The 72,089-nt window shown below is 44.0% G+C and overlaps 2 protein-coding genes across 2 annotated transcripts; one reads left to right on the top strand and one right to left on the bottom strand.

The window, feature by feature from the left end:
- Window positions 1-31,567: 31,567 nt before the first annotated feature.
- On the top strand, window positions 31,568-35,011 carry LOC306752999 (cysteine/serine-rich nuclear protein 3-like; the record flags this gene model as incomplete). The annotated part of the gene is made up of 4 exons (XM_079236831.1): window positions 31,568-31,715; window positions 32,504-32,760; window positions 32,972-33,283; window positions 33,965-35,011. The coding sequence occupies 4 exons, from the start codon at window positions 31,568-31,570 to the stop codon at window positions 35,009-35,011; spliced, it is 1,764 nt and encodes a 587-aa protein (XP_079092957.1).
- Window positions 35,012-40,619: 5,608 nt separating this feature from the next.
- Window positions 40,620-67,873, bottom strand: LOC306752968 (sodium channel protein type 2 subunit alpha-like; the record flags this gene model as incomplete). Its single annotated transcript, XM_079236801.1, is given in 27 exon segments — window positions 40,620-41,803; window positions 41,904-42,174; window positions 42,260-42,357; window positions 44,010-44,151; window positions 44,247-44,300; window positions 45,532-45,807; window positions 46,694-46,816; window positions 47,808-47,981; window positions 48,181-48,335; window positions 48,861-48,996; window positions 53,421-53,948; window positions 54,076-54,432; window positions 54,873-55,046; window positions 55,152-55,390; window positions 55,509-55,641; window positions 55,737-56,078; window positions 56,773-57,051; window positions 58,579-58,785; window positions 59,775-59,916; window positions 60,518-60,581; window positions 61,318-61,626; window positions 63,132-63,223; window positions 64,694-64,822; window positions 65,691-65,771; window positions 66,034-66,035; window positions 66,037-66,165; window positions 67,607-67,873. Coding segments are annotated over 27 exon segments (6,087 nt in total).
- Window positions 67,874-72,089: the final 4,216 nt, after the last annotated feature.

Below are 72,089 nucleotides of genomic sequence, written 5' to 3'. Positions count from 1 at the left end.
TAATATCATGGATAAGCAAGGACTGGCTTTGGCTGTGTTCTGTGATCTGGGAGATTTCAGCAGCGAATCAGCATCTCATCAGTGGATTGGTAGGGTGTCTAAAAATACCCAGTTTTGAGTTCCCGAGGTATTTTCTGACATGATTCCACCAAACGGAAGTGAGGACTGCAGTTATCTATTTTATGAAACACAATAACCGGATGAACAGCAGCAGTGTCACGGCCCATTGTCTCATGCAACCATCAGCAACTGCTACCAAGCTTTGAGTCCTCGCCATATGTTCTCTTTGGCGCAGGCTGCCACAGAGGAACGAGGGAGGGCGTGTGGTCTCTGAGGATCTCCTACAGACAGAGTTAATAAGAGACAGTGCTTCGTGAAATGTGTCTAAACTTTGAGATAATCCCTGAATATTTTTTTTTTTTTTAATTCACTGGATCCTATTGAAAGAAGCTCAGCTAATAAAATCGATGCTCGTCATATGGGACCATTTCACACGTGACAGTCGGACCTGTGATGGGGAAACCATGGTAACAGAAAATTGTACACCGCTAGCCTGGGGAGGTGACACCATGACACCGTCACAGTTGTGCCTATTAGGGAGAGACATCACCGGCGCATCGACCGATCCAGGAAAGTGCCCTCACACGTGCGGGGACTTCACAATTTTTACGCTGATTGTTTTATGTTAGCTGTTGACATTTTCGTCCTCTAACAAGCTGCGCTGAATCTCGGCGTACTTTAATGACGTGGAGGGTCCCCGAGGAGAGCTGTCCTCCTCTCTCCCTCTACTCAAATGTTCTCTCTCCGTCCCCCCCACCCCCCAACTGTCAGCCAAAAATGTCCATCCTAATTCAATTAGTCCGGAACTGAGTCCAAATATATCTTCCCTCAGCCCGAGTGAGATAATGTCAGGATGTAACAATTTCTTACATGATGTGATACTTTCTTAACCTGGATCGTGGGGGTTTGACTCAGTACGTAGCAGACTTTTTATAGAAAATACGTGTCAATCCTGGACTTGACTCCTAAATCACGTATTTCGTTTAAATGAATTGCCAAGGGATCATTTCAACTAAACTCCTTATTATGCTTATAATGTGCAGTAACCTCTCCCCAGCCAGGTGCGTGGAGGTGAGAGAGGAGACAGGATTTAAACCATTTTAAAGCTACTCGGAATGTAATGCCTTTAGATATGATCGGATGTCATATCGTAAGGACAATAAAATCCGCCTCCCAGCAGCTCTACAGCTCACGCTTGTTTAATCTCTACACAGAAGGAGAAGGAGCCCGGCAACCAGCTAGCCAAATTAAACAATTTAAATATAATGTGTTAATTATTCGGCATTTCCACTGCAGAGCTTTTACTCAACTCAACTCACTCTTTTGGTTTTCCGTGAGCAAAGGTTGTGGACGGTACCTGATAGTACTTTTTCTGATCAGTCGAGCTGAGTTGATACTAGAAGGTGGAGTTAAAACACTGCAGATCTCTGATTGGTTAGAGAGATTCATCACCACAAACCAAGCCATGTTTAAATAACCAAGCTATCGTCGATAGAGACTACAATTGCTTTATTCAGTTGACCATGATGAAATAAAAAAAAATCTAAACAAAACGATGCCGTTCACTATAAAGTAAGTAGTAAATAGATTCCTCGGTTTGAGGGCCGAAAGGATTCAGCAAGTGTCGGGTTGTGTCACCGCAGTGTCACGGGGTCCTACACCAATCAGCTGAGAGCCCCGGTTACAATGAGAAGGTACCATATGAAGTGGAAAACAAAACAGAGAAAAGGACTACCAAAAAGTGAGTCGAAATGAGGCACTACTGAGGTGCCGCTAGGAGTCTTTATGCTAAGCTAAGTTAAGCGGCTACTGGCTTTAGCATTATATCCACCAGATAGATACATAAGTGCCATCGTTCTTCTCTTAAACTCTCTGCAAGAAAGTGAATATGTGTATTCAATACTATTCTGGTGAGGTACTGCATGACAACATTTATAATTTAGCAAGTGCTTGTTTATTCCACCTCTGCTGGACTCCTGAGCTGTAAAGTCACAGGGAAAGTTTTTGAGATGCTGTTGCATTTCATGCTAAAAGAAAAATGCTGACATGGACTGTCTGTATAGCACAAGCAGTTAAAGTGAGACTGCACTGAGTCTCCGGTCGTGTACAGTTTAAGGACTCCTCAGGGCGTCGGGTTTAATAGGCGTCTGTTGATCAAATGTAGTTATAACTTTTCCAAAACTCAGAGCTGCTCCCCATCTCTGCTGGCGCCTGACTACTTTGGACTCAAATAGCTCGGAAATGGCTTCGAGTGTTTTTGCTGGAGTCGGCGAAGCTGCTGCTGCAGCAGCGCAAATCGATAAGGTCCGCTGGTTCGATATCAGGTGTGACATTTTGGAGGAGAGAGGGCGTCCAACTCAACGGGATGTACTCCTCAGAACAGATCTTATTTTTGGATTGCTTCTCTGTTCCTTTTCCCTTTCATCTCTTTTCTTGTATTTCCCAACCTTGTTTTCCCTGTCCTTCTCTATCTGTATTCTATGTATTTCCACCTTCTCTTCAGCGTGCTTGTTATCCCGATTGTCTTGCAGCGGAATGGAGGGCTTCCTTTGCTCTCCCCGTTGCTGAACCTCCTCGAGCCAATTTCCTCACAAATGCATTCAGAGGGCTCCAGCGATTAGCACACCCCATGTCCTAAGTCCATTTAATGCCCGGAGTAGCACTGGAGCTCGAGCTGGTGCTCGGAGAGTGACCTGCCAGGAAACGCGTGACTCACTGTTTGGCTACTTCAATTTAAATCAAAGGATCCCTTGTTGCATACGCGGGTGAATCCGAGCATGTGGACACAGACGCTGTATTTACATATACAGTTCAGCCACGTGTCAGCTCTTGGACGCAGTGCTTCTGGCAGGGACCGCTGCCTTATGGGTTTGCTGGCACACCGCACAAGTGGCTGCTCTCGAACATGACTCACGAGACTCCGCTACACCAAACAAATCGCTGGGCCGATCGAGGCCACCAGTTGCTTTGGACTCGTTCCTCTCGACACGCCTGACCCTCTCCAATCGTTTAGAGCGCTGAGCCAAAAGGCCTCAGCGGTCATTTTGGAACTCCCACGCCGCCACGCGGCGCGAGCAGCACACATGTGTTGTTTGTGTTGGTTGCTGGTCTGCGTTGCGTAACGGGCCCAATTCAGTCCGGCTGTCTTAAAGGAACAGCGTGGAGCGTTTGGAAGGATCCATTGGCGGAAACGGAATGAATATTAATATAGGTATGTTTGTGTTTAATCACCTGAAAATATTAGATGCTGTGTTTTCGTCAGCTTAGAATGAGCCGTATTTAGTACACAACAAAACAGAATATACAGAATAGGTCTAGACTTAAAAACTTCATTTTACATTTTATTTAAAGATACTATTAGGTATTATACCTTTAATTGTTTTAATTTTCTTTGATCATATATTTCCTTGTGGTATATACATGTATGTGCACACATTTTATTATTGCTTACCTGCTGTACACTTGCTTTATCTGTGTCAATAACGCTAACTGAAAAAAAAAAGAGCGAATAAACAGCCCACATCGATTGAATACAATCTGAGGTTCTCCGCTTTCAGAGTACACGGGTCCTGAGGCACTTCTGCTTTGGCTTCACCACTCGGCTGTGCTGGTTGCAGCTGGCTGTAGACGCCTCAATACTTCAATACTCAATACTTGGATGTCAGAGAGAGGAGCTTTTGTTCATTATGTGAAGTAAGTGTCATGTTGAAAGAGGCCGCTAATGTGAGAAAAGGGATTGAAATGCAGGAAAAGATCGAATCGGTTTCGTCGACAGTGCAGCCCATTTACTTTCCTTTAAATGTAGCTCACATTTACCCACATCATTTTGATATGTTTGGTAATATAATTAGCTTTTTAAAACGTGGACTCACATTGAGGTTTTATTGTTAATATTGCAGTGTGAAGCCAAGGTTAAAGTCAGCTGTTGCAGTATCCCACCACAAAAGATGGATATGACAATCTATTAATTGAGGGAACAAGGAGTGTTTCTGTGACTTAATTTACTCTGCTGAATGTCAGTTGATTGATGGTGAGACATTCAAGCATAATTAAATAATAATTAAATTTGAAAGTGCCTCTTTAAGCTCCATGTTTATTGTGATGGATTACCTATGGTGGTGGAAGTTACTTTAAGTGTTTTGAGTGAGTGGCAGCGAATGAAACCAAAGCTTTGTACCTCCACCTAGACGAGCAGACAAATCAGACGTGACATCGAGCACAGCGGGGATAACAAACACAGGCAGGATCAAGCTGAAGGCTAATGCCAGCATGCTCAGTGACAATGCCAACATGCTCATGTCTACAATGTTTAACCGTCTTAGTTTAGTGTGTTAGCATATGCTAATTAGCATCCAACACAAGGCACAGCTGAGGCTCATGGGAATGGTAAACCATTTAAAGTAAAAGGTAAAGTTTTGGGGCGAATTCAAACTTTGAGAAGTCAGAGGATCACTAAAAAGAGTGATTGGTGTTGGCTAGAGAAAAACTCAGGGGATTACCAAAGACGGTAGGGCGTATCCTCTGGGGACCGCGAGTGAGAGATTTTTTCAGTCTGGACCAAAGTGGCCGACGGACCAACCGACAGACCAAGACCCCATCCCTGGAGCTACGCTGCTAGCGTGGCTAACAAATACCCCACAGAGTCTGCAGCAGCAGACGCGTTGTATGCTCTGAAATGGACTTGGTTTGGTTTATGTTGGGCAAACAAAGACCTTTTAAGATCTGTATTCGGTATACGATATATATGTATATATGGTTGGGTGTATTAGGGATGGACGGGAGGAGGAGTACAGGGCAGTGGTGAGTGACTTTGTGAAGTGGGCCGACGAGAATCACCTGCTTCTGAACGTGGCCAAGTCCAGAGAGATGGTGGTCGACTTCAGGAGAAAGACAACAGCTCCTAGTCCTCTGAGTGTTCTGGGAGAGGACGTGGACACAGTGGAGGAGTACAGGTACCTGGGTGTTTCCATCGACAGCCGACTGAACTGGAAGGCCAACGTCAACGCTGTCTACAAGAAGGGGATGAGTCAACTCTTTTTCCTGAGGAAGCTTCGATCCTTCAATGTGTGCAGCAAGATGCTGGAGATGTTCTACCAGTCGGTTGTGGCCAGCGCCCTGTACTTCGCTATTGTCTGCTGGGGGAGCAGCATTGGAGCCGGTGACACCAACAGACTTAACAAGCTAGTTAAGAAGGCTGGCTCCATCATCGGCTGCAAGCAGGAGTTTCTGGAGCAGGTGGTGGAGAGGAGGACGTTGAAGAAACTTTTGTCCATATTGGACAACCTGGACCACCCTCTCTACCACCTGCTGCAGGGCCAGAGGAGCACTTTCTCCAAGAGATTCCTCACGCTCCGCTGCACCAAGGACCGCTACAGGAGAACATTCCTGCCGTCAGCAATACGGCTTTACAACAAGTCACCGCTTGCTAGTTCCTCCGTGGATTAATTCATCACTGTACCATATATACACTTTGCATTTTGCACTATCTGTTTATCTAATTTACTTATTTACTTAATTAATGAATACACTCTTCAGCTGTAAATATAAATATATTTCATTCCAGTTAGTTGCATTCTATTTTATTGTGTATATTTAAATATATATATATATATATATATATATATATATATATATATATATATATATATATATATATATATATATATATATATATATAACTTTATTTTGTATATATATATATATATATATATATATATATATATATATATCATCCCTGTTGCTTCTTTATATATTTGATCTTTTATCTTGTGTGTTTGTATTTCAAGTGGTAAGGCGCTTCTGATGACGACAAAAAAATTTCCACTTGGGGATAAATAAAGTATATATTTATTCATTGCATACAGTCGAGTCTGCCTTTGTGCACGTAGTTGACAACGAGGATGTCCTTGTCCTTCTGGAAGACCTTTTCCACCATGGAAGTACACAAAGCAGGCGGCGTGCTCCGGTCCTCTCTTTGCCTCAGAAGTTGCCCTTGGTAACTGAAAGATGTGTTGATAACCAATGCAATCAATGATTATGTGAAAGAGTACTAAGCAGCCTGAGCTGTTGGAACTGTTGAAAGGAAAAAGAGCCACTTGTTTTTTGGTTCGATGCCATTTTTTATCTGAAGTATACAAATCAGACAAAGAGTAAAAACACCTACGAAGCATCTGAATTGGGCCAGATTGGAGCTCAAGGCTGATCGACTGCCTTCACCTCTTACTTCCTCCTGGTTGGCGTTATGCAACTGTGTGATTGTTCATTTGAAGGTCATCCCTGCTTTCATGCCACCCTCCCTCTTTCTCGACTCTTTGGCAGCTGCTTTCTTTTTTTGCCAGTGTTTTTGTTTGCGCCATAAGCATTCTCTTTTACAGAAGAAGTATAAAAACAATTTATTTCTATCGGCTGTCCTCATTATGACTAAACGGAGGCACATCAATATTTCAAGCACTAGTGGGCAAACATGGGCAGAAAAAAAGGACCCTGTCCAGAAACAGAGAGAGAGGAGAGAAAGGGATGAGCCAGAGCCCGAAAAAAAGAGCAGAAGATGAATAAAAGAGTGTAAAAGTATATGTTGGAGAGGTTAGAGAGAGACACTGTGGGAGGGGCTGTCTGCTTTGTAATAGTAATTTCATATTGTCTACCTATGCCAGCTGGGACGCCGTGAATTATCTAAAGGCCAAACAACCAGACAGAGTCACAGAGGAAAGCCAGGAGGCGAACAGCAGCTCCATGGAGGAGAGTCAGACAGAAGAAAGGACAGACATCTAGAGAGCCCGATCGAAGCCTGCAGGGATGTATGATTCACATTAATGGTTACAGATGGGATATTTTCATACCGAAGCGGCTCTACTAGCAAAGGGCGAATACGCTGCCTCCCTTTTTTTGTGTGTTTTTGTGTTTCCCCCTCCTGCCGTGTTGGTGAACGAGGCTGCCTGGTGTCTTGGGTACATGATGCAACGTTCCGTGGGTTCTCCCTCTGCTGTGCTCGCGGTCCTGTCAGAGCCCTCCTCCCCTGTGTCTGCTTGACGAACAGCGCAGCGCTTTCTCTTCTATTTTTCATTCCTTTTCTGAAAACCGCCGTTTCACGGAGTGAGTTGAAAAACAAAATATACTTTATGAATATCTTCACTCTGGACAATTTGTATTGTGACAGGCGCTGTGTTTGGGTCTGATCCTACCAGCAAGTGGAGCAGGGAAGCTTGGTGACTTCAACTATACTGGCAGGTGTGGGTCGTCTTTCCCTCAACATGTCACGGTCTGCAATATGCTACCTAACCAAATTATTAGCATTTTATATCTCCTGCTATTTCATGATAATAAACTTTAATTTCAAATGCTGTTTGGCGTAAATCTGTCGTGATGATTGTGATGGAATACAATGAATTAGTGGCATGGTGTCCCCTGTTGTGAAACAGCTTTCTAAATCTAACGGAAATCCCTGATGCAAAGCCGAAGTGTTATTTCACTGCACCCGCTGACAAAGTGTAAAAACTAGACAGCGCTGACGCTTCCTGCTATATTCCTGTAGCAGCGGGACACTTTCACTGTTCATCATGTCACCAAGACAAGTTTATATGACCTCAAATTTCCCAGAACAGGCATCAAAAGCCTCCCGGGAGTCAAACTACTTAACTGTGTTTCCACGACAGACTTCACCTTCACACACACTCGACGGTTCGATTCCCCACACATTCCCACCTTTCTGCCCAGTACAACCATCGCCGTCTGGTGCTGGCCTCTTAGCAGCATCACTGGAGCAGTTGGAGGTTATGACTAAACCTGCTGCTATTTTTAGCACCACTCGCACTCCTCATGGGGCAGCTTCGCTCCAGGAGAGCCAGGAGGGGGTCGTCCAGTATAATGGCAACGGGGATATGCATTTCCAATAAAGAGGATTTCAGTGAGGACACAACAAGGAGTTGACCATTTATAGCAAATGGTTAAACTTTTACCCTGGGCAGCAACACAGATTCTGCTGATAGAACGACCCCCATATTAACACAATAGAACATGACATCTTAGTAAAAACAATGAAAACTAAAATGTAGTGCATAAGGAGCAGGTTTGTTTTGTCCTCCATCACCAAGCCTCAAGTATTTCACAGAGATGTTCCGATTAGTTTTGCGGTGCATCTCTCAGACAGAATATTTGTCTGTCTGACTCACTCACCACCCGAGAAGACAACGTATTTTCTGCAACATTCATTTGGCGCCAAACTCCCAAAGGTTTCCGCCAGGGTTTGAGTGCTTCACACCTTTCTTCAGGGTTAAGTGTCTTGCTCAGCGATGGAGGCTTTTAGAGGAGAGGAGAGCCATTTAGCTTACCCAACTGGGCCCATTCATTTGCTAATGACAAATTTGACCCAGATCTAGTGAGTCGCAGTAAAAGTAGAACTTGTCAGACATCCAATGATTTTGAGTTTCAAAGCCTGGCTGCAGAAACTCCCAATTAACAGACACATTAGTGGGCCATTAATGCAGGCTGGAGGTGTGTTGGGTTTGTGCAACAAGCTCATGATATTAGGCATCTGTGTGTTTCCCAAACATCAGATATATATATATATATATATATATATATATATATATATATATATATATATATATATATATATATATATTTGTTTGTTTTACAAATGCATGGTTACTGATGTGGATGAGTATTAAATATTAGATCATCTACAGGATGAATTAAACCAACCTGGCTGCCGGTCTTCTAGCCAGCTCGCTAGCACCAATATCCCGCTAGCTAGCTAGCTAGCTATTGTGGTATTGGTGGTTCTTGATTTAATTTATTAGTATTTGTTAATACCCCATGGTAAAACATGCAGTGCAAGGGCGTCCCCTCCTCCCGGCAGTGAGAGTAATGACATAAACACTGTCGACGTGTGCTTTTTGTACGCCAACAGGGCCTCACAGCTCCTCACAGCTCTAACGTCATCACTAATGTCCAAATAGGCATTATTTCGAGAAACGGGTCACATACTGGGAATCTAAACGGTCACTTTCTGCCTGAGAAAATATTGAAAAGCAGTGTTTTTGGCAAGTCAAATAGTGATAAAGCTGGCAACGCTCAGCAAAGTTATCGCTATTCGGCCCTCAAACGTACATAAAGTTACAGAGTGAAGGGAATAGATTCACATGCGGTCACAGACTGAGTGTCTGTGGGAGAGCGCCTTGTTTTGTATTCTGGGCCTTTCTCCCCTGATTATCAGTGCTCTTAACTGGAGCTGAAATCTGACAGACACGTACTCGTCTCCAGGGAAAGGAAGTTGTGGGAAAGAGCGAAATGAGAAAAGGGTAAAAAAAAGTTTGGTGTTAGTATCGGAGATTGTGCAGCCGTGAAGTGGGGCCTGATGAAGCCTATCATTACTGAAACATGAATATAATTTGTTAATCAGTCTCTGGCCTGCTTTACCTGCTAAAATATGACCCCGCTTTCCATTTTGATTCTCTCCCTTTAACGCCCCAGATGATTCAGACTGAATCTCTGTCGCTCCCTATCCATCTTCATCTTCCCTGCTCTCTTGCCTTCCCATCCACTGTGCTCTCTTTCACAATATGGCCCTATGCTCACTGAATGTAAATCACATTTCACTCTCTTTCATCAGGCCCCGGCCTCTCTTAATGTTCAGTGAGCGATGCCAACATCACCGGCTACTACTATTAATACACAACGACTCTGGAGTGGCTTGGGATCCGGCTCCGTTTTTAGCCTCTCCAAATATACACCGAAACCATGGAACCTGACATACGGCATGCCTCGTTGATATTCTAGGGATTTAGAACTATAACGGTGCAAATGCGTAACACAAGCTCATGCGTGTGGATGTTCACCCGAGCATGCCGGTTCAACTGGTACTACTTTTCACCAGACCAAAGTTTCTCAATAGCTTCTGGATGGATGGCCACCACATGTTTTGCATTCAGGTTACTAGAGGATGAATCCTCCCGGCTTCGCTAATCCTCTGACTCATAAGGTTGAGGTTTGGGATTTTAGGGGAAATGTGCCCACAACTGTTGGTCTGTAATCTTCTCGTGATTCCTAGTTGTCCCCTATTAAATTGATCGGCAATTATTTTGATAATCATGTAATGGGTGTGAGTAATTTAAGAAAGAAAAGTCAAAGTTCCAACTACTTAAATATGAATATTTGACTGTTTCTTTCCTCCCTTATGACAGCAAACTGAATATCGTTGGGTTTTGGACAAAACAAGATATTTGACGACGTCATCTTGGCCTTTGGGAAACACCGGTTGACATTTTTCTACATTTTTTGACATTTCATAGACCAAACAAACTAATTGATTAAGCAAAAAATAATTATCAAAAGATCAATCCAGAATTAAAATGATTGTTGGCTGCAGCTCTGATTCTCAGGGATTCTGCTGGGAATCTGCTGCTCTGTAGCTTGGTACTAATTAGAAAGATAGAGAAGGTGTGCAATTGAGCTTACAAATAATTAAAGTTGTTTGCTAGGATAACCTTTATTTCAGGCAGCTAAAAATTATTAAAAAAAGTTTGAGTTTCCAATAAAACATTAATCATTGATGAATATTTACTTTACTTAACACAGTAAACTTCCTAGGATTTTGTTTTAAATAAAGCTGTACTAAATGTTCATGTTTCCCAGGGGATAACTCGTATTTACTTTTACCTTAGCCTTGAATCCAGTGGTTTATGACCAAATGTCTGCAAAACGAATGACATTCCCCCTGTGTGTTTAGTGCTAGGCTAATTAGCTAACAAACCAAACTAAGATGAAGATACTAAACCTGCTAAGAGATTAGCATGTCAGCATTGCCAATTCGTCACTGTTAACACGCTAACAGACGTTGGCTGGGTTTGTGCGGCATCTGTAAGAGTTAACAGAGTTTCTATCGTATCCACACTGCGGAGAGACTGACTATTTAATGTGCCAAGTTGTCCGCTGAAGGTGAACGAAGCGCTCCCGGGGAAGCTCTTCCTCAAACATTTGCGAAGAGAAAAGTGCTCGTTAAACTGTAGCTCATTGTTCTCTGTGTCTGCGTGCTGTTTTTCTTCAGTCATAAGGTTTAATGATTGAACTTCGCTTTATGATACGCAGCCAAAGAAATTTGCATTGGAAACGTTTTCTGAAGAGCGCTTCCTCTTCCTTTCTTTTCGCCATGGCAACGATGAATGGCAGAGACACGGCGCCGCGATGAATGATTGAAAAAGTAGGCCTTGAGGTCTTTGGCTAATTGTTGAGCACATATGCTCTTGTGGGGCTGTGGGTGTCAAAGTGCGTTAGAGAAAAGATAATCTGAGTCTCACAACAATCTGTACGGAACAAGGCCCGCAGATATGCATTCATTACCCGGCTATGTGAGTGGATTACCATACGGAGGAATGACTATGCACATGCTTCCACAATACCTCTGGGGGAGAAAACAAAGCGGTGTAGTATTGACAGCAATACAGAGCAGACTTGTGCGTGCGTTTTAATTTATAAAATCCATAAACAAAGCAAACACGGGGTAGTTATCTGAGCGAGTCAAATGAAGCAGGGAGTTTCAGAGCCGCGTCCAGCGGACCACGTAACAACTATTGTTGGAGCCAAGGCGGCGGCAACAAGTCATCACACAACAGACGAGCGATGCGTCACCCGTGTGGCTCGGCTGCCAGCTCCATTAAAAGATTTGAATCTGTGAAAGTGAGACGAAAGAGATGCCTGGTAAAAGTTAATGGAATTTTTACGAGCTCAATTGACTTGATGAGGACGCCGGTGTCCTCATCAAGTCTGGATCAATTTCTCGCAGACACATTGTGGCTTTTAGTTTACTTACATTTAATGGAGTGCGTTTAGAGACGGTGATGAATATTGACTGATTTGTTTGGTTGTTTTTCTTTTCCTTTCCTGGGAAATGGTTCATAATTAACCACAAGGCCGTCTAGCACTTTCAACCTGTCATCTGACATTTTCAAGTGACATTTTTTCAAAATGGCAGCGCGACAAAATTCACTGTCTTTGCTCAAAAAGCTGGAGGAAGGTGACTTTTAAAAAAAGCCATAAAAGCAAAGTACATAAAAAGCTTTCATTTGGTGTCTTTCAAATTGGATGAAAAAGAGGTCGCGAGAGCATTTTATGAAAAGCTCTTCAGAGAAGATATGTTTACAGCGAGGGTTTCTTTTTAGTCCATTGAGCCAGACATATGATAAAACACGAGAGGGAGTTAGTGAGTTAGTGACAGTGACGTTACGAGTTGTGAAAATAAACCAAGGCAACATTCCAGACCTCTAGTGCCACTGTCTGAATTTATGCAGACGCCTCACTCGGAGTCAGAGAGCACATGGGTGCTCCACCCAAATAAGTTCCCCTCTTTCCCTACTGAGCCATGTTATCCTGTTAGCAAGGTGTGACTGGCTTTACCGCAGAGTATGAAATCCTTTTAAATAACCAAACACATCAGATTTAGATATTCCGCCAATTATGCAAACCTCGATAATCTGACTGCCTCAGAACAAAAGAAGAGCCGGTTTGAGACACCTTCAGGTGTCAGATATGAACTCCAATTAACTCCAGGTGATGAGTCATTGTCTCAGTCTGATAAACACCTGATGAGGAGCCCACCATTGATCCTCATTTTCAAAGACTTTGGTTTTTAACACTGTGGGACTCACAGGTGCTACACTGCCACCCACTGGTCGCCGCCGGCCATCGCTGAGTGTCAGAGCATTAGCAACATTTGTTATAAGTTACATAACTAATAATGCGTGACTTGACATTTTAATGAGCTGCCGCAGAATAACAAATCTTTCTAAAGAGCAACATTCTTAAAGCGTGGCCTACTGTATGTTTGTGCATGCACGTGTGTGTGTGTGTGTTTCTGAGAACTCTGCCCCCCTCCCCCTCTGCATGATATGATATGACACTGTAGCGCCTCGTCTGTCTCATGCATGTGCATCACTGTGTGTGCATTCTCCCCCCGTGTGCACGGTCACGACCAGAAGGTCAGACAGATGTTGTAAACACAAGCCAGCGTCCCTCGAGGATCGGGCCACGCTGCAGAGAAGAAAAGAAGAAAAAAAAAAACACGCTCTTTGCACTCGAGATAAACCGTTGCATCACGAGTCATCTGCGCTCGGACTGTCCTCCCCACACACACCCACACACACACAGCTGAGCGGCCACCTGGGAATCCATCAGTCATTGTTATGGCTGGCTGTCCAATGGCATCGCAGCGTTCAAATAAACCAAATGGGGCACGGGGAGAAAAATACAGCGCATCATCAAATATTAAGCTCAGTCTTAAAGATGAGTTAGAGACAAGGTCATGTTTCATAACCAGCCAGCTGCAGAGATCTGGTCCTCATCTGGGAATCTGGGAACACTGCCCATTAGATAGGAACATACAAGCACTCATGATACAATGCCAAAATACAACATGTGTTCCAATGCCAGCATGTGACATGATGACATTTAGACCAGCTGGACAGCTTGTTATGAAAAAAAGAAAAGAATATAAATAAATAATGTTCTGCAAGTTGTCCAAGTTGGAAGTCGAAGAAAACAAATGCAAGATGTGAGCCGCATGGAAATGACTGTTAAGTTGACCAGCTGTTATGTGTAAACAGGAAAAGGATAAAGTGGTTCCACAATGAATCAGTTTCCTAAAAGGACGATAATAACAGAAGGCATGCTGGGACAACAAGACTAACTCTCATATGCTCATACTCATAAAAAGATGGATTCAAACATGGAATAACACCACCAGAATGAATGAAACAGCATCAGCAATGTTAGCAAATGCATTGTCAAGTATCTGGTTGCTCCACAATGTTCACTTACAGGTAGTTGACTTTTCGGCCTCAAGGGGGCAGCAGAAACAAAATGTAAACAGAACACTGATATATTATCTCCCAAGTTGTTTTAAAGGTATATGGCTCTGCTGAGTGCCTGTGTTCCCCAGCGAGTGCTAACCATGTCCGTCTGATGTCTGGTCACGAGAAGTCAGTGTAGGCAGAGGTCTGGGAGGATGGACTGACGGGTCAACAAACACAGGACTTTCACCCAGTAGGCCGCGATTCACGTCGTGTGTGAAGCCAAATGTTGACGTTATTTTTAACAAAATAACGTCAACTAAGTGACAATTCGCTTCCACGGCGATGCTGTTGGTTGAGCCGGCGTCATCAGCTGTAACCGCCCGTATGAGAGCGGTGTAGAGCGGCGGCACCTTCACGTGCACTAAAAGCACAGCTATGTCAACAAAGCACAGAGAAGCTCTGATAACAACACAGAGAGGGAGAGAGACGTAATTCTCGGCTCAGGTCGACATTACTCCACGATATCTTTATATAGATAATAGCTGTTTGCTGCTCTATTAATGCTCTGAACGTCTGCTTTAAACAAAGAAAGACTGATGACACTGAAGCCCACTAACGGCTCTGTAACTTTGTGTTTGTCAAAAGGCTGAGGAAACTCTCCTAATGGTGAGCCGAAGACAGAAGAGTTTGTACCTAATGGTCAACGGGGTACTGGAATGTGAAACAGCCATAATAAAACCAAAGAGGACGTCTAGTCTCTCTGGACTGTTATACCGCAGCAGACCAAACACACTGATGGCTGGACTGAAGCACAAAAGGAACACCTCAAAAAACGCCATCTTTGTCCGACTTGGATCCGTGGATCATTAAGCACGGCAATCTGTGAAATGTTCCTCAGCAGCCAGATGTGATTTGATTCCACCAGAACCACGTTTCCCCGATACCGCCGTCTCTGGCCTGACGGAGAAGCTTCGCGCTGCTTCCTGCAGCAGCCGACATGCCAATTACAGGGCTATTTTTAAAACCTGCTTAACCATAAAGCCCCCCAAAAATAGGTCTGAAATAACAGGGTGTCGAATATCAGCAGGCTAGTGGCACTGCACAGATGCAGCCGGTGTGTATCTGTGCCACCAGTGAGCATCGGTAACCACATTCCCCATAATGCATTGCCTCTCGCGGATTTCGTTTTAAGTTTGGATACTATGAAGCAAGAGGCTTCTACACACCACCACTGAGCTTGCGGTCCTTGGAACATTTGAAGGGGTTATATTTGATGTCCAACCACATTAGGAGCACAAAGTAGGTCATCTGGGCCTTTTTCGTCGCCAGACATTTGGTAAATGGGAGGTTTTCTCATAATGACCCGCTTCACTTCCAACAGACTTAGATTTTCCTCTCAGAGAAGCCAGCTGAGATGGAAAACCAAAGCGGGAGAGAGAAGGCCGCCCTCCTCTCTGGCAAAGAGACGTGTGCTGTAAGCGTTTTTTTGTTTTTACCAGAGTCAACGAAATGAGGGAAAAATCCCAAATTACCAGCGAGTGAATCGTACCGAAGCAAATGGGGAGATAAGCAACATCCTGTTTTGTCTTTCCAATTATATCCAAAAATAAGTCAACAGTAGGGCTGACCATTATAGCCCTGGACAGAGGCATTACATAACAAAGAAAAGCACAGCTTACAACAGAGAAATCTATGTAGTGTTCAGTTCCACCGCTCAGAAACTGGATCTGTTTTGCCTGAGGCGTGACCTCACAGTCGTTCCGCCACTACTTACTTTTTCAAGTTCCTTTGAAGGGTGCGAAAGCTTTTAAGAAATGTTGCATCAAACACATCCATCATTCTGACACAATCTGGCACGGCAGTAACCGAACGCTCAATCTACCTGGACAGAAGTGGAATTTCACGGCACAGAAAAAAGGTACAGTTCATGCCCAAAGAGTCAAATGCACAGTGCCAGTTAACTCACCGTGTTTGCCGCAGCAGGCTTCTCAAACATCCTCTTCAGGTTATCAAGTGGGATGTCAAACCTCTCAATCTTCTTAGCCGGCAGGTCCTCTCTGAGCACTGGGTCGTCTGGTGTCTCTACCTGCGGCCCGGAGGCACTACGGGAAACGAAGCCCGAGGTCGCCGACACTGCTCTCGCCACCTCCTCTCCATTTCCTGATTGAATTTCCATTGTTGTAGAGAAACCGTATATCCCCCCCCACCCACCCCGCCTTTTCCCCTTCAGGCTGGTGCTCGGAGAGGAAGTCTATTGTGCGAGGTGATTCGGAAAGGGGGTGAGGAAGCGAGGGAGAGACAGAGGGAGATATGAGAGGGTGAGGAATGGAGATGGAGATGCAGGAGCTGCTGCTCTGGAGGCTCTCTGGGCTGTGCAGGCACGCCGAGTGGCTGGAGGAAAGAGGAGGAGAAAAGAAGGAAAGTTCACAGGGGAAGTTTTTTCCCTCTCTCCCCTGCCCTGTTATTACTCATGCATACACGGAAACCTATGTAAACTCACATGTGAGCTCGGAAAAAGCAAATTGAGATACGAGTTGTGAGAGCAGGCCAAAAGGAGTGACGGAAAAGGAAAGGAGGTGGCTGCCAAAGGGAAAAAGGAGGAGAGAGGAGGGAGAAGTCTTACAGATTCTGTAAAGTTAAGCTGCATGCTTTGTTCCCTGCAGAGCCTGGGTCTTCTTTAACATTTACATCTTCTCCTACATACAACTAATACATATTGTACTTTTTATACCATCACATTTATTGAAGGATACTTTACAGATTACGATTTTACGTACAAAGTGCATGTGAAAATATGATCCATCGTTATGAATGAAACCACCAAACAGGATATAAAGTGGTTGAAATAAAGTCGACTCTCTGACTGTTAGCAAGCTTGTTAACTCGGTTAGCTTTATTTTCCCTTTTGCATAGAGTTTTTATAAAAGTTAACGATACTTGTTTTGAGCAGCAAATCCTCACAAATGAACACCACTTTTATGATTTTTAAGATACAGATTCAAAACGATATATTAGCTGGCTTGCTAATGATAGCCATAGGTTAGCATATCGCCTGTGCGAGGATGCAATTTCTAAGCTAACCTTAAATTAGCCATTAATGGGAGGAAAATAGCTCCACACTGTAGGCTCCCTGCTTGTGTAAAGCATCATATCTCATTTTCTGACAGAGTAAGTGACTTGTGGGCGTTGAGGCTCTGGAGTGGTTTAAAAGCATATTTTAACAGAGTGAGTAATGAAAGTAATGGAACAAATTAAGTGTTACTGTTAATTGGTTAAGTAATGTAATTACGTTTGTATTAGTATTGAGTCAGAGATTAGAGTGCTAAAGTAATTTGGCCTAACACTTAATGTAAAAAACATAATGTTTCTCAGCTTGTGTAATAACGGAGCTTTATAGTCATTTCTGTATTTTGTCACATTCATTGAATGTGTAAGCACCGTTTGAGGCAAAGGGGATGATTACCACTTTAAGACCTTTCTACATATTGGGTTTTAATAAGGTCGAAAGAAAAGAAAGAAGGATCCCAAAGAAAAGAAATGTTTGATTTTTGCAATTATCTTTTTAATACACTTGGACCGTTGGATGCCAAAAGTGAGAAAGCAAAGCCAGCATCGACAAAACAGAAAGGATTAAAAGCTGACAATAATGAAATCTGCTTATCCCTTTGACCAACTGGTCATAAATGAACATCTGCGAGCTTTCAGGAAACAGATTAACAGCTTTTTGCCTCACCCATCCTCCCTTTAACACCCGGTCTAGGGCGGGTATAGGAAAGCTCATTATTTCTGAACAAATCAAGGAAAGCCCATAACAACTAACCCCGCTGGCCTGCCCTGCAACAATGATGGTGGAGATATTGTTAATTTTTCACAAGCTACACCGACGCTTCCTAGGGAGTGTTTTCCTGCACTCTCGCCTGACAAGAAAAATGGAAATTAACAGTTTAACTCTGTGACTCACATTCCACCTACTCTCATCCTGTCATGTTTAAAGTGCGATTCTCACTATATTGGAGAAAGTAGGGATTTTATAGCTGCAGAACAAATGTTCCTCCCCTGCCTGTTATATTCACGTGAGCTGAAAAAAGAGAGGGCAGAGGTCAAGTGATGGAGAGGGGAGTAAGAGGTGCTGACAGCGGAAGCCACGAGAGACTGACAGCTAAGCTACAGCATCGTTTGGAGACAAAGACAAGCAGAGTTAAAAGCCTGAAACAGTCAGTCAGAGCCACAATAGAAACATCAATACAGAGGGAGAGAAAGGAAAGGAGTTGAGAGGCAATCCATATAATCCAATCCTAATGAATGAACGGTCATGATATATGCATCTGATAGTACTTTGGAGGACACAGTATCACTCCAATTATACCAGTGGCAGATACATTATTCAGAGAGGACCAAAGGTATGTGTGTCACTTTCAGCTGGATCCAGTGTCCAATGAGGCCACTCAGTTTACAGCACTCACACAAGGACAAACAAAATATACATATCTGATTATTACATTGACAATTTCTTATTTTTTATTTGATTTCAGTGACGAAGGGTCAAAACTAAAAATTGAGAGAAACAGGAAACCTGACTGTTTCAGGCTTATCTGGATTCGTCGCATAGTGAAAACAGGCACACGCTCATGTTGTTTTTTAAGTGCGGGGCTGAGTGGAATTCAGTGTGAGAACTAACATAATGCCACCTGACACGCAGCTCCAGAGCAGCTTTCCTTTAATACAACAAGACAATATTTCTGCCCGAGAGAGGCTTCAGAGTGACTATCATGTGAAGATCCACCAGGGTAAAAAAAACACTGTCTGCTTCTATTAAATAAAACACATCGCAGGTGTTGGCTCCCATGTTGAATTCCTGGCCAAGGACTCCAGACTACTTTATTTAGAGGACAGACTGAAATATGATCCCTTGGATTAAGATAAGATGGAAGTTGCTATTCTCACTTTATTTTGTCTACACTGTCAGAAAGAAGTGCACACATATGTCAAATGGTCCAGTGAACCAGTAAAAGAGGCTGTCACTAAATACTTCCACTTAGTTCAACATCATAGAGAGCCAAAAGGTCCTTATGGTTCCCAAGAAAAAGTCTGGAAATATAATAAAAAAATCACATATCAAGATCTCAGAGTCCTGATATAGATAGTGCTAGAAAAACTGTTTCAGACCCGAGCCAGGAAAATCCAGCACACATTATTCATTATTGTTGGTTTGTTGATATTAAAAAGGAAATGCCATACTCTCACATTCCAACACTCCTTTTCAGCCAAAAATGACATTCAGGCCTTTGGAAGCCATTTAAGTACATCAATATACTCTTCAAGAAATTGCCCATTTTTAGCAATAAACCATTACTTCCAAAGACGAATCAATGTCTTTTTATATACCCTGGCTCAAGTCCGAGAGTTTTTTGCATCTTTCAACAAATTGTATTTTAATGTTATGGCTTTATACTGTCTAACCTCTTTCATAAAACCTGTTTCCAGAAGCAGCTGTTTTAAACTAAAAAGCTCTAAACCCACTGTACTGCTAACTGCACAGCACCAACCTACAAACAAAGCTAGCAACTAGCTCGTACACAAAGCAGAGCATTAAGCTAGCTATACCCCCAGACTAAAACTCAGTAATATAATCTTTGAGTTTTGGACTTACATTTCTCAGATGACCAGAAACAGGACTCCAAGTTAAAGCTAATGTTGCTCCATGTCCGTTGGATGTGTGAATCGGCAACTGCTAACACATTCGCCATAATGTGAAACGTGTGAATTTAGCTCACGTTAGCTAATGTTGGATAGTTGTTGAGTTATGACGTTTTGCCTCTTCTGTACCGGTGCTACACTACAGTATTACAGGGCTCTCAAGTTTTTTAAGACAGGTAAGCCCCTGCCGTATGCCCACAGACCAGCCCCTCTACCCCCATATTATTATTAGCTGTATTTTCATTGGTTGCTGGATTACATTTTACCCAGATACAATAGATATGTTTTTCTGATTGGCTATTCGTGTAGCCCATTTCTTTTTTTTGATTGGCTGATGAGTGGCACCTCACGGTAGAACTCCAGGGGATTCGGGGGAGACGTGCTTGATTCCTCCATGGTGAGGGCAGCACGACCAGGTCATGTTTGTGCGCTGCGGCACATTAAATCATTAAATAGCCTAGAGTTTTTTTTCAGCGTGAGAAATACGATCTGTGGCGGGAGGGCGGGACTTAAGACCGAAATGAGTGACAGTCACGCTCAATGCGTGACACTTGAGAGCCCTGGTTAGCATATCACAGATGAATACCTATGTGTATTGCTGAGGTAAAACAGGAGGAAATCACACCTGTGTGCTGCAGCAGGCAGTAATCACAGCAGCCATTTTGACATGTCCGAGCAGGGCAAACACAGGTGGAATTAATTAAGTGAGGTCCTGTTCGATTTAGTGTATCACAGCCATTCCAGTGAGCCAGCATGCACACAGCAGGGCCTGGCACACTTAAATGGAACAGGGCCATAATTTGTGTTATTAAGTAACACCTGTGTTAATCCTAGCTATTGCTCCTTCGGGCCACAGTGGCCACTGTCCAGCAAACCTACAGAGTTAAACTTTGACTGAATAAATGACAGTATTTTATAGTCTCTCATTGTTCAGTATTTTAATGGTTAATGATTTTCTTTGTTGGGTTTTTATACTCTATTTGTCTTGTCTTTACCCTGTTTACCCGGATGCTTCCGTGACCTTATTTTTCAGCAGGGATCAGTAAAGTGTCTCGTTATTATCTCATCTTAAATGAAATATCTCCCCACAGACACTCTTACAAGGTTTATTGGCGTAATCATTTATCCCCGACCCACCTCCACTCCTCTTCAACCTCACACACTAATTTCCTTCATTTACCAGAATGCCTTTCAGCAGTTCTCAGAGAAGTGTGTGGTGATGGTTGAGTGGATCTCTGCCTTCCCTGTATGGTTTTTAAGGGATTCTTAAGGGATTAAGCCCTGTATACTTGTGACTACATGAAGCTGAAGGTTTACAGTTCCAGAATGGTGTCATTGATTGTTGAACTCTGACCCTAGTTATCCAGATGAATAAGAAAAGGTCATCACACCATGAACCTAATAAAGCCAAATATACCACCAAGAGCAGTTTTACAAGCAGTGTTTAGTGTTTATGATTTTCACGAGGAACCAGGTTTATGTCCTATAGTCTTTTTTTGGTTGGGAAAAATAGGCAACTTAAATATGTAAAATTGGACTTTAGGAAATACATTTTTGATCTATCAATCAATTCATTGACGAGAAACATTGTTGTGGATCAAGAAAAGACCGCTGTGACACTGCAGGCTCGATTGTGCTAAATCAAGCCTCACTGCAGTAAATGGAGCCAACAAGTTAATAAACTGATCGATTAGGCCATATCTGAAAAGCAATCAAATATCAGCAGATGCGGATTAATCTTGGCTCTACAACTACAGAATATTGTCCACATCATCTGGAAGCCAAACTTTACCGCATGTCAGCACTAAATCATTGTGTGTACACCTCCAGAGATAATTAGTTTCACTCCCACGGGAATTCACTACAGTGTGCTTCCCACTACACACATTATGCTACTTCCTGCTCACTTTCTAGACACACTGGTAGACACAGCAGTCCGTGGAGATCAGATGACAGCGACACGACTCCAGTTACTGACGTTTTACTTCCCACCTCGCCTTCAATTTAACACGACAGGTCATCTGAGACGGGGGATAGCAATGCAAGGGACCGGTTGAGAAAACAGAACATTGCACGCAAAGGTGTCTTTTAAGGTGACGCTGTGGTAAAGACATGCAAATAAAATGTTAAGTCTTTGTTCAAAGCTGGAGCTAATCCCCTAACGGTCGGCGTGTGAGCTCATCTTATGCTAAATAACAACCACTTAATGTTCTTCTCTCTACTGTGAGAAAGATCAAAATAACAAATCAGTTAATTCCAGAAAAAGCACAGCGAGTGGGTTACAGTGCATCGTGCACCGACTCGTAACTCAGACACCGATTAAATCTTGATGCCCTCAGGATGGAAGGCAAGAGTGGAAGCTGTGAGATCATCCCGGGTCTCGTCGTTGGCTTGTTTGACTTGGGGCTTCGCCCGCGGTGCTCTTTAAACAGAGCAGACAGACGGGGACGCCATCTGCTCTCCTGACCGGTTCACAGCTCCTCCTCTCTCTTCTGAGGAGTAAGAAATGACTGTCTTAACTTTTTCCCATTCATCACAGCTGGCTGAGGCAGTCGACCCCGGTTTAAATGGGGCAGTAAAACAGGGGCAAAGATGGAGCTGCTGTGGGTTGGAAAGCTAGCTGCTCTGCTGAGAAAGTAGAGGGTTGCATGAGTCTGCATGATAGGCTTGAAAAATCTCATTTACCATGGTTTTATAGAGAAAATAACCTATTCAATCTAACAAAAAAGTCCAGTATGAATAGACTTTTTTGGGGGGGGAGGGGTTCCCAAGTAGAGTTCGGGGACCTTTGTGAGTCTCTGTATGGGCCTTCGTTAGTCTCACTTAAAACAGAAAAACATAGATGTCAATTATTCTTCCATTATAGGCCTTGCTCACCTAATTCCACATGAGTTATGCACAGTAAATGTAATATTTTGTCAATAACCAAAATAAGGAAAAGATGCTATTACATGTGGCTGTTTGTGCGTTAATGTAGAAATGAGAGCGTTCACGCAGCTATTTGAAGGGCCCTCTGGTCCCCTGCTTCTATTCCACCATCTAATGCATCTCATCTGCTGTCAATGTCAAGTCTGCCCTCTGGTGTTCACTACCTGGAAACACACCGTAGAATTATTAAAGCAAGGTTGACGTCATTGTCTCAGGGGAAGAAAAAACCCAGGCTCATCAGATTTAGTTAAAGGCATAAGTAGAAATGTCTGCATCACACCATTAAAACTGGCTTGAGAATGAAACAGCAGGTTTTCTGTGCAGCGAAGGAAAAATATTGAAGTCAGTTATAAAGACATGTCTGACTAACAGCAACACTGGAGGTCATTATTCTGGGAACAAACCATTAAAAAGGGAATTAGGAGCGAAGTGGGCTTTCGAGTTGGCCACGTTTATCCAACACAGAGACCTCGGTTCTGGTCATTTATCTCTCCGCCGTTTAAGGAGCATCTGACTTACAGCTGCAGCACCAGCTGGATGCAGTTGATGTAATTGAAGAGCTACTGCACAGAAAAGCCCGTCGAGGGTTTTTACTGTCGTCCATCCAGACAGATGTTTTCACCTCCTAAAGGGAGCTCCGTTAGAACAGACTAGGCATCCTTGTTTTGATGACCACCTCAAGGGCTTTTTCACTGCACACATTAAGACGTAATATTTACACCTTTTCTACTGCGTGTCGAAATAAATCCATGAAACAAACGACACCAAAACACCAAACTAATAAAGTGTTGCATTTAATGCCACAAACATCCTCCTTTGTGGAATGACATGAGTGGAGATACGCATGGCACAAACTCTGAGTGAGGGATACAGGTGGGGAAAATAAACTCGCCAAGGAAGTAATCTGCTTCATGTACTTGGAAGAGTAAACGGATTTTCACAGATTTTCATTCCAAATGAAGCGGCATTTACGACTCCCAAGAAGAAAAGCGTTGGCAGCTACTTGTTTCTCTTGCTGCCATCATTCTTGTGAGGCGTGTGAGGCATCAGAGAAACCTTCTTTTTTTTAATGTTGAGTCCTGTATATATAATTTCAAGAATGGCGTATCAGCTGTAAAGAAAGGGCTGTTTTGGTCAAAATGGAAATAGCAACAGCAGATAGATTATATACAAAATGATGTCATTCAGACGATGTATTTGTGCCCCTGAGGAAAAGAAACTCCCTCGACCCATCCCTTTGTCTCTCTCTCTCTCTCTCTCTCTCTCTCTCTCTCTCTCTCTCTCTCTCTCTCTCTCTCTCCCTCACGCACACCCACACACACACACACGGGTCTGTGGGTCACGGAGCAGCTAGACGGCTGAGCCATTTATCTGGGTCCCTGGGGAAACAATTACACCCCACCAGGCTGCAGCACTGGACAGGGGCTGGGAATTAATGATGGGCGCCTGACTCAAGCTGGGGCGGAAACTTACAGTGAAAGGATGGAGTCACTGACCGAGAACCCCGCTGGTTGTTGACACCATGGTGAATTACATTAATTGCCCCCAATCACAAAACTATACGCATGGTATTCCAATAGTACACATAGTCCAGCAAAATCATATGATGTCAGACTATGGAGGTATTAGATTAAAGAACATATTCTGGCTGCAAAATAAAGCGTATTAAAGTCCATGCATATCACCACAGGGCCCTCATGTCCGAAGATGTGTACATTTTCTCCACATGACACTTGGCAGCATGTGTGAACAGCTGATTATTAATCATTAAACGACCAATTATAAGTATGGCCTGAATGTAATTATCAATAAAAGAGGACTCAACTCAAGATATTCAAGCCAAAATGTTTTACAATAGATTAAAAACATAGAGCTACAAGCAATATTAGGTTCACACATTTAATTAACCTAATACTTCCTTTAGAATAAAGGGCAGAATAAAACATCACCAACACTAACGTGGATAAACAATATAGCATGTAGCATTTAGCATGTTAGCCGGAACTAGCATGTCCATGTTGGTTATGCAGCGTCGTGGATGTGTTAGATTTGGGTCACTTGCTTAATTAAAGGTGATGCAGACTTCATTCTCTTCTCAGGGAGACTTTATTCACTTTAAGGTAAATGGGACCTTTTTCTTTTGGTACAATAATGCTAATCTGAACCCATAACGTCATAATTCCTATCTTCTTCCTGTGATGCACTTTGTAATATTCTATTTTCTGTGTTTCTCTTTTCAATCCCCAACTTATGAAGGCTGTGCGATGTGTAAATAATAAAATAATGTGTGTAAATAATAAAATAATGATTCAACTATAACGAGTTTTGTCGTCAGACCATTTCAACAGAACTGCATTGCTGCTAGGCAACAGCGCGGCTCCGTGTTTACTTCCTTTCAGCTGATGTCTTTCACATGCTCTGCAACAAAAAGAGAGAGAGAGATATATTCCAACAGGAAATAAACTGGGACACATTTGGACTGCTTACGCTTACAACTGTGAAAGGATCTACAGTAATAATAATAGTCCGAAATGATGTGAAATTGCATTAAAAAACCTTCACATTCTGCTTGTTTGAAATGTAACTTAACAATAGATTTATTAGGAAAACATAATGCATGGATGTATATTCACCGACCAATCAGTTAGCAATGGCTCCATCTTGACCCGATGCGTCACTGACATGCTGCTTTCATATTAATAATCAATACTAATTCAGCACGTGATATTCTCCTGATGACGTCGCTGTACTTTTACTTCCACTGGATTAGAAATACTTTGTGTATCAGTGTCAGGAAGTTGTCACGCAGCAGATGTCAGTGAGGTCACCGTTAACTCATTTGCCAGCTCCAGATGACACACTGCAGGTCCCTTTCAGGGAGCGATACGAGAGAGATGCAGCGATAACTCTGTCTGGTTCATCCTGCAGACGTGAAGCACAGAAACAATAGTATGTTTTGTTCATTATTCATGACGGGTGTGTGGAGACGTGCAGTCTAATGGCCCGGTGCACCGTCACATGTACAGATGGTTGCCGTGTCCTCTGGTGACCTCAAGAGCCGCATCAGCACCGACCCTGAGAGGATTTTTATAGGAGAGGCTCGCCATTAGCTGCTCACTTATACATCTTGTTTTCCTCTCTGAATAATGAGGACGTCTGATGTGTCCGATGATGAACACAAAACACAATCACGTGTCTGATAGACGGTGATTTTCATGTCTAACTTTCAGACCCATTGTTCAATTTTTTTTTCTCTCTCTCTCCCCCTCTGTGAAAAAGCAGACCTCTTCCAGCTTTCCCCTCATGCTTCAGCGTTAGGCGCTGCCACATCCCAGCCCCCACCTCCCCACAACCCCTCTAGCTGCCTCCTCCTCCCCCTCATCAGCCCCCCCCCCCCCCACTCCCTCCCTCTCGTGGCCCGTTGCCATGGAAGCTGATTGGAAGGATCACTCTGTCTCTCCAGCACATTGCCACTCCATCCTTGCCAGGAGAAAACAAGGCAATTCAGAGCAAAGCACACACAAAAAACCCAAAATAAAGCCCATCCTGAACAGCAAGTGAAGGTCAGCTATTAGTTATTGACAATAATGATAAACTACATACTCAAAAAAGCTGTTTTCATCATCGTGTTTAAAAAAAAAAATCATTATTAGTTTAATTTGAATCAGTGCACTAACGTCTTAATTTTCCAATTTCCAACAATGCTAACTACCAAAACACCTATAATTATGTATTGTATTGACATTTCTGCAGCGATGGGAGAATGAATATGAATATGTATTCATACCAAACACTTGATTTACGTTGAGATGTGTATTTTGCCCACACGGTCAAGGACACTTTACTCCACGCTCGGGTGGCTTTCACCCTGACAGCTTCAGTACTTTTTAATTACCATTTAACTCATAAATGAAGCTCCTCACTGAGAGAGAGAGACAGAGAGAAAGAGAGAGAGAGAGAGAGAGAGAGAGAGAGAGAGAGAGAGAGAGAGAAGAGAGAGAGAGAGAGGAGAATAATCAGCTGTTGCTGATCTTAATGCCTCACAATAATGTTGCACCTGGCCGGTGTGTTTCAAACCCCCATATTGTGGACACGTCTGATTACCACCAAAGGCCGTAACAACGAGGCTTATGATGAATATTTGCTCAAGTGGTAACTCCCATAAATGCACCAATCACAAGAGCAATTTGATCTGATTTTAGTAGGTCACAACGCCGTAAAACTAATTGAAGAACTCGGTCTATGTTGTCTCCCCACTTCCTCTGCAGCGTGATCGAAAAAGAAAAAAGAAAATGTCTTCCTGACAGATGATTCACTTTAACACTTTAACTTTATCTCTCTCTCTCTCTCTCTCTCTCTCTCTCTCTCTCTTTCTCTCTCTCTCTCTCTCTCTCTCTCTCTGTACAGTAGACCACAGACAAACTCAAGGCTAAGGCTCTCGGTTGCTTTATTTCTGATATTTTTCCACCATGCTCGACTAAAATGGGTAGATGGAACATTCAGGGTCTAGCTATTGCTATAGCAACAATGTTTAAGGGCTTGTGGGTAGGGGTGGGCGGTCGATCGCATCATTTTAAACCGAATGTAGTTCATATTCATAAGTAATCTCCCAAAGCAATATATATAAAATAACAAGCGCTCCAGTTTTCAGCGGCAGATTTAGATCTGGGTTTGTTAGCATTGGGCAGCTCTCATGAGCCCAGTGACGCTGGCTGGGGTCGGTGGGAAGGTCACGGACGTACCTGCATGTTCACGTGACGCTGGCTGGGGTCGGTGGGAAGGTCACGGACGTACCTGCATGTTCACGGAGATCCTGATAGACGTTACAACTGTCTCCTACAACTAAACTACATCCTCCATTCACAACAAAACCAAGTGGTAAGGTTGAATAAAACATTGTGGTTTGGCTTGGAATAAGTACTTTTGTTGCATTATTCAAGTTAGGAACTTAATTTAGGAATGAAATCAAGTCATTAGTGAGGTTTGGCCTCCCATGAGACACGCGGTCTCCTGAGTAAAGGGCCCGATCCCGATGTCCCCCCTAAAGCCCTAAACCATGAACCCTCAGGGACTTATGGAGAGCGAGAGGCTGTGAGGGCTTGATGGTGTAAATACGAACGGGACGTAGCACCATGACAACATCAGAAAATGTTATGCACAATTGTGGGTATTTATTTTATAGTTTTTACTCCCCGATTTGAATGTCTTCCAGGCTTGTAAGGTAATTGTCAAATAATCAGTTTTATCCACGCAGCTTTGCTGACAAAAGGAAGTGTCTGATGAATACATGCATTGCTCTGCGGTCATGTGTTCATGTTCCATCTTTAATCCTCGATGTTTCAGCGTACATTTAATTTGCCAGGCTGAACACACATGTGCCGGCATCTTTCTTTACCTTTTTTTTGTATGTCTCCGGCTTCCACGGTTCCACTGGTAACCTCGTGTTTAACGTCACATTGCTGTGAATTGTGGGTAATCCCCTGAGGCAATGTCTGCAGAAATGTGGACTTACGGAAAAGGGTTCACAAAGGACTCAAAATGTCTGTGAGAGAGATTGGGTTTGTATCAGTGTGGGACAGACTGAGATAATTGATTGATCGATGGGTTAATGACTCTTAGTTTATCCGGCGAGTGCTACCGTTACAGAACACACTAAAACACAGCGTACGCTAAATCACACTCTGCAATGAGCTGTGCTTCTGAACAGTGAGTCATCATGCATGGGCAACAAAAAAAGATTTTTCTCCTTTTTAGTCAAATGCACCTGTCATGCTGCCTTAAAACAAAAAGTCAAACATTTGGGTTGTAAATGTCATCAAATGATTCTGGAACAACTGGCCGTAGTAATGCATGTGTGTTGTGTTGATGATGACAGGCACAGCTGGTCCATTCGTCTTGCTTCCTGTTTTTTAATTGACGTCTGTCTGCATGTGTGACCGGTTTGTCCCAATATGCTTCACAACCATCTGATATATTGGTAATTCTTTAAGAATGAAAATAAAGCTAACGAGCGCTAGCTTAGCAGGGCAGCAAAAAAGTGCCATCTCATCTTTTGACTCTTGTAGAATGAATAGGGTTTTGTTCGGTTTTACCTATAATATGAAATCACATAACTCATAACTGTTAATTATAAATAATTTTCATGTCAATATGTTTTTATACATAGTATATATTATGTATGATAGATAGGCACTATAGCCAAACAAACATTAAATGATGGTGAATTAGGCTATAAACTATCAACTTAAAGTTACTTAAATAACCAAGACCCATAGGACCACATAGGTTGTTTGTTCCGACCCTCCACAACAGGAGTGATTCCTAAATCAGTGCCCCTCCAGGTAGCAGGAGATCCACATGCCCTCATACATAAGCATAGCGGTTTTAAACACGTAACAGTGTGAAACCATCATAACTAGGTTATGTTTAAGAAACAAAACTATACTGATTTAGGTTTAGGCAACACATACTGGGTTAGGTTTGGCAAGTAAGTACGTGGCATAAGTCACAACTTACATACTTACAACTTACAACCTACATATGTCAAAATGACTCAATATTGACTTTTTGTTTCAAGCTTTTTGAAGACGATCAAAATACAAACTGTAATATTTGCATAAAAAAAGGTTATGTTGGTTATTTAGCATAGTTTTTAAATATTACCCGCCCATGTCTGTTTCCTCTTGTTCCTTTTCATCGTTTTATCTTTCGATCTCTGCTATCAATTTAAACAACAAAAGCTAAAATAATTAACATTTGTAATCAGATTGTAAAGCCATCCGAGGCAAATTTGTAATTTGTGATTTTGGGCAGTACAAAATGAACTGAATTAAATTAATCCAAATACCCTGAAAAGTAATTAATGTGAGAAATAAAATATTGTAGAATGGGGAAAAAACAACAACTATATCCCCTCAGACGACAGGTGCAGAAATATCCCCTTATTTCTCTATGTATGTTGTGATTGTAGTAAATATTGCTTATATATTTGTTCCAATAATTGTCCTGAAAACTGTGGAAAAGACCATCGCATGCACCACCACATCACCACCCCCCTCTCTCTCTGCGATCTCCAAGGGCTTGCTTCACCTCAGTCAAGCTCCAGCGCTCCAGCCGGCAGCAGCGTCGAGCTAACAAGTCTTTGTGAGGAGAGAGAGAGAGGGAGGGAGCGGGAGGGAGGGAGGGAGGGAGGGAGGAAGGGAGGGAGGAAGTGTGGGGTGGGGGTGCAGAGCGGGAGAGAGAGAGAGAGTCAGACAGTGAGAGACTTGACAGTGGGAGCATAGGATGAGGGTGCAGAGGGAGAGCGCATAAGATAGTGACAGAGGTGTGCAGTGTTGCACAATAGTGCCAGAGGCTGCTGGAGAGAGAGAGAGAGAGAGAGAGAGAGAGAGAGAGAGAGAGAGAGAGAGAGAGAGAGAGAGAGCGAGAGAGAGAGAGAGAGAGAGTAGAGAGAGAGAACAGGCATCATGGCAGCGCTCACTGCATCATCACGACACATGGGGATGTTTGGCTGCTGCTGGTGAACCACTGTGTGATGCAGAGGAGAGAGGAGAAGACTTCCTGGAAACCAAGAGGCACGCCGAGGAAACAGGTCAGTGGCGCCGCGCAGCCTCCCGGGGAGCCGCGCGTGTTGTGACCGCGCGCGGCGCAGGTGCGGCGAGCTTTCGCCACGTCACGGGGTGATGATGCCCATCTGCGTCCGTCAATAAGAAGTGCCCTGCCGGGTATTTGGGGGATTGGGGACGAACGCGTGGGGAGAGGGAGGCTGTCGCGCGTGCACGCGGACACGTGAGCAGGCTTGTGTGTACTTTGTGTGTGCGTGTGTGTACTTTGTGTGTACTTTGTGTGCGTGTAAAAAAACTGCAACACCCTCAGTGGCATCAAATGCACAGAGATGTTACATTGTATGATGTGTTCACTTATTTTACTAGATGGAGAGTAACAACTAATAAGAAAAAAGAAGGACATAAATAAAGAGGAGGATGAGGACGAGGCCGTGAAGGCATACTCCTGTTGCAGTGAGAGGAAGGAGACAAAGCCTGTCAGAGAGGGAAAGCTTGGCCCAGCATTCAGCTCTGCTGCATATGATGTAATCCTCTACCAGTCCAAGCAGTCAGCTCAGATGTTTGTTTTTTACACATTAGAAATTGACATATCATCAAAGTGCAGAGGGCTGGCCATGTGTGCACATCAACACTTATTAGAAGTGCCGCCTCGCTTTCATGTTTCCACAACAGCAACCAGTGCGAAATATCAGTCCATATAAAACCTTCATTTTACTTAAGTCGTTTTCTACTTTTTTAAGCGTCACAAAGTTTGGCAAAGTCCCCTCACAGCACATACTGGGGTGGTGCTAAGTTTCACATCAAACGTACTCAATGCACCCAGAAGAGAGCTTTGTTGAGCTATGCACTGACTCAACCTTATTATGTGTGATTAGCAGCACAAATGCAGTATTCCAAAAACATAGAATCAGATATTTCATCAGTAATTTCACCTCCTTTCAGCTGCCTGCTTGGCGGCGATGCATTGAGAGTTCAATACAAAGGTTTGTATCGAGAGGAAATGTGCTGTAGATAAGGGAGTGCTTTGGAACACTGTAATAACCATAATGCAACCTGATTCTTTGATTTTTAAGAGTAATTTTTTTGAAAATCCTTTGTGTCACCACATTAGGGTATTAAAGTGCACTTTTGTGGCCACACATAATATATGTGAAAATTCAGCACATCGGAAGGCTCTGTTCTTCAACATGATTTTACCTGCAATTCAGGAGGAATTGGGTTTGACAGCAGAATAAATAAGGTACTAATGTGGAGTACGTTCACAGTTTCTCCATATGCTAGAGAGTTTTGAGTCTATCGACTTAGAGGAGGTTTTTTTAGGCCGCTTGGAGGCAGAAGAAACAATTTGTGAGGGCAACGCTGACTTTCTATTTACACATCCAGGAGCAACATTATCGTTCATTTAGAGTCATATTTCTGTCCTGAAGATTGTGAGAATTGTTGCTGTTATTATTTTCTGTACTCTCCAGACTCTGACCTGTGTTGCCCATGAACTCCCCCCTCTGTGCAGGTGCGACCTGTGAGAGGAGCCACATGATGAGTGGGATCCTGAAGAGGAAGCTGGAGGAGGGCCCGCCCCCTTACCTGACCCTGCAAGGCTCTGAGGACGACGTCTCCTGCAGTGACAGCGGCAACAGCAGTGACAGTCTCAACCACCCCGTCCCCTCTGGGCTGCTGGACTGTAAGACCCCGTCACCACACTGCTGCTATCAGCAGCTCCAGCTAGGAGCTTCTGACACTGGAAACACTTGAGGTCTCATGAAAACAGCATTTTAACCAGGACACTGAGAGGGAGAAATTGTTCAAAATTGGGCATAATCAACTATAATAGACAGAGAATTTGCAACCGTGTCTCGTAAAAGAAAAATAGGGATCATTTGGAGATATTTATTATTCACCAGAAGTGTATTTGTTGTTGGTAGAGGTCCTCTTCCACCCATCCAGAAGTTCATGTCTAGTGAGAAGGTCGGGTGGTGGATGGGTCAAAAACACTTTCACCCAGGAGACTGCTGTTGGTGTTTGTTCAGGTTACAAAAGTACTTATGTTACCTGAACACAACTAAGTACTTATGTTGCCTGAACATAACTAAGTATATATGTTGCCTGAACACAACTAAGTACTTTTGATACCTGACTATAACTAAGTATTTTCGTTGCCTGAACATAGCTAAGTACTTTTGATACCTGAACATAACTAAATACTTTTGTTGCCAGAACATACATGAAAGGTACATGTCCCAAGAAAGTTAACTGAGAGTAAAGTTTAGTTGTACAGAAACTTCATTTTGAGGGACACCGGGTTGATTACAGAGATTTCACATTCAATTCCAGCTCTACGCTGATGACCCACAGCTATACAACACCAAAACACCCACTAACACCGCATATGTAACACTTTTCTGGTCATGTCAAGAGCTGGCTGACTAAGTTCATATTTCTGTTCTACATGTTCCCACCTATCTGTCTCAGCGTCTCTCCAGCAGCAGGCGAAGCGACTGCGGGGCCGCAACGTGCACTTCGAGAGCGTGACGGTCTACTACTTCAACCGCCGGCAGGGCTTCACCAGCGTGCCCACGCAGGGCGGCAGCACCCTGGGGATGTCCCCACGCCACAGCGGGGTGAAGCGCTTCACCCTCAGGGAGTTCGCCATGGAGCAGAAACGGAGCCACCGGAATATGTTGAGGGATCATCTCAAAGAGGAGAAACTCAATGCCATCAAACTCAAAGTCAGTGGGACGACTCAGAGAAGCCTTATTTCCTATTAATGTATTAAATGAACGGCACTCGTATGTTTTTAAAGAAGTGAGGGCATTGATTCTGAATGTGTTATTGCCAACCTTCAGCTGAAAGTGTTTTCTCACATCTATGTATCTTGAGGGTCTAAATGTATGTGTAGGCGTACATGTATGGTCCAAACTTACTTTTCCTGTCCTCCAGCTGACTAAGAATGGCACCGTGCCATCCGTGGAGGCGGATACCCTGACGCTGGATGACATCTCCGAAGACGACCTGGATGTGGACAACACCGAGGTGGACGACTACTTCTTCCTCCAGCCTCTGACTACCAGGAGGCGCCGGGCCCTTCTTCGCGCCTCGGGGGTCCGCCGCCTCGACGTGGAGGAGAAGCACGAGCTGCGCGCCCTCCGCGTGTCCCGAGAGGAGTGTGGGTGCCGCTGCCGGGGGATATGCGACCCGGAGACCTGTGCTTGCAGCCTGGCCGGCATTAAGTGCCAGGTAAATGGAACTGTGGTGAGGCCCATCTATAATACTAAAGTGTTGTTCATGTCTAACTATGAGTAGAAGTCAAACTAAGAGCAGTATAAATATCTCTGTAAATACAGATATATATATATATATATATCTCTATTTATTAGTAGTTTAATTAGTTCTTATTTAGTTTTAACGTGTGTTCTTTTTGGGAAACATTATAATTACCAAAATTAGCTTTTTTTCATGATTCTTTACACAAAAGGTCTGGTCTATTCCAAATTAAATTAATTTCTAAAGCTTTTAAGAACTTTGTACTTAGAGGTGTCTAACATTTCCCCCCTTGTGCTGTAGTGCCCTCCCTCTCTTCTGAAAACCTGATTTTCTAGCAATGTTTAAAAAAGGCTCGCGCAGAGTCTTAGAAAAGCAGCCTTGTTTTCGGGAGTGCATTAGTGAAAGTATTTTCAAGGTTTGGGGGGATTTGCATAACCACATAGTGATAAGTCTTGAAAGTAAAGTAGCCCCATAATTGAACAGGAACCATGGAAATCAATTAAATTTGAGTTAACTTCAGTTCCACCGCGTTAAGGTGTGTAATTATATACATACACCAGCAGTGGATTCTGCAGTATCTCAACAAGCATAACCAGCTGTGATTGGCAGCTGGATTCACCTTTTCTGTCCCCGCTGCTCGACCCTGGTGGGCCTGTTCTTTGTCCCCAGGTGGACCGCATGTCCTTCCCCTGCGGCTGCAGCAAAGACGGCTGCAGCAACGACACGGGGCGCCTGGAGTTCAACCCGGTCCGGGTGCGCACCCACTTCCTGCACACCATCATGAAGCTGGAGCTGGAGAAGAGCCGCGAGGAGCAGCAGCAGCAGCAGCAGCAGCCGGAGCAGCCGCTTGTAACCAATGGCAACGGTTACCATGGCGACTCCTCTTTGGTCCAGCAGCAGCAGCAGCCGAACCTGCAGTTCCCATTGATGAGTGGCCCGCCGCACATTCCCATCATGCACCTCCAGAACACAGGCGACGCGGATTCACATCTAGACGAAGAGGAGGAAGAGGAAGAGGAGGAAGAGGAGGAAGAGGAGGAGGAGGATGATGAGGCTTATGAGGAAGATGAAGACGGCAGCAGCGTTTGCAGCGGGCTGTCGGACTGCAGCACGCACAGCTTGGACACGCTCGGCCCCGAGGAGGAAGAGGAAGAAGAAGAGGACGAGGAGGACGATGATGACGAGGAGGAAGATGACGACGAGGAGGAAGATTGGGATTTCTCGTTGCACCGAACGGGTCCTCCGCCCTACTCTGTTCCCCTTCCCTCTGTGCTGAGTTACTCTAACATGAGCCTCGGTAACCCCTTCCACAACGCGCCCCCCATGCAGCGTTACCAGATAGACAGCGCCGTCACTGACCCGCCCGCCTTCCTCAGTGAAAATGTCCCCGCCCCGCCCACACTGCCCACAGTAGAGGCCGCATTAGAGGCTGAAATAAAGCCCAAACTCCACTGCCAAACCGAGCAGCAGAGCGCCCCCCGCCATTTCACCGAGTCCCAGGCGCCCCAAACATGCTCCCGCGGCGCTGCCCCCCCTGCTGGAGCGGCCGGCGACGAGCAGCCGCTCTCAATAGACCTCCAGAATAATCCAGACCACCATGACTCACAGACTGAGGCTCCGGCTGGGTGCGTGGAGCTGATGAAGGAGCGATCAGGACTGCAAAAGCACGGAGACGGCGATCAAATCACAGACACGTCCTGCTCAGACAGTACCTGAGTGAAAGGCTTTAGAGCGGGTTGTTCATGGTTGGAAATCTTTATTCAAGAATTGCGCCCTTCAACCATCAATTTGATTTATTCTTGATTAGTGCACTTCCAAAGAGGGAATGAGTCATGCAGGCTTTGAGACAGAAGGCTGAAAGAGGTCTATCTAATTTAAACTCAATATGTCTCCTTTCTAAGATTGTTGGTTACATAAAATATGAAATGTCCATTGACGAAGCTCAATAAAACTGTGTTTCTGTACAGTGCTTGTGACTATATGGAGCATCATGAATGCCCTCTTATGAAGTATTTGATCATTACAGCATGTTTCCTGCTTGTGACTGGCATCTATGACGAATCCAGATTTTGAGGTGCTTGTATTCTTTCATCGTTGCTGCTAATGGTTCTTAAATGCCTGTCTGTATCGCATGTGTTCAGTTTACCTAAGATGTTTCGACACAAACTGTGAAATGATAAATGATGTCCCTGGCAAAACACTGGCATTTATATGAGTTACGAGCATCGCATAAATCTGTTCGAAATCATAGAGAAATTGCATTTTTTTGTTCCGTTTTGTGCGCACATTTGAGCCATACTTAAATATCTCATTATCTATTGGTTGATACTCCCCACAGGATGCATTTTAATAATGTCGGACATCCTTAAAGTAGCTTTAAATATTTTCATATTTACTATTGCATCACATGACTACTTGTGGTAGTAGTACTAGTGATGAACCCATGAACAATTGACTCTGCACTTCCCCACGGAGCATTTTAGCGTCTTTAAGGTCATTGTTTTGTTTTTTGGTTGACCCTCACAGCTCGCACAGCCTTGTCGTGAGCCGCAGCAGGTAGCTCGGAAATAACCCGCTGTACACTACCGTCCTAACAGTACACTGACGCTAGCAAGCTAGCTTGGTTAACATGGTGGAGCATTTAGCAGCTACAGATATTCCCCTTTAGGATGGACAGAGATGTGTCTGCTGGATGTTCGCTAATGTGTTAGCCATATCAAATTAAGCTGTCATGCTAGGTCAATATTGTGTTCACAGCTTGTTTCAGATGTCTCGAAGTCGGTTAAATGATCTGTAATACAAGTTTAACTTGCCAATATGGTCAATATTTTACTTTGTCCAACAGTTTATTTTATGGCCAAATTGAGTGCTGCAATAATAAGTCCTCAAACCCGGACATGAGTTAGAATTTTAGCACTTCCAGTCCACCTTTCTCAGCGTCGATGGCTTTTTAGAATGGGTTTTGGTTTCGTGAATTTTGAAGCTTTGTCTCAAAAAAGTGGCTAAATGAGACTGGTGAGTTTTAAGCTTTGTGGTGGTGACTTGAAGTCATGTGACCTAGCGTGTAGCTCGTCATTAGCGTGGCCGTAGCTTCTCACATCTGGCGATTGTGTTGTTGAAAATCAGAACACCGGTGGTCATTTGTGAAGATTATGTTGCTGAACAAAACATGTGAGTAACATAAACTCTCTCTGTGTTGTTTAATCTTCCAGAAGAAAAGAAACATTTCAACCTGCTCATGTAAATCAAACTGTAACCTGAACATGTAAAAATGCTGCCAACATGACATCTGCCATCAAAGTGTCCCACTTGAAATAACCAATATATAACGCCAAATCATGACCTTCTACTGTAGACAGTTCTGCTTCTTGAAATCCGCCTATGAAGACTTTATCCGTCTGTGCATGTTATTTATCATTTTACAGTCACGTGAACAAGTTGTCAGATAAGTTAAGGCTTGCCTCAAAGTAACTAACGCCATCTCTCAATACTGCCAACACGGGGCCAAAAATATGTCATGTTCTTTTTAAAGCAACTGTACATTTCCATGAGTGTGAATTAAAGGAAACTTTGTAACATCCATCTCACTTCAAAGGTGGTGAATTCATTGTGTTGGTGGTTAGTTTTTAGCCCATAAAATGGACAATGCTCACACTCACATCAGAGTATTCTAGTTCTCTACCAGCAGATGGCATCTGTTGCCTAACAACCGACTTCATCTTGCTTTTGCCACTGACATCCTCCAACAGGAAGGGGTTAAACCCTTTATTTCTTTTATTTTTTTTGACATCAGTATATTTGTTGATTGCATGTTCCTGCCTCAGGACAATCTGTGACATCGGCTTTGACTCGCCACATCTGTCCTGTCAGACACAAACACTATTTAGATTGTGTTCTTCCGGCTTGAGGACGCTCCGTCGTCACACCTGTGGCTCCCCGGCTATCTGTCCCGACTGCTGTGTCACCGTCCCATTCTGGTTTCCCAGTCCCACCAGTGCTTCCAGTCTGACATCTGTTGCAGCTTGTGGCCTCTAGAGAGCACTGCAGAGTTACCAACACTGTCGTTGGAAGCCCGCTGTTGCGTTCTCGCCCCATTGGCCGGCCTATTCATGTATAGAAATACTTTCATGGCTCGTTGCATAACCACACAACTGCAGCAGGTGCTGCTGGGAACAATGGAGACTAAATGTACAACAAGTGTGCGGCACAGGCTGCTCATTGGATTTCACGAGGCCATCGCTGGACCGCTCCCTTTCCTCAGATAATCAAACCGGTAAGGTGTGTGTCCAGTGGCATTTGGCGGGGGGCTTTATTTTATAGCCGGCAAGGTATTGTGGGTAAGCAAGCTCAGAGAAAGAAGCTGCTGATCAATCACAGGCAGGAAGCTGTAATGTGTGGTTGCCAGGCAACAGGAGGAGAGAAGCAGGAGCAGCAAAGCGTTTGTAAGGGTGGGGGCGGGGGCGGGGGGGGTTCTCGGCTCTTCACCTCCGTTTCCTTCCCCGTGTATCCCGACACCAGCTTCTCCCTGTGCGTGTCTGTCTGGCTCTTGTGGTTGACGACACACTGACGCTGAACACATACAAACAAAAACTACTATAAAACTATACTATAAAAATGTATTTCTATTTTTCTTCTCGGGTTTTCAGTCGCATCGCGTTGCATTCATCAGTGAACGAAGATCAGTTGTACCCTCTGAAAGAAATCAACTTGGTTTCTCTCTTGACACTTTGATTGAACCGCCAACTTTGTGATTAAAGGACCTCCGACTCTCCTCACTAAGCCTCAGCCGGCACTCAAAACATTTGTATTTTCATGTTTTATAACACACTGAAAAATGTGTGTAATCTTGTATTATTAAATCTTACGGACCGTTTATACTCCTGCATGCATTGATGAATGTAAAAATGTCCATGTTTCTGCGTTATAGTTTGTTTAATATCTAGAAGCAGTTAAATATGTATTTTTATAACAAAGTGTTGGCATGTTTCAGCATGCATACTAGGTATTATGCCCTTTACATACAATTCATAATATTCTAATCCAATCGTTTCAATTATAACACAACTAATCCCATCCAGCCATGTGGCTCCGCTTCACCCCCTGGCCAGTTTTCTCCTGGCTCTCGACTCAACGCATCGTCCTCAGACTGAGAACGGAGCATCGCCTCTCCGGCTAAGTGTCTGCTTCGACCTCGATGAATATGCTGCGCCTCTCGCCTCCTGCCAGCAGAACACGCTCCCCAAAATAGGTCTGGAGTTTGGTCTATATCGGCCGAAGGACACGGAGGAAATAAACAGCCGCTTTACAAAAAATATGTCTTTTATTCTTTTGGCTTTGAAATGATATGACCATATGAGCGGACAGTAGTCACTTCCTGCATGCAGTTCACTAAAACACTACAAGCGCAATGAGAGATGGCTACTGATTGCTTCATGGTTTCTATCTACAGATATGGGGACCATACACGTGTTCCTTCATGTGTTACAGTGCAGAAAGAAAATAAATAAAGTAAAAAAAAAAAAAAGTCAATCAAATCCGAAGACTGGAAAAATGCACTCATATCTACAATATAAATGTTATTTATAATCTGGAACATAAGCAACCCGCGGACCCCAAGTTGCACACAAACACACACATAAAGAGATAGGATGCCTACATTCTCCCTGACACGTGGACGTACATCCCACACACACACACACACACACACACACACACACTTACATGTAGGACAACACGAGGTGGTACATAGCAGTGGGGATAAAAAGTGCTCTTACATTAAATGTAAGTGTGATGCATACTGTGGGCCCAGATAGCTAGATTATGTACAAACCACTACATTAAAACAGGAATGTCGTACAAACGTTTGAGATATCCCAAGTGTGATATATTGTCGTGTTGAAGCTTGAGGGCAGTTAGAAAGATTTTCTTTCTATATATTCAGTACTTTTCTTTACAAGATCTCTGGTAGGATAAGAGGGACAATGTGTTGAGAGGAGGCATGAACATGTAGATATGAGCGTCACATTTAAAGGAATACTTTTGACATTTTAACGGAAAGAGGCTTCTCTGCGCCAGAAGCTTGGGACTAGTCTGTCTGTGCGTTAGCGAAACAAGAGTTAGCTTATCAGCTAGCCTGGTTCACTCCAACTAGAGTCAAAACAAACAAACAAAAACCTGCGCAGCTATTTAAGCACGAGAAAAAGCTTAAATAACTTCTTAATTCTTTCTTTATATGTCTTGTGAATTTAAAAAGACGACCAATTGGTTTTTAAATGAGCTTCTGGGCATTAAGGAGATGCATGTGTGCTCCACCGCTCCTTTGTCGCTGAATGTTTTGATCTGGCGCCCCCTGGTGCTCGGAGAATGTTGCAGCAAATTCTGTGCATGCTCAGAGCGCCAGACACGCCGTGTTCATTGGGGAGTGGAGTGAGATGCGAGTGGAAAATTGATTGTTGGGTGAGTCAGGCTAGCTGTTCCTGCCTGCTTCCCGTCTTTGGGATAAGTTAAGCTAACAGGACTCGAACGTCGTATTTAAAAAGACGATCTTCTCATCGAACTCGCTGCCAAAGAGCGACTAAGAATATTCCCCAAAATGTCAAACGGTTTCTTTAAACGTCTCATTCCTTGCATACATCCAGCTTCCCTGTAATCAATGTTTTCCATTGACATGGGGAGGAGGCAGAAGCGCAATACAGATTTCAACAATCCGTGATGGCACTGAATGTGTTCGTCCGTTGCTCCTCAGCGTTTCGCTTCAGGTATACGACTGTTGTACGACACTCTTGTTGAAGCGCCCAGCATCGACTCGGTCTGCCCGTGGTGATTTTACAACAATAAGAGCAGTGGACGCACTCAATGAAAACACCAAAAAAGTATAAAACATTCTTTCTCTTAAAAAAAAAGAAACCTTGCCACCAAAAAGAAAAAAAGAAAAAAAAGAGCAAACCCCCCAAAGAACGCAGAGTACTTGTTTAGTGATACAGCGATTGTTAAATTCAAGACACTGGATTTATAGTAGCAGCAGCACTAGCTACAGACAATCTAACAGTACACTCAAGTGTGTCAGATAGTAACAACAACCAAGAGGAAAATCACAAGCGTGTTGTGCAGAGAGGCTTTCCCGTGTTCCAGTCCGTCTCTGGCAGTGTTCACGTATTCACATGTGACATAAGCTCCAATGTCGGCCCACCTGGCACGGCTCCTCCTGTCGTAACAAGCAACACCCGAGCGTACGTCTATCCACCCCCTTGAGAAGCTGTAAACAAATTTCCCTCACGTCTCTGATGCATTATTCTTTTTTTTGTTCCTTTTTTTTTTTATAAGTCTATTTCTTTCGGTCTTTCTCTTTGTTTTCTTTTTCCCTGTTTTCTTTCTCGTACTTGTCCTTGTCCGATTTCGTCACGCTGTTGTAGGACGGCGGCGAGGCCGTGGAGGGCGTCATGTCCGTTTTGTCCGAGGTGGAGTTCTCGGTGAACTTGCAGATGACCATCACGTCCTTGTCGGGGTCGCGGACGCCCTCCCTCATGCGCTCCTTGTAGAGGGTGGAGGCCTTCTTCAAGGCCAGGCAGAGCATGCAGCGGCGGAAGGCTCTCTGGATGATCACGGCCGCCATGTCCTCCTGTTTGCGGCGCAGGGTGGTGGTGATGGGCTCGTAGGACACCTTAGAGGGGTTGGAGGCCATGAAGCGCTCCTCCATCTGTCCGCGCAGCACGTCCATCTCGCCGCTCTCGCCCAGCACCCGCTTGGTAAAGGCGAACAGGATGTCGAGGCAGTGGATGCGCTCGCCGCTTACCATTGGCAGGTCCATGGAGATAAGCTGGAGCATGTTCGGCTTCTGCATGCGCAGCGGTGGATCCAGCGCGTCCGCGAAGTCCGAGAGCTTGCTGTACTCCATGAACTGCGTGGCGTCGGGGTCGAAGCGCTCCCATACCTCGTAGAACATCTCAAAGTCGTCCTCGCTCAGCGGCTCGCCGCTCTCCTCCGTGGCCACGCTGAAGTTCTCCAGGATGACGGCGATGTACATGTTGACAACGATGAGGAAGCAGATGATGATGTAGCTGACGAAGAAGAAGATGGCCACGGACGGGTTGCCGCAGTTGCCCTTGTAGGAGTTGCCCGGGTGCTCCATCTGGCTGTCGCAGTCGGGCTCCCGCTTGTTCAGGATGGGCGCCAGCAGGCCATCCCACCCGGCCGACGTGGTGATCTGGAACAGGCAGATCATGCTGTTCCCGAAAGTCTCGAAATTGAACATGTCGTCGATGCCCGACTCGCGCTTGACGTAGGCGAAGTTGGACATGCCGAAGATGGCGTAGATGAACATGACGAGGAAGAGGAGGAGGCCGATGTTGAACAGAGCGGGGAGCGACATCATCAAGGCAAAGAGGAGCGTCCGGATGCCCTTGGCGCCTTTGATCAGGCGGAGGATGCGGCCTATCCGGGCCAGACGGATCACTCGGAACAGCGTCGGAGACACAAAGTACTTCTCGATCACTTCGGATAAAAACATACCTGCAAAAGCAAAAAAAGCAATTAAAAAAACATCAAATTCTGCACACTATTTTACCCATAATCCACTGGAAAGGCTGAGGCACCTGAAGCATCTCCTTACCTACGATGGACAGGATCACCACCACAAAGTCAAATATATTCCAACCGATGGTGAAGTAATAGTGACGCAGAGAGATCATCTTGAGCACGCACTCCCCGGTGAAGAGCACGATGAAGACCAGGTTGATCCTGTAGAGGATTTTGTCCATGTCCGGCGTCTGGTCGTCCGTCTCCACCATCATGGTCACCATGTTAAGGCAGATGAGGATCATGATCACGATGTCGAAGGCCTGCTTTGTGATGCAGTCGAACACGCAGCCTTGGAAAGCATTCTGAGGGAACGAGGAGACAGGAGTCACAGTCTGCACTTGTAGTCCTTTATTAAGGACCGACTGGTCTGAGCACACGGAGTCTTACCGCTGGCCGAGGTATTGGTTTCTGTGGTTTCTTGGAGCCCAGCTTCTTCATGGCGTTGTAGTATTTCTTCTGCTCTTCTGTCATGAAGATGTCCTGACCTCCAAAGTAAAGGGAGCACAACACAACTTGGTTACAACCACATAGAGGAATCTCTTTTGCTTGGTTCTGAGGTAGAAAATTGTGTCCTTTTGATCAACACAAAACGAATTTGCAACCAATTCGATAAAATAATTCTTGAAGCAAGATTTTTGTTTGAGCTTCTCAAATAGGAATTTCGAATAGATCTATTGAAATGTTCAATATAATCTGATGACTAAAGAGATTTATTTGACTAAAATGATCCTAAAATAGTTACATTTTGGATTACTGTCTTAGTAACAACAACCCAACATTTCCTGATTTTGCTTTTAATGACAAAATAAAGAGGGGGTTGATCTTTTATTGTGAATAATTTGAATGGGAATGAAATGTGATCATCAGCTATTATTTAATGAAACAAGTACTGCAGGGAGGAAGAGTGAGCAGCAAAAATAACGGGGGACTTTTATTGAGACGGTTTTATAGGAAACAGCGTTTTACATCCACTCCTTTGTACACAAAATATAATATGCAAAATATATGTGAGGACATAGCAGAGAGAGGACTAAAACACCCAGACCTGTAGTCGACTAAAACAGGACGAGGTTGAATAAATAAGGACATTTGACACTGCACTAAATAAAGACTAAATAAAAATAGATGAACACTAGTTGCAGCCCTAATTGCTACACAGAGGCACCAATCTGATTTACAGAGGCAGAGCTCCTGGAGAGCCACTGAGGAAGGAAGATACAAAGTGGAGGCGTTCCTCAGGAGCAACGTGTGTCTTTTGGGACTCTTTTTGTCAACGACTGCTTTTTTATTTTTTCAACTTGAAAAATCCTGTTTGTTGTGATCGTCTGAAGGTAACATGTTGAGTTAGCTTGGTGAAAACATTGAACATGTTTGGTGCCTGAGCCGCAGAACACTGTGTGCCTCACATTGGGATGTTTCTGCTATGTTAACTGAATATTGGATATTGGTGATTGGTCAGCGGCTGCTGTTGCTGCCGGGTGTCCTGTTACTCCTTCAGACGCCAAACCAATCAGTCCGTTGGTAGAGGACACAGGTGAACTTCTCTGTGGGGCTCCCTGCCTCAAGAAGAACAGGGTCAGGGGAAGAAGGGCCACTCCAGGGAACAAAGACAGCCACAGATTCTCCTCGCGGGTTCTTCCTTTGGGTAAATTGATTTGTAATCGACAGGCTGATGCATTGCAGCATGAAGGAAAAACAATTGTCACGATTACAAAGTCTTTGTTTTAAATCTAAAGAAGATTCTCAAAATAAATAACTTCTCATTCATCTCTAAATAAAGTCCACATTCCAGTCACTCCTCTCTCATTACCCAAAGCAACGATCCCCCGCCCTCACGATGTGACACACGAGCCACGCATCACACTCTGAGTGCTGCTCACTGAGTGTATGATGTGTGTCTGGAGGGGAGGATTGGTGTCAACACCGAACAACCATCTGTGAGACGCCGTGGGCTTCTGAACGCACCAACTGGTACTCAGCCGGTCCGTCAAGTCAGACCTGCCAGCATCAACCAACACAGTGCAACACCCTCCTCTCCTTCTTGGGCGTTGCCAACCCTAGCTGTTAGTGCTCTCTTGAAAAAAAAAAAAATATATATATAGGGTTTCCCTTTTCTGACAGAGACACTACATGCTACTTATCTTCTTCTTCTGCTGGTTGAAGTTGTCGATGATGACGCCGATGAACAGGTTGAGGGTGAAGAAGGAGCCGAAGATGATGAAGATGACAAAGTAGAGGTACATGTACAAGTTCACTTCGTATTGAGGCTGGTGCTCCACCTGGATTGAGTGAGATTATACATTGTTACAGGCGGCCATTACTCGTGTGTGTTACCAAATCACGAATCCCTCTGTTGGGGCGCCGAGAGACTTACATCTCGAGAGTCCACTGCTGCGTACATGATGTCCATCCAGCCCTTAAATGTAGCCTGAGAGCAGATGAGAGAAGTCGGTCTGGATGGTGGGGCATCATCTCAAACATCTGATTCTCCCAGCAGTCAAGCTCTGCTGTCATTTAGAGCACTGAGGGTTTTACTTTGCTTCCTCATCATACCATTATTATTAACTTTCACTCAACCACGCTAATTATTTTTCCACTGTATTTTCAAAGACTGGGTGACATCACTCACTTGTGTATGACTCATAAGATAACAGTGAGTGTGGCTGAAATTATATTTGGACAGTGAAGAGGCCACAGTCCACAGAGGGGTTTCACATCATCACTCTGCATGGTTGGATATGAGACAACGGGCTCCTGGGCACAAGAGCAAGACACTCAGACTTTATGGTCGTTCAGCTTCTTTCTGTTGTTATTTTGTGTCTCTTTGTAGTTATTTTATGTTTCTTTGTGGTCATGTGTTGTCTTTTTGTGGTAATTGTGTAGTTATTTTGAGTCTCTCCTTGGTTATTTGGTATCTCTTTGTATTCGTTTGTGTTTCTTTGTAGTGTTTTGTCCCTAATCATTAACCCTAAGCCTAACCTCTAACCCTGTGGCTATTTTGTGTCTCCATATAGTTGATTTGTGTTTCTTTGTGGTCAATTTGAATCTCTTCGTGGTTATTGCGTGTCTCTTTGGAGCCAATTTGCTTCTCTTTGTAGTTTTTTTGTGTCTCTTTGTGGTCTCTTTGTAGCTGTTTTGCATCTCTTTGTAGTTTATTTTGGTCTCTTTGTCGTAGTTTTATGTTTCTTTGTGGTCATTCGCTTACTGGTTGGTCCATGTCTCTTTAAGTGAAATGTTGTAGGTGAAGGCCAATTGTATTTATTATCTACAGTAATATAATAATATATTGGCATACAAAAAAGATTTTATTAAGTACAGCTGACAAAATGATCTACTATTTTAACTTCTATATTTATGTTCAGTGGTAAATTGATAAATGTTATGAGATTGCATGATATTTTAGCATGCATGTCAGTTAAAGTAATTCCATTGGTCATTTTCCCAAACTGTAATGTGTTTAAACAGTTCTCAGTCCTACTCTGAGGAAGTTTTTTTTCACGACGGTTAGGTTTTAGGACAATTCCTAACAGGGTTTCTGAGACACTAAAGGCCCTGGTACCATGTTCGATCCCTTTAGTATGATGATGATGATAAGATCCATCCTAAATACTGAACACATTATTTATTTTTTCATGATGTGTTATGGAGACCAAACTCACCACTTGCAGCAGAGCCAGGTAGCCGGCCCCGACGTTGTCGAAGTTGATCTTGACATTCTTCCAGCGGGCGCTGTCGTTGACCAAGTTCAGGCATTCGGTCTTGTTGTTGACGATGTCGATGGGGAAGATCACATCCGTGGTGGTGTTGACGCAGTAATAGTACTTCCCTGCAAACAGGTTGACGCCCATGATGCTGAAGATGAGCCAGAAGATGAGGCAGACCAACAGCACGTTCATGATGGAGGGGATGGCCCCCAGCAGCGCGTTCACCACAACCTGGAGAGGTCCAAGCACACAGACAAACTCAGCACTTTCCTGAGCGCCAAAATAGAAAGGGCAGTTTGATTTGAGATAAGTGGCCATTACAATCATCTAATCACTTAACTGTTCTTAAATAAGACATGTGGACACCTGATTTGATTGAGCTGTAAAAGCTAATGCTACGGTTTTCAGAACAAAAGCACAAGACTGATTTAAAAATAGCACTCCTATATTACTAAAAGCTGCATTTAATATGTAGTGTCTGCACACATAAAGCTCCTAACACCAGCTACAAAGAGAATCTAACAACGTGACGAAGAAGAAGAAGGTGGATAGGTGAAAAAGTTAACATTTGATAGGTAAAAAAGCAAAACAGAAAAAAACCTTAGAGAGGCGGGATGAAGTCACAACATTTTGTTTGACTGTAAATGAAAAAAGACACACAACAAAGAAAAAAATTACAGGTCAAAGGCACCACACAAGCAACGTCAGAGAACAGCAATATACAGTAATCCATTGACACAATGTGAAGAAAGTCATGCGGATAGAAGAACAGTGTTGAATTGCAAGGAAAAGATAACTCTACAGAAGTCGTAATAAGCATGCAGAAATACATTACAAGCTAAAACCACTTAACACACACCAAAAGTTCTAAAAATGGAAATAAGAATTATACTGTGGCATTTAAACAGAACACAAGCAGATAGCTCTACAGACACGTGTACACAATAAATAAAAAAGTGTATCTTGAAAACCATTAACATTATATAAAGTGTCGACAACAAGTTGAAATCTGAAAATCATTTATATGTTACAGAAAATCTTTGTGGGAAATAAACTCAGGCATGCTGGATCAGAATGTTGTAGGCTCCGTGTCGTTGTTGTTCCAAGATGTCCTTACCCTCATGCCCTCAAACCGAGACAGGGCCCTCAGGGGCCGGAGGGCTCGCAGTGTCCTCAGAGATTTGATGGCGGTTAGCTCAGAGTAGCCCATAGCATTGGCTACCAGGCTGACCAGGGACACCTGAGAGACGAAAATGACAGAGACATGCAGAGTGAACGGTGAGAAATAATACAAAGGTTCTTCTGCACGGGCTGAGTGTTTGAACAAGATGGATGATGAGGCATTAAGGATGAATGAGTCTGCACAGAATTAAAGAGATAATAAAGAATTTAAAGTATTGAAAAATGAATAACAGAAGTATCTCCAAAAACTGAATTTCAGATAGAGTTGAGACAATGATGAACAATTTGGGAACACTCAATTGTATTTATATCTGTATGTTAAGCATTATTCAATTCAATTCAGTTTATTTTATATAGCCCAACATCACAAATACAAGTTTGCCTCGGAGGGCTTTACAATCTGTATACATGACATCCCTGTCCCGGGACCTCACATTGGATCAGGAAAAACATTAAAGGAATTGTTAGCCATTTTGGGAATAACCTTATTTGCTTTCTTGCCACAAAGGATAAATGTCATACTCCTGGAGTCTAGGCTTAGCTTAGCATAAAGACAAGAAACAGCTTTCCTAGTTCTGTCCAAAGCAGAAGTTGGAAAAGTGAAAGGTGCATTCTTTCTAATGGCCAGAAGGAGGCTACGCGTTGCAAAAAATAACTCCGATTTTTTAGAAGTCTTTGGGCCAAAAACCAAGATGGCAGCCGCCAAAAAGCTTAACTTGAGGCTTCAAAACCGTGGACCACAAACCAATGGGTGACGTCACTGTGACTACATTCACTTCTAATATATAGTCGAGGCTACAAAGCTCAAAGCAACACTAACACCTCTGAAGCTCACTGATTAACACCTATCTTATTTCTTTACACAAAATAATGCTAAGCTAATAGCATCCTGGCTCTATCTCCATAATTAGAATACAAATATTGATTGTCTTCGCATCTAACTCGCAGCCAAAAAGCATGCATGCCATTTCCCAAAATGTCAAACTGTTCCTTAAAGTCTTGAAAGCCAGATTGGAAGCTTCATTTCTATATGGACTCGATATACATACGTCTACAATGAGGAAGTCCAGCCAGCACCAGGCGTTGGTAAAATACTTGACAAAGCCGTACGCCACCCACTTCAACAGCATTTCCAGGATGAAGACGTAAGTGAAGACCTTGTCTGCGAACTCCAGCACTGTTTTGATGGTCCTCCGCTCCTCGATGTACACGTCCTCAAACGCCTACAGAACGGAATAAATGGTAAAGACTGCTGGCGGTGTGACCAGGCCTGAGATTCAAACCCAGAATTATTTTTTTTTTATGTGTCATACCTAACCACTTACCCACTTAATAGTGCCAGCAATGTTTTTAATCAAAAATCGTTCTTGATTTGGGGTAATAAAAGACGGTAAACACACATATACAAAACCGCCCACTTACCAGTGCTCCACTGCTTAGCAGGATCATGAATATGATGAAGGACTCAAACCAGTTGTGCTCCACTATGATAAAGCAGGTTTTCCTGAGTGTCCACCAGTTCTTAAAATCCTCGTCCTCCTCATTGATCTGGCAGCACTGGAACCTGCTCACGCAGCCTGCAGGCATGGGGGAAATGTGGGGAGAATGAATATGGCGTCCATGTTGACTGATGATCAAAACCAAAACATATTTTCTCCCTCAGTCAGCTGTTATTACTTCATGACTTTTCTACAGCCACGTTTCAATTCAAATCCAGTGCAAAATTAACAAACGTAACAAACCTGAAATTTGGCATAATTAATGCAATTGACTGCTGCCATTTGGGTGACATTGCACCAATGCAGAAAAATCATCATTTTCTATTCTGTATTCCCGACTCATGAAAGACTGAGGAGGTACTTTCAGATTCAGAACTGCTCTGGAAGTGTGTCAGACTAAATGTCAGGTTGCATTACAACCCGAGACAATCCCACAGACAACTTTTCTTTCTGTCCTGCTGAGCATTCGTATTCACTGCCACTCAACGGTGTGTATGCACAAGCGTGCTGTGAGAGTGTTGTGCGACTCCCACCTTTCTCACTCCGTCCCACTTTCCCACTACCCATCATCCTCCCTGCCTATCAGCCTCGCATCCCTCTCACCCTCTGTGAAACAGGCCTCTGGTTCCAGTGACTCCTCCGGCTCCATCTCCACTGAATCCACCCCGTCTCCCGGGGGGCGGATATCCACTGTGCTCCCCTCCGATGAGCTCAGAATCCGGGGCTCTACTTCGAGCTTCTGCGTGGGCGAGGAAGAAGGCGAGGGTACAAAGTTACATCGCAGTGCCACAGAGGTTCAGTGGACTTAGGAGCCAACCTTCTGAGCTGGTTATCTTTGTGATTCTCCATTCACATGTACTCCAGTGCCACAACTATATACACCTTAGTGTGGAGACACTGCAATAGCTCACAGAGTTGGGCTCGTAAAAGTCATTGTAGTATCATCATCACATGCAGCATCGATCAAATGTACCTACAGGCTTTGATATTAGTTTTACCTGATGGCTCAAATCAGATTATGTGGCAACACATGGCATGTGGAGGTTGGCGTTACAGAAATGCACTGTGGGTACGTTTGATGTGACCTCAGTTTGAGGAAGAGTGCATGCAGTATTCCAGTGCATTATCAATCCAAGCCTGAAATAGTACCAAGCAGAACGTGTGCTGAAGTATTTTCATGTCCATTGAAAAATGACTCAAAATCCATCTGTCTATAATTTATACCATTTCCATAATTGCTTCTGCAAATATGAATTCCCCACCCTCAAAGCTAAAATCCACCCACAGAAGGACTGCTGAACATTTTCCTGAGTGACATGAAAACACGTTATTTCCATTCCTTGAAAGCAGTGTACAAGCTTCTTCTGTTTGTGTTGAAGTAGACGGATAACCACATTAGCTTACCAGCAAAAACCAGTACTGTGCACTGTTTATAAGACAGCATGTGGTCTGGCGTTTGTTTCTTTTTGTTCCCATTTATAAAACATGTTGAATTAGCACCCATGCATACCCAGAAAACATACAGGACTAAGTCTGGTAATATGCAACGCATGTAAGGACAAGTGTTGCTGCTGTTATCCTTGCTAACTCTGAATTTTTAACCCTCGCAAAACTCCTCTGAAACCCTGAAATGCAGTGATCTTTGTTTATTGCGTTAATGTACATTACAACATCATCTGCATATAGTGAGACATTTTGGTGTTGTGGGGCCTCCTGTCTGTTTTTCTTTGGGCAAACATGGTGTTATGTGGCCTCATGTCTGATCTGTCTGGCGTGTGAAGTACAAGAACATGTCATCCTAGACAGTGCAGCAGCTCTGATTGCCGTGGGACACCAGCTAATACGACTTTGGAATGATGGAAGCATGCTGCTCACAAGTGCATCGCTTTCTGGAGGGGTGTTTCCCTCCGCTTTCTCTTTCTCTCCTTCAGCAAGAGACCCATTTTAGCTCTTCTGGGCGTGGATTACATTAGGATTTTACTTTTCACCTAACATGCTTTTATTTGGCAGATTTTTTTGCCAAGTTTTACTGTCTTTGTACAAGTTGGGTGACGAGATAGTTGCAGTGGAACGAAAGTGATAACACAAGCATAGAAGAATACAGTAATCCACAAAATGTGTTTACATGTACCATCTCTAGCCGTGTTTCCATTCATTTTGAATGCGCATTTTAAAGTATTGCATTACAAAAGCTGTATGTAAACAGAATAATTTGCTAAAACTTCCTCAAATGCAGCACAAGATTTGTAGGCTTGCTTTAGTTCTGATGTAGCGAACATTTACATCACGTGACAGATGTTTTCTATGTCGGCTTCTTCTCAGACATATACCGGTATTCAAATGGTCTTTGTCTCCAGACAGCATTAACATGGTTCATATTAGCTGACATGAAAGAACAATTAGAAACAAATTCCATCCCATAGATGGGATAGTTACAATCAGATGGCCAAGGCGACCTTTTCTTCCTCTACTCTGTTTACTGGCGGATTACAGCCATGCGTAGCGGATAACGTTAACTTCTGATGAACCTATGCAGACAAGTTTATTCACTCCAAACCAGTTGATGGAAACACACCTATTTGCAATTATTTGCTTGAATGGAAAATAACGACTTCTGGTAGGGTTAAATGTAATTTGGGATGGAGTTTCTTCAATATCAAAATTTGAGGCGGATAAGACATTAAGAAATTACCCTCATTTAAGTCATCAGAAATAAGTCTGATTCAGTGTAAACTGCCATATGTTATCTGTTTTGTCACCCTGCAAAAATCTGCGTTGATTCATTTGTGTTTCAAAATGATCTCCTTGGGAAGAATTCTGTAAAGAATCTTTCATCATTCCACGATTATTTGAATATCACAGAGTACGTACAAGTATTCCATGTGGGTATGCGTGGGCTATGAACCAGACACATGAATTTTGTCAGACTACAGCAAAATTCATTCCATCTCTCTCTTTTTTCCTCCTCATTCTCTTCTTCCTCTCTTTCTTCATTCTCAAGCTCGGAGTGTTGGATGCTAATCAAGTCCCAAAACCAAGTCAAAACCAAGCAATGAAATCAAAAGCAACGATCATGTTAAATGAGTTTATCTATCAATGGGAGGAGGTGGTGTTGCTCATTCCTAATGGTTTGTAACTGCAGCCTGATGCTTGGAGATCAATTATGAAGAGGGTGTGGGGAGGGCGGGTGTGGGGAGGGCGGGTCAAGGGACGAAGATTACAGCATTGAGTGTGTTGCTGTATGAGGTGGTACAAAACAAAGAGGGTGGGGGACGGAGGGCAGACCAGGCAAAGAACGAAAATGGGCAATCCATTGAAGGTATGAGAAAAAATATGTAGTTTGTCTGTAAATGGCATAGGCAGTCCTCATGGTTTGTGCTATGGTACAATAAAGTGGTCTTACAATTCTCCTCTCACTGAAAACCTTGAGAGCGTCTGTGACACAGCTGCAATAACAAATGGGGGGTTAAACAAAGTAAGTCAAAGACACCAGAAAGCCAGCATACAACCGGTCTGCTCCCACTGCGCGGCCACAAGGCGCAGTGGGAGCAGACGTTAGCCACACAGAACAACAATTTCCCTGAAAGCATCTTCCTTAATAGATGCAAAACAGTAAGATGCGGTTTCTATACTCACAAACGCACACCAAATGTCCCCTGTGTAACTTGAAAGGCATACATTAATATTTACCGTTAGGTTTCTCTGCAGATTAAAATGTTTGCCCTAAAACTATAACTGACATAACATGTAATCTCTATTGAAGTCAGTTTTAAATGTTGCCCGTACTATTCTATACTTTGTCATTTTCAGTGGTTATTTGCATAAAAACACAGAATTTAAATAACTAGCAAATAAAAGATTCTATTGTTCATTAAATATTTGCTTTCAATAAATCTCTGCATTGATAGTTTTAATTATATATATCATACGCTACTTAGAGATAGGAAGTTAAACTAAAAAAGGTTATAATTCCCTCTCTAATATCTATTTTATATTGCTGTTTAACATTACCTTCAAACAACTGGATTTATTCATGTTTCCTGCCAACAACTACATTTTACAAGATTGCATTTCAACATATCATGATATCAGGTTCCTGGGACGGAGAATGTCATATGTGTACAGATTATGAGGCAAATCTGTGATTTGTGATTTTGGGCTATACAAAGTAAATTTGATTGAGTTGCATCATAATGCAACTCAATGCACCCTTCGTTAATGTTAGCTGTTAGCTCACGCAGAGACATGTGTGTGTGTGTGTGTGTGTGTGTGTGTGTGTGTGTGTGTGTCGTTACTGTCAGTTTCGGTCCGTTCTCTGTTTTGATTAAACTCCATGACAGAGCCAATAAGAAAGGACCAAATATAATTTATCTAGTGCTTAATTATCACGATTCACCGTGGTGGTTTTGTGTGATCTTTAATGAATCGACTAAGAATGTCTTTGGTGGAGGACAGCCCTCGGCGTGAGGGAGCATTGCCTCGTCCGTATATATGGAACATGCGGTGCCGTGGCTAGAAATAGTCTCCTGGGTTGTTTTGAATCCCAGGGAGTTGGCACCACACCCACAGTGGCAGGTCGGCATCACCAGGCAGCACAGTCCCAATGCTCACTGTCAGCCTGGCAACACTGAACAGCAATTATTTGCTTTGTTAGTAGAGGCGATGACTGTCAAAAGAGTCTGTGCAATAGCATATTTAGTTTAGTTTAAATGGCAGTTTGCTGCGGGTAACAAAGTAGTCCCTTTAGCAGGTGTGTATAATAGCCAACTGCGATTGCTGGTGAATCAACCGTGTAACACTGTGCACAAACACACTGACACATACACTCTAATGAACCTGCTACAGAGTTCAAAGGCAAATTTGAGTCATTATTTGTCATGGCTCTTTCTTCCGCTGCCAGGCAGAAGATTCCCTCGGCAGCACAGCATGAATTATGCATGTACAAATGAGTCAGCAGGTATGTTATTTTCAAACTGCTTGACTGTTGGAAACTGTTCTGAAAAGGCCATCTTTATGCAAATCTTGACATTTATGCATCGACTGGCTCGCATTGGGTGTTAACTATTACACAAATAAAAAGAGCTAATCAGATACAAAAGCTGTGTGACTCAAGAGGTTTTCTACAGACTGACTGAGACGTCTCGCCAGAGTCTTCCATCTTACCTCGTTGCTGTCCTCCATGTCCGACGAGTCGCTGCTGAAATCTTCGGTGTTTAGGTTCTCAAAGTCCGACTCGCCCACCGCGATGGGCACCGTGACCGTCAGGCTGGGGTTGTGAATGAACGACATGTAGTCGCACTCCTCCATTGGGTACTTCCCTGTGCTGTCCTCGTCAACCCCGACCCCGATCCCTACCACCAGCCCTTCTCCTGGCCGCCCGTTGCCCTCCGTCACGTACACCACACTGGGGTCTTTGGTGATCTCCACCATTGTGTGGTTGGAGATGCAGTTGCCCTTGCCGTTGCTGTGCAGCTCGTCCAGCGGTTTGCTCTCCTCCACCAGACCGGAGCCCTTGCCGCCGCCACTGCCGCCGAAGCAGAGGCTCTGGAGGAACTGCCGCACGAACGCAATGCCCCGCTGGATCCGGCCCACGGCGATCTGCAGGTTGTTCATCTCACTGTCGTCGTCGGTCGCTGCCAGATTGTCGGCGCTGAATGAGCTCAGGAGGAGAGCCAGGAACAGATTTAAAACCTGGGGAGAAGTGGACACTGACCTTATTACGTGTAAACAGAGCGACTTGGCTTTAATTTAAAGCAAACCATTGCCATAATCTTATTATACAGATTAGAGAAAGGAAATGAAGAGGAAGAACCCATACCACCAGGTTTCCAATGACCATGACCATCATGAAGACTATCAGGCACATGGACTGCCCAGCCACCTCCATGCAGTCCCACATGGTCTCGATCCACTCCCCACACAGCACCCGGAACACGATGAGGAAGGAGTGGAAGAAGTCGTGCATGTGCCAGCGGGGCAGCTGGCACTCGTCGGAAATCTTGCACACACACTCCTTGTAGCTCTTCCCAAACAGCTGCATGCCGACCACGGCGAAGATGAAGACGATGATGGCCAGCACCAGGGTCAAGTTCCCCAGAGCCCCCACCGAGTTCCCGATGATCTTGATCAGCATGTTCAAAGTGGGCCATGACTTGGCCAGTTTGAAGACCCTCAGCTATGAAAATGACAAATTAAAAAAAAAAAATTAAAATTTGAAGTTATTTTTTTTCTTGATGATTTACATTCTATACATGAATAAATGTAGATACAATTGCATTCTATTTGGATATTGTATACGGTATCAACTATATCGACCAAAAAAAGCGAATAAGGACATTTCTCAAAATGTCCTATTACAAGCTGATAAAATATACTACTACTCAATATGAAATAGCTCACTGACTTTGTCCTCAAAGAACATTGCAGCACAGCAACAGTCATAGAAAGCTAATCAGGTGAACAGAAGAAAAAACTGTCCCCCAAAGACCTTTTATTAGCTCTCATTACATCATGACCTCTTTAATAACACACACGTTATTGACATGAGAAGTACAGGTGCATCTTATCTTTTCTCATCACGCGATGCGATTTTGTGACGAGAAACATCACTCTCACCAATCTGAAGGAGCGGAGCACAGACAGGCCCTCCACGTTGGCCAGGCCGAGCTCCATCAGGCTCAGGCTGACGATGATGCCGTCGAAGATATTCCAGCCCTCCTGGAAGTAGTAGTAGGGATCCAGGGCGATGATCTTGAAGCACATCTCTGCTGTGAATATGCCCGTGAACACCTGATGACACAAGAGAATGAGACAAGGGGGCAAAATTTAAATTTGACATTGTGAGAGATATTGTTTGTAAGTTTTTTTTCTTTTCTTTGTAAGCGTGGCACTTGCCAGGTTTCCAACTGAGAGTACGCTGTTGAATTCTTTAGTCATTGGGTAGTGCTCCATGGCCATGAACAGGGTGTTGAGCACGATGCATATTGTGATGGCCAGATCCACAAACGGGTCCATGACCACCGTGCTGACGATGTCTTTGATTTTCAGCCACGCGGGGCAGCAGTCCCAGATAAGGGAGGTGTTGGCAAACCTGTACCAGCACGGGGGGCATTTCTGTCTCGACTCTTCCAGCTCTGGAAAACGATAGTGAAAAAATACATGTATGCTGTAGTTTGCTGCAGAACTAGGAGGTTGTGGCTTGAAAACAAGACGAGAAAAACTTGTGCCACAGATACGTGGCCTGATCCTGACCTTCCATGGTGTTGGTGAGGATACTGGCCACGCTCATGGCTCTCTGCCGGCCCACCGGTTCATCTAAATAATCCATGGATGGCTTGCGAAAACCTGGCCGCCGCTTCTTGAGCTCAGTATCTGTGGTTGTACCCTGAAGAAAACACACAAAAAACACACATTTAGCAGAAACAAAATATAAGTAGTTCAATCGGAAAACATAAAACATAAAACAATCTGTTGCGTCACCTCGGGCAGCAGGAGACCCACTGGGGAGGTCGTTACAGAGGTCCCACCCACCAGAGACACCACGCCATTGCAGTCGACGGCACAGTGCATCTTGCCGTTGGCGGGCAGCAGGATCCGCGGCGCTCCGAGGCTGGTCTGGCTCACGGCGCTGCAGCGGCGCTCGAGGCGGCGCGGCAGGAACAGGGAGCCCCGCCGGCTGTCGCTCTCCTCGAAGGTGCTGTGCTCGTCGTCGGCGAAGTCGTTCTCGGAGCCCATGTCGCGCGCCCGGCCGCGGAAGCTGAACAGGCTGGCGCGGCTGTTCCTCCGGGGAGAGAAGAGGGATCCGCGGATACTGAGGAGAGACTGATGGAGGGAGAGAGAAAAACTGAAACAATGCATATATATATATATATATATTTCTTCTCTTGCTGTGAGTTTGATTAAAGCGAAGACTGATATCACTCTTTTTATGATGACGCCGCAACCATCTTAGCTTAGCTTAGCATAGCATAAAGACTGGAAGCAAGGTGAAATGGTGCTCAGTGTAAAGGCAACAAACTCTGAAACACTGAACTATTCCTTAAAATTACAAAACTGAATGAATAAATACATGTAATAGGTGCAAATAAAGTTCCATTGCATCTCTGGTTTGACTTATTTGCTGTGAGTAGCTCTGGCTGGGTTGCACCAACAAGGATACATTTTCAAATGTGATTAAATCATGGTGTGAATTTAATGTTGCACCAAACTTTAAAACTAGCTTAGAATTGAGAAAGATCAAATGTAAACCTCTCTTCAAACGTCACTAGATTGAAGTTTCAACTTTTAACTTACACTTGAGGATGTTAGTGAACATATTCAACCAACTGAGTTTTAAGATGCTGCTGCTGAATTTAGAGCAGCCCAAAGTTAAGCACTGCTTAATTCTAAATCTGGATTGACTCATTTTAAACCTTGCTTTCCTTTGCTTAATACAGGTTTTAGATTAAATCCCAACCTGTAACCTTTTGTTTTATAATCCCAGACGATGTTGTGTGTCATTTACATTTGTATTCACCTGGTTGGGCGAGGAGCATCTCTTCTCATAAGAAAGCCTGTTGGCATCAATGGAGAAGCGGAAGCTGCTTCTCTTGATGCTGCCCTCGGACTCAGACTTGTGGAACTTGTCGCGGCCCCCCCTCTCCTCCTCTTCCTCCCTCTGCTTCCTCTTCTTCCGCCTGTTGCGTCGCTCCTTGGCGCTTTTGGAGCTGAGCTTTGATGTCCCCGAGGACGACTCGGAGGTGGGGGCCCCTCTCCCGCTGTACTCCCCGCTCTCCGTGGCTGCTGCCGCGGCAACCTGCCGGCCAATCGGAGCGCAAGCACAGTTGTCATGGTGACCCGGCGCCTGTCTCAGAGGCTCTCGTGGAGGAGAGAGCAGCAGCAGCTGAGAGCAGCAGCAGCAGCATGCAGAGCCAAATAAGCCTCAGACACCTTCTAAAAATGGACGCCCGACTGTATTTAATGCAAAGAGTTCCTGCATCTATAGAATATAAGTATATATATGATATATATTTAGATAATCACAGAGGAAGATAAACAGTGTGTGGATGCTGGATAAGGTTCTAGCCTTTATGTTTTATGAAACAAGTAGGAAATTCTACTCCTAGAAGCCAAGCAGCATTGAAATCACTGCTTAGAGAAACAACATCAGAGGCACAGAATGTTTGCATCTTTCCTCAAGAAATGTATTTGACTTCCACGTGCATGAACATGGAATGTGTTATGTTATCTTCATGAAATGCTTTTGGGGAGGAGAGGTCGGGGATGTTGGTGAGTAAAATCTGGTGCTTTGGCGTGATTTTGTAGGCCAACCCTTTATTAGCATCAGACCTGTTCCCTCAACAAAAAGCCAATGTGGATTTTGAATTACCGGCAAACATAAGTTATTGACTTACACGTTTTGTTCAGCAAGATAATAGAAATCAAAACAAAAGATAAAATTGATATGAATGATACACATTTGTGAAGAGCATCACTTTCATGGTTTAAGTAAAAAGCTAACGTGAAGCTATAAACGACCTGCAGAGGACTTTGTGTCACCACATCACGCTCGTCGGCCCGATGACTTTCAGAGTCCATCGTGGCGACTGCAGTACAAGCAACAATATCTGAATGTGCACAAGCCTGATAAGACCGTTTTAAACCTGGCTGAATAGCCTTTTGTAGGAGCAGTGGTTCCTGACCCTTTTAGGGTCATCCCCATCACATGCGCCCAACACCACCGGTTCTGTCCCAGATGTGTTCAATTCATTTTAAAGAGGATGCCGCTGAATGTTAACACAGACCTGAATTGTCAGTGCTTTGGTAATTTTTGTCAAGTTTGCATTCAGGCTGTACCTGTTGCTAACTCTCTCAGCTGTCTATTTTCAGCTGATTCTGTCAGTTGTCTCTCCTTCTATTCAGCCGCGTGTAACACAGCGAGCAGGACAGGAATAGACCGTCTGTCTGGCTTTGTCGTCACAAGCTTACGAAATAGCTGGTTATTTCCATTCCCATTATCCGGCGTTGCACTTGCACTCAGTGCCCAGCTGCTAATTGTTCCTTCTGAAGGTCGACCAAGGACTTCTGACCCCCGAGGGCGCAGCAGAGGGGTGTCAGTCATCCTGGACAGTGAATCCCCCCCCCGGCTTTTGGCAGCTGGCTACTGTGCAAGTGTCTCCCCAGTTACAAACACAGATTCTTACAGCCACTATGCATGCTGTTAAATACTATTTTAGGTGCTAAAACGTCGCTTTCGCAGCTTAAACATGACTTTCTTAATGGACCCTCATCATTCACTCTCAGGAAGTGGACTGGTAGCTCAATTTTAAGATGAATGTCCCACCTGCGCCTCCTCCTGCTGTCTCTTCAGCTGCTCCAGCATGGCCTGGAACTCCTCCTCCTTCTGCTGAGCCTCCTCGATGGTCGCTTGGTTCTGCTCGTCGTAAGCCATGGCCACCACGGCCAGGATCAGGTTGACCAGGTAGAAGGAGCCCAGGAAGATCACCAGCACAAAGAAGATCATGTAGGGCTTCCCTGCCGCGCGCAAAGTCTGATGGACACAAGATAGACGGACAGACAGACATTTTAAAAATCAACCAACGTATGAGAGGAAAAGGAGGACGCCGTAGATGGATTTCTGTTCTTTCGGTTCTTTGAAGTGACACAATGTACTGTACAGTATTCAGTTTGGGTCGTCCCATTGTTTGGTGACTTTGCAAATGTCAAGTTGCTGCATTGTACTGCAGCAGCACGACACAAAACACAAAACAGATTCACATCACAGACCTAGTCTGTAAAAGCAGAAATGCACACCTTTTAAAAAAAGTCTTCTCAAACTAACGGGGCTTGTTTGCTCAGATAATTACAAATGATGATTTATTAATGAATAATAAATTAATATTATATACTAAATATGTGATGTGTTAACAACATGTCGGTATATATATATATATATATATATATATATATATATATATATATATATATATATATATATATATATATATATATACAGTTAGAGCAGGAACCACAAGCCAACTAATCAATTAGTCGACTGACTAACTGAATAACTATTTTGATCATCTATTAAAGCTGTCAGTAACTATATTAACAACCTGATCAAACTGTTAGACTATGAATCAAACAGAAGATTCTTACACTGCATTGCCTATTTCAACCGTTTCAAAAACATATTTTAGTTTACTGTTAACTTACTTGTGTAAAATGAATAAAGTTTGTGACCCGGCAGCCATGTTGAAAACATTTGAGCCAAAACTAAGCACCGCCCACCAGCCGGAGCAAACTCTCAAGTTACAGCGAATGTTTATGGAAATATTTGAGGCGAGTATAAACAATGGAGTAAGACTTTGGATTTAAGAAACTGGGACAGGCATATTTATTTAGTTCTGACATTAAATGGACCATATAAATAATCCACAGATTAATTGATTATGAAAACAGTTGTTACTTCCCAGATAAAGTAATTTTACTCAAGGAACATGCTGTACTGCACAACGATCAGAAATGTGTTCTACTGACCTGCTGGTAGAGGTTTTCCCAGAAGTCCTGGGTCATGAGTCGGAACAGGGAGAGGAACGCCCAGCTGAACGAGTCGAAGCTGGTGTAGTCGTAGTCTGGATTGCGGCCGGCTTTGATACACGTGAAGCCCTCTGGACAGAGCCTGTCAGGACACAGCAGCACGTTGCATTGGAGGCACCATAGTAGTATTTTAACATGCAAGTATCAGTATAATTATCAGAACATTCATATTCACCACCTTAATACCTTTTCCCTTGTGGTTGGTTTTTGAGCAGTACAGATAGGAGCTGATTAATCTACTACTTTGGTTAGTGCATCTCTGTGATCGAGTAGCAATGTCTTTATTTTTTGTGAAATATTCATATCCAGCACTGCTGGTTCCTTTGGATGTAATGCCATATTATTATATATAATGCCTTATATTTTAAAGAAGTATTCTAAAGAACTGAGATTGATAGTCATAGTCCACAAGTGCAGTTAGTCCAAGGCAAATTCACAGCTCTCGATTACACTGAAATACAAATTTCTTAGCCGTCTCAGAGAAGAACTTAAATCAATTCAACTTAAATCAATCAACGCTTCCCTCAGCAACATAAGAGCAGAGCCTGAACATTCAACATTTGCCAAAACACATCAAATGAAATGCACTCATAGTTAACCAGCAGTGTGGACTCCCATTAATGCCTCGGCGAAGCATCGAGTGTCCACGCTAATTGTGTCTGCGGTGCACGCGGAGGCCTTACCCAGCGCCGCTGCCGTTCCCACAGAGCAGAGCGTCCCGACGGCCCGGGAGGAAATAGTAGTTACCTAGAGGAGAGGAGAGGAGGGGGAGGGTCAGCCAGAGCCACGACACAGGGGTGAAGCAGAGGACGTGAGGAAACAAAGAAGATGGATGAGGGGACAGAAAGACACAGTGCAGCCTGTGAGTTTCTCTTTCCGTGTGTGGTGTGATATTATTTATTGGCTGGGAGACGAAGAGGAAGGAGGTGATTTGTTTTAACACCCAAACATATTAGTCATGTTTTGGTGTTTGTGTGTGTGTGTGTGTGTGTGTGTGTGTGTGTGTGTGTGTGTGTGTGTGTGTGTGTGTGCGTGTGTCGTTCCTCAACTGTCACTGAATCGCAATCACATCAGCCTTTTTTTAGAGGCAAACATCACTGATGCAATAAAGATGCCGCACGTCATAACATCTACGACTCTGATAATCTCTGTCGTCTCTCGCTCTTGCGTTCAGCTCGTCGGTCTCCTCCATATCACCCGCTGGCGGTCAGTGACTCACCCTCCTCTGGCGCTTTGGGCGGATCGTGCCACACAGATGGGTTATGGGAGAATGACGAAATGTAGCGAGGGGGTTATTTTGTTGTTTTTGTTGTGGGGATTATCTGCCACATTTGCTGCATTCTCCCACCAGCCATCGCTGTCACTACTTATCACAGCAGCGGGCCATGACCTCCGCCGCCATGACCCATCCGGTCATGATATCTGACTCTGACCGTCTGGGGGCAGAAACTAACTTGACCCCGGTTGACCCCACTCGGCTTACGCTCGTCGCTGATGTACTCTGTCCAGTTGAAGGGGCTCTCCGTGTCGTTCTGCAGGAACGTGGCGTTGATGTCCAGCAGGGTGCCGCTGAAGAGCGCCGCGTCGTTGCCGTCGTCGCCGGCAGTGCCATTGCTGCTGCTGTTGGTGGCGTTGCCGGCGAACGGCACGCGCACGCACTTCTGCCTCAGGTTGCCCATGAAGAGCTGCAGGCCGATGAGGGCGAAGACGCTGAGGCAGAAGACGGTGAGTATCATGACGTCCGACAGCTTCTTCACCGACTGGATGAGCGCGCCGACGATGGTCTTCAAGCCTGAGCGGGAGAGAGGGCGGGGGGAGGAAGGGGCGGGACATGGCAGAGAGATAATTACAGCCACAGGCTGGTGTCGAGAAGGAGCTGCTGAGAACAGCTCACGGTAGCAAGCAGCCAGGGGGATCTGCAGTGCAGGTTCCTGTATGAACTGCTTGCTGTCATACAGGAACCAGGCTGACACGGAGCACTGCCCAGCGCGGATGAACCATCATGGTTCCATGGGAGAGTGATCCTTAATAAACAGTGTGTTATCATATTCTATACATTTGAGGCCGTTACGTTGAGCTTTTTTCGCAGTGCAGTCGCAAAGACTGACGCACAGGATCACGCCGTGTACACAAGGTCGACGAGGACGTATCACAGCGCACATGTTGCTTTTATCCAGCTTGAGACAAGAGGGTTGAGTGAAGTGGTTAATATGCCGGAAGGTGATTGTGGAGATGAATTGTTATCCTCTCAACTAGTCACATTGTTGCTTTGGTACCTCAAAAGCTCCTCATAAAACATATAGACATCTACAGTTTAATCCAATGAGATGCAGTGTGATAATAATTCAGCTAGAGAGGTGCTGGAAGATATATTTTGAAAACTTTGGACAGGGCCAGGCTAGCTGCTTCCATCTGTTTCCACTCTTTATGCTAAGCTAAGCTAATAAGCTGCTCTAGATACTTATTCAGTGTGCAGACGGCAGAATGGGATCAATCTTCCTCAACTGACCCTCAATAATAAAGCCACTCTTTGGACATTAAATTCACCAAACTACACTCTCCATCTCGCTGCGCCTCTTCTCCTCTTTGCGCCGTGTGCGCTGTGCTCGTGTAAATCTCAAAGTGACAAAGCAAAATGCGTTTCAAGGTCAGGAAAATAGCAACATGTGCTAGCACCGCTTTGCACTGCCACGTAAACAGAGCCCAGAAATGTGTAAAGAGGATAAATATGTAGCGTCTGTTGTGGAGCTCGAGGGTCAATGACAAGTTCTCCTGGATGGTTTTACGTGTGACCCTCTTTGTTAGTTTGTGAAGTGTTTTGAATACACAAACCCCCACACAACATGTCACAACTTCCCCAAGAACAGACAACATTGAACAGGACATGCACGGGGAGAAAACAAGGTGAGGAGGAACCCTGCACACACGGGAGTGCTTGCCACCAGAAGATCGGCTTTTGCAATGTCTCATGCAAAAATAGGAAAGAATAAATAAAAAATAGTGCACAAAATCTACGTCTAAGCCTCCCAAGGCAAGAATAGATTTCAACCAAAAGGAATTCTGCCTTAAAGGATGTATCTAAAAGCTCAGAATCCTGTCAATCTTTTCAGATTGGATCTGGATTCCAGCTTTTAATGGCCTTGGGACGAAGGCAGCATGAGGGACGGCGACGGGCGTCGTCAGGCTTAGCTACAGTGAGATGAGCTGAGAGGACGGGGGGGGTGCTTGGATGTTAGCGAAACGCCAGTTAGCCGCTAGCATTTCATTAACCCTATGGGGCCGTGATGGCTCTCTCACCTGGGATGACTGATATAGTTTTCAAGGCTCGCAGAACCCTGAAGGTTCGCAGCGCTGAGACATTGCCCAGGTCCACAAACTCTGTGACATATCTGTAAGGGAAGGGAGGGAGGGAGGAGGAGGAGGAGGAGGAAGAGGAGGAGGGATTGCGGGAAAGATGTGGGACACGCACGCACATATGCCCGCACGCACACAAACCAGACACCCACACACATGGCGGGTCAAGACAAAGGGTGGGTTGTGGGGAGGGAGGGGAAGGGAACGGCAAACGGTCACGCACAGAAGACACATGGCAGGAGTGCTGGAGGCAGGCGCGGGGCAGCCTTACCTGGTATCACTGAGATAGTTTTCAAAGCTCGCAATACTCTGAACGTGCGCAGAGCTGAAACATTGCCTAGGTGTACAAACTCTGTTACATACCTGCAGGATCAAATGCACAGTTACTACACAGCAGCACACGGGAGACACATCCACCTCTCAACAGCAACCACACGACTCTCCAGGGGGAACAGGTTTAGCTCAGATCCCCCAGGTGGATTACTTACATTCATACAAGTTTTCTGAAATGTCATGTTTTAGTATGCAAAAGGAGGCATTATCTAATTTTGTGACATTTCCAGAACAGAAATCGAAACACTGGATGACGCCAACTTCAAAATTCTTGTTTCATTTTGTTGACATGCTAGAGTCAAAGGTTTTTACAGAGGAAATTTAACACATTTTAACACTCCATAAATCAGAAAATAAATCAGAGAAAAGGAGCCATAAAAAAAAGGATAAAATGTTGTATAAATCAGGCTATGAATGATGTATGAACGGAATGAAACCTTTGGTGGATGTAAGTGCTACTGAAGTGGAGATTTCTGGCTCAGAGTCTGAAACGGCCTTTATAGATATAGACTGTACAGACACTACAGGTGAATAGGGTAAAAAACAACACTATTAGATATCACAATCAAACTTCCCCAGTTGATTACTTCCATTGAGTAAATGATGTTTTGCATTACAAATTATCTGAAAGTTTCTGTTTCAATATGACAATGAGGCATTATCTAATGGTGACGTTTGGTGATTTTAGAAGAAATTTCCATAAGCAAATAAATGAACACCTAAATGTATACGTTGGGTGTTTTCTTTTTGAAAGTCTGAAAGAAACCCCCAAATCTCAAACTTGACCAGCGCATAAAAACAATCTTTTTACCTGTTCAGTCTTAATACATTATGCAACCAGTGAGCAACAAACACTGTACTACAATACAGCTGAAGGCTGTTCAAGATAAGCAGCTGTAGTCATTGAGGCGTGAGACAAATATATGCCAAGACGCTCCATGCTTCAGGGGCTCACATCCATTATGGCAGAGTACAGTTGAAATTTCTGGCCATGATTTAAAAACTAAGCCGCAGATTACCGGGCTCTTCATTCTCTCTCTCTCTCCTCTCCGCCTCACATTCAGTGGGACTTAATAGGCTGCTGCGCTGAATTAGCATTAAAGGCATTTGGCTTCCTGATCCATGCCGGATCGTGTTAAGATGACGCTAACGATGCTCGTCAGAATACTTACGCCATGAGGATGACACTGAAATCCAGCCAGTTCCACGGGTCCCGCAGGAAAGTGAACTTCCCCACGCAGAAGCCCCGGGCCAGGATCTTTATGAGGGACTCGAAGGTGTAAATCCCTGTGAATGTGTACCTGGTGAACAAGTGCAGGGTTAACATATGTGTGAGCTGGATGTTTACAGTACATGTATGACCGCGTCTTCAAATCTCATTAGTCAACCATTTTCTTGATGGGACTCTTGATCATTACATTATCTCCCATATCTGGATCTACTTTGATCTGTGCTGCGGTTTGTTTCACTGATCTGTCAAAAGCATCCTTTTTGTTGTTATTCGACTTTTGAAGCTCTCTTTTTGTTTGTTTTTTCCCTCCGTCACAGTCTCTATATGCTTTAGAAAGAAAGTATTATAGAGATGCTGTTTTAGAAACACATTTTACATTCCTTCTGTAATCAAGTTGTATGCAGTTTAAAATTGTGAAAATCGACATTATGGCCTCTGTAGATCAAAGTAAATACATCACGGAGTCGGGGTAAGGGGGTAATACTAGATTATTAAGTCATAAATGTAGCCGCTGTCTGAATTTTGTTGCACCTAAAGTAGAGTTCTTATGATAAGGATGACCTCTGAGGGAGGTAAAGGTCCTGAAAGATACAATTTCACGTTTACTTTCATGCTCTTATATGATCAGGACTTTATCACAGAAGCACTTGAAGCGACATGGTTCATTGATAAAAATAGAAAAACAATATACGTTTTTCACGTGCACAAAATCCACATACAATGCAGCTGGAACGCTCTACATACTCAAACTTTAGGTCCTAATCTTTCCAAAAAGGAAATCTTATTAGATACATTCATCTTATTAGAATGTGGGCTGTTGTTAGGGCACCATCACCTCTTTCTGAATCATCCTCAAAGGGGAAAGGAATGCATTTTTCATTGTAAAATCCCAACATACCTTGTTTTAAAGCATGACATAAGAGAAAATACGAACTTACTCTACATTCTTGGCCCATTCCGGAGGGTTACTGAGGGTCATGAAAGCACAGTTGGTCAGGATGGTGAACATGATCAACATGCTGAACATCGTGGAGATAAAGTCAAGGAGCACAAGGGAGCATTGGTGCGACAGCATTAATCATCCTTATGCTATGAATGAAAGTTAGAACTAACACTTCCCCATCACAACCACAGTAAGAATACAAAATGTCTCGTCAGTTAAAAGCCTGATGCATGTCGGCATAGAAAATATAAACCAATCATGACATTTAATGTTCTCCATCACTTACATCCCTCCTTTTTCTGGCAAACCCTTTAATCCAAATGAAGCTGTGTCTGTACTCTGAAAGGATATGAGTGTACTAAAACTCTAATAGCTACCCGCCTCAGAGGGTTGAAGGGGCTTAAGATGTACAAGGCAGGAGTGGCGTTGAAGCGGAAGATTGTTTTCCCGCGATTCAATACTATGAAGGTCTGAAAGAGAAGAAAAACAGGTTAAAATCTGTATCAGATCGGTGTGTGTGTGTGAGTGTGTGTGTCCTGCGTCCGCTCATCGTGCCATGTGTGATTAGTCATAAGAGCTCAGAGGACTAAGCTGGCTGTTATTAAAATGGAGCTGGATGAGTCCAACCTCAGGCAGCACATGTTGGCACCGCAGATCAACTGATTAGCGTTTAGCACCTCTGTTGTCCCGCGCTTTCAAAGCCCCTGAACTTGGCGTAGCTCGTTACGGTTGGAACGCGGTTTTGCATCTCGCCTGCTGACATATCGAAATGATAATGTCGCCAGTTTGATGGAATTTAAATGCAGTGAAAGAATTAGCTGCTACAGTTGTTGCCAGAAATATTTAAGTGATTTAGTTCAGTAACAATGTCAAAATACAGTGTAACTTGAACACCCCTAGCTTTGGTGGTAACATTCTTAAAACTAAAAAATAGTTACATTTGTTGAAATTCTCACTATGATTGTTAATTTGATCCTAATCACACATTTGTGTGAAATTTTAAATGATTAGCTTATGAATTCTTGCCAAAAACATGTTTTGTGAGGTCACTGTGACTTTTGACCACCAAATCCTAGTCGGTTCAAATCCTGAGTGTGAGTGGACGTTTACGCTCAATTTTGGGAAATACCCGTATTTGAGTTGAGAAGGTACCACTCTCGTGTCCGTAAGCCTAGTATGAAGCAACAGCCAGCAGCCGGTTAGCTTAGCTTAGCATAAGGAATGGAGCGAGTGGCATTGACCAAAGGTAACAATTCATAATTCATAATTTAGTTGATAGTACAGATTAAACAAAAAAGTTATAACATCTCAATCTTAATGAGCCTATGAGCTAATTGTAACCTTTGGAAAGAGCCAGATCAGCTGTTGAACTATGCCTCAAATAAAAATGTGATCAGTAAAGAATCATTCCAAAAAAGTACAGTAAATTACTCTTAATAAATAATGGCTTTTACTGTTGTAAAACCCACAATGTTAAGAAGATATATAGGACTGTAATTAAATAACTTAATTTGTTGAACCTCTGAAATGTAGAAGAAGCTGAAAACAGAAATACTTAAGTAATCAAGTACAGTACTTGATTAATCAAGTCTATGACCGTGTGCTGCTTGTGAGAACCTTCTGAAGTTCATCAGTTACTTTTCCTCAGCGGAGGAAATTGCTACATCTGCCCTTTCCTTAAAATAGTTTGTTGAGAGCATCGGGCGATTAACTTCTCAAGTACAGACTAGTCCAGACCTGTAATGTTCCACGTTCACTGCTTGAGTCGCACCATGATTGAAAGCTAAATCAGTACATACGTGATGATGGTGCTTCACAGACAGAACAGTCAAAAGCATGGCTTAACATTATTCGTTCACATTAGTTTTACATTCGCGAGATGGACTTGAAGTGATTATTCCAGTAACTGACCTTCTGATTGCTGTAGAAGGTGTCCAGGTCCTCCAGAGGAGTGGACACCAGGCGGGGAGGAGTGTCCCCGTAGATGAAGGGGAGGGACTTCCCCGCCTCCAGGTCGCTGTTGGGCCTGGGCCCATTTTCGTCGTCGCTGTCGACGCGGCGCTCCACCCGCGGTCTCCGGGCCTCCTCCTCGGCGATGCGCCTCTCGATGGCGGCCAGCGACTCGGGGCCGAAGGGGCAGAAGCTGTCAGGTCCGGGCGGTACAAGCAGCTGTGCCATCTTGTCATCCTGCTCCTTCAGAGGGCAGCGAGGGGCTCAGCTGGGGCCGGGGGCTGAGAGGGGAGGAGGGCAGGACTCCCGTCAAACAATCACTGGGGTTATTATGTTTTCATAAAATCAGATACTTAGCTATGAAAATAAAATACAAGACATTGGTTCTTTTCCGCCATGACCCCTAAACCGGGGTATGAACCGAACCGCTACACCCCTGGCTAACTATCTACTTACTATAGATAAATACCAGGTGACACACAAGCATATGGACATTAAGGAGCTAACACAGGGATGCATTAGAGCGGCTGCAGGAGTAAAATAAATAAATAAATAAAAGAGAGCACATTTCACATGCAAATGGTTCCGAGTGACGACTACCAATTTGAGTGAACACAAAAGCAGTTTTTTAACCGCTGACTGTCAACAAAAGAATGTACATCAGAATCATCATGTGGGCTTATCCGCAAAGAGGCACAGTAATGGTTTCTATTCTTTGAAGAGGAATCCAAAAAACGGTCCTGCTGACCTCTGGGTAGAATGTGTCAGTCAGAGCAGTAAGAGGTGCACAGGTTATGGGGAAGCTTTACAGAGCCGGTAAACGGAGGCGGTACGCCCTCAGATGATTCACACGGACAAAGAAATGGACCGCAGGAGAAAAAGCCAAGCAAAAGACTCTCAAGGGAATGTACATGTTGCCACTTTGCCCCATTTATTTATCTAAATCGAGTTATTACTGCATTTCACGTCATGGACAAAGTAGTTTCAAGTAACAGGTCGCCTGTCTATCCTTCAATGGTGTAATTATCTAATTAATGGCCTCGAATGAGAAAAGAATTAACTGTTTTCACAATAGAAACAAATGTAGTTGACAGTCATTATTGATCGGATTCCCCATGTAAACCATCTTTCACCCTTCACGCACAGAGGCCCATCACAGTGGAAAGGCACACAAACAAGATCTTCCCCAAAACCCCTCTGGAGCCGTGAGCCATTATCAGCCTCCAAAGTGGGTCTTGTTCCTCACGGGGACGCTGCGCTGGCACAGAAAACTGGAGCCTGCCCCTCTGGCACAGTCTCTAAAGGGATGTCTTCCTGAGTCTTCTGTTCACCAAAGGAAAATGGAGGAACAATTCCGCCTTACAACCTGTTTTTCTTTTGTAAAAAGCAGACAATTTTTAACTATTTTGACACTCAGCCCGTGATGGGGTAGCAAGCGACTCAAGGGAGAAGTCTGGAATTGTTAGATAAGTACGGTGGTTACTTCTTTTATCTGTTACTTATTCAGCCTCTCTTTCAAACTCAAACCAGAGTTGGTGATTGTTGGAGAAGTGGAAAGATGGTTTTGATGAGTGTACATTTTTCTGTAGAGTTTAAATTAAGTGTGTTTCCTAGCGATCAGCGAGGTGAAATGACCTGATGAGTCGCTTTGAGGAGAGGATATAACAACGGTTTCTTTACACGTTAAACTCGGTGAATCAAGTGTTTATTTTGACCAAACCAGAGTTGGTGATTGTTGGAACAGTGGAAAGACTAACCACGGTGGTATTTGTGAGTTTTGCCTCGTTTCTGTTGGGTTTGAACAGAGTGAGCTTGGATGATCAGCGAGGTAAAATGACAGTCTGAGTGGAGTCTGGTGGCTTTACGGAGAGCGTATTAATGTCTTCTACCTTTATGCCCAAATCTCTGTTGATTTTATATTTACTTCCAACAGGCGTGGCATAGCATCTTGCCGGAAAATGGTTGCCGGTTGTAACCGACAAAGGCCAGATGTCGTGGGCTTTTTGTCCAGTGGGAATGGAGCTGTAATTTCACGTAACCAGTATGGCCTCACCACTGATGGTAGAGGAGGGAAAACGAACACTCTTACTAGCAGCACCTCTGCAGCTCACTACCCAACACGTCACATCTTGTTTGTTTCCCCTCATACAGCCCCGTCAGCCCATAATAGCATCCATCGAAACCGGAGTGGAGGCTCATTAGAAAGGCAAAGGTTGTTTTTTCTAAGAATTCATCAGGCGTAAACTGTGGCTTCATTTTAGCTTCTCCCACTGGGACAGCTCATGAAACACATCTGCTTGTGTCTCAACGACTGCCCCGGGACCGTGTGTTATGATGTGTGGCCTGACAGCCTGTCTGCTGCTGAGGAGGCGGTGTGTGAGGGGTTGTGAGTCCTGATGGAGTCCGTAGGCCCAACATCCACACTCTGAGCTCGGCCATCAGCGCGGCCAAAAGAATCTCAGATATTGCAGGGCTTTTTGCACACTGACCTTTTGGCAAAATGGAGAATCAATGACCGCAGTCTTTATTTCTAATAGCTGCAACATTCATGAGCTTCTGCATGATGCCTCTCTCAGTACGATGGCCTCGCAGCTAAAGGACAGGTTCACATTTTTCTCAAATTCACCTTAATACATGCTTTTAAAGCAATTTGGGTTTTTTTGGTTGCAGTGGCCTTGACGAGATCTCTTCCTGATGCGGTTCCAATGATCCCAGTTCTCATTGTGGGCCAAAAAAATAAAGAGCTGTGATACTTCAGCAGTCCAATTTAGACATCTGCACAGTAATCGATCAAACATTAACTATTAAATTGATTGGCAAGTATTTTGATAATCGATTTCTCTGATTCCAGCTTCTTAAATGTGAATATTTTCTGGTTTCTTTCCTCCTCTATGGCAGAAAGCTGAATTTCTTTGAGTTGTGGACACTGATGGACATTCCCCCTCATCTTCTAAAACTTCATAGAACGAACAACTAATCAATTAATGGAGAAAACGAATCAACAGATGACTGCGCAATGGAAATCTATCTATCCCTCAACCGAAGCGCCACTGGTCTGGAATCTGGACCAAACATGTCAATAACAATACAAGATGACACTCTCTTGATTTGTTTTTGTCATGCTAGCTTCAGCTGAATGACATAATGGACAATATGGACATGTGAGTATTGTTTTTGAGAGGACAAATCTGTCCTTTAAGATCCCTATCACAACTTGTCCACACATCCAGCAGTGATCCAGCCTCCTTTAAGCCGAATCACAAGCTCTCTCTTCTTCTGTCTTTCTTTTTTTCCCACGGACAGATGTTCCACTGTCCATGGCGCTGAAGACGTGGAGCAGCTGCTCAGAGAACAAAAGCGAAGAGTGGAAACCTGCCTCGGCGTAGCAGGACAACAACAACAACAACAACAACAACAACAACAACAACAACAAACACGGTCTCGGCTAATGGCTACAAATACAGCTGACGCGGTGTCAACAGGGCGCTGCTGTCCATGGTGCTTAGAAGAAGAAAAAGAAGAAGAAGAAGGGGGGTTAAAAAAAAAAACGGTCGCCTGCGAGAACAGACCGAATGGAAACCTACCTGTTAAGCCCACGAGACATGTTAAATGCGTTTAAAACCACAAGATACGTCTGGAATATTTCGCTCATTAGCTTAGTGAGCTTGAAGCACTTTCTTTCATCTCGCTCGCGAGCCGACCTGCACTGAGCCAACCTAACCTATAGTTACTCTAAAGGTAGCAAACTCATGCTTCACAATTAACGGCGACGCGTAAAGCTAGAGGCCTGCGTGACAGTGTGTAGTTAGTTCAGTAGCTTATAATGCTTATTTAAAATATATAAAAAGGATAAAACCAGGACGGGTTACCTCAATTATCTCGGTTTCAGAAGGAGCCGCGGCGGCTGTCGCCATGTTGTTGTGTCTCCGAAAAACGACACTTATTGTTTTTTTGTTGTTGTGTCACAAGCGAGTTAAGAAGCCGTCATGTCCTCTTCTTCCTCCTCTTCCTCACACCCTATCCTCCAGATACCCCACCGGCAGCACGACGACACAGGCGCGGAGAGAAGAAACAACAGCCCCTCACGCGGACAACAGACACCGGGGAGCGCGAGCGACCGGCGGTTGAAGCGGTCGATGCCACCCAGCTGGAAACCAGCGGTGCGCAAACTGAGGTCCGGGGGCCACATGTTGGGCCCTTCACTGTGGTTGAAATGGCACCAAGCAACAAGAGTGCTGTGAATGAACTACTTTCAGGTAGCTTTACTTGTTGTCTCCGCACTTCCCGTATTACGCACACTTAAAAAGGGGCTGCAGGAACAGTTTGAGTGCCTTCAGGGTCAAAATCTTATCAAATGTTAAATACTATAAATGCACTAGGCCACAACAAGTTCGACAATGAGCCCCTGAATATGTCTGAATGAGTCTGGGCGTGTCTTCTTTAT

This window comes from Taurulus bubalis (genome assembly GCF_910589615.1).
Source record: "Taurulus bubalis genome assembly, chromosome: 21".
NCBI classification, from domain to species: domain Eukaryota; kingdom Metazoa; phylum Chordata; class Actinopteri; order Perciformes; family Cottidae; genus Taurulus; species Taurulus bubalis.
The sequence above is the reverse complement of the archived record's forward strand: the minus strand, read 5'-3'. Positions and strand labels throughout refer to the sequence as shown.